At 41.0% G+C, this 72,089-nt stretch overlaps 1 protein-coding gene across 1 annotated transcript; it reads left to right on the plus strand.

Annotated features, from left to right (window-relative positions):
- The first annotated feature begins 26,609 nt into the window (after positions 1–26,609).
- Positions 26,610–49,196, plus strand: LOC115195627 (single-minded homolog 1-A-like). Its single transcript, XM_029755694.1, has 12 exons — positions 26,610–26,891; positions 27,314–27,883; positions 38,490–38,572; positions 38,924–39,013; positions 39,236–39,344; positions 39,451–39,536; positions 39,761–39,960; positions 40,485–40,591; positions 41,212–41,359; positions 44,627–44,792; positions 45,234–45,633; positions 47,062–49,196. The coding sequence occupies exons 2-12, from the start codon at positions 27,709–27,711 to the stop codon at positions 47,868–47,870; spliced, it is 2,373 nt and encodes a 790-aa protein (XP_029611554.1). The 5' UTR covers positions 26,610–26,891; positions 27,314–27,708; the 3' UTR covers positions 47,871–49,196.
- The last annotated feature ends 22,893 nt before the right edge of the window (positions 49,197–72,089 follow it).

Below are 72,089 nucleotides of genomic sequence, written 5' to 3' on the forward strand. Positions count from 1 at the left end.
GATGTGATGTCCAGAAGTTGAAGAAAAATCGAGGTAAATATTGCTTGTGTAGAGAATATTTTAATTGTCAGTCATTTCCAAACAGGCTATAATTTCTTTAATTTGTGGTAGAACTTTAATTTTTTTTTTGACATTTTATATATTTAGTGTAAATGATATGCTAGCTGTAATACTAATCAAAGCATGCTAAGCTGTCTGTCAATTTTCTCCAGAAACTGTAGAAATGTGTCACGTCCTGACCAGTAAAGGGGTTATTGGTAATTGTAGTATGTTCAGGGCGTGGCAGGGGGTGTTTGTTTTGTGTGTTTTGGTTTTTTTTGGTTCTAGTTTTCTATTTCTATGTTTCTTTTTCTATGTGTGGCCAAGTATGGCTTCCAATCAGAGGCAGGTGTCTTTCGTTGTCTCTGATTGGAAGCCATACTTAGGCAGCTTGTTTTTCCTGTGTTTTTGTGGGTGGTTGTTTTCGGTATAGCCTATGTGCCTTACGGAACTGTTGATTGTCGGTTTGTTGTTTTCGTTTAAGTGTTCACTTTATTAATAATAAAAGAAGATGAGCACTATACCCGCTGCGTTTTGGTCACCTTTCATCGACGCCTGTGACAAAATGTAATTTCCATCACAGTCATTTCCATCACAAACTTGAGTGTGGTGGAAATGACAGAAAGTGGTGGAAATGACACAAATCCATTATCTTATTCGTTTTTACTTAACTTTTTTTTTTTTTTTTACTTTAGGCTTATTTAATAATGTTTTAAATTAATTGAATCTAGAAAATGCTCCAAGTTGAAAACTAAGTTGTATTTGTCTTTATTTTTAGAAGATGCCACATAAAACAGCACAGAGGTCACAGACATATGGAAACAAAATAAAAAATTATCCTATACGATACCAGGAACATCTGCAAAAAGACAGGGAGAGATACTGGAAGAAAAAAGAGAAGGAAGAAGTGAAATCTATCTCTGAGCTTACAAAGCAAGAACAAAGAAACAAGAGATGGCAATGGAAATGTAACCAATGGAATAGAAGACAGACTTTAAAGAGAACAGTTGCAATTGAGACCTACCTATCAGGAAACACACCACCTCAGTCACCAGATGACTTGCATCCAGAACATGAGGCTAACATACCTGCCCCTAACTTACCTGCCACCTGATGCACACCCTGATACCCCTTCCTCATTGTCTGCAACAGGAATGAAAAGTCGAATACTTGCTGGAAGGAAAAAGGTTGGAAGAGGTCGCTCAAAAGCATACAGAGATCTTAGTATGACAAATGTCAAACTTGATAATGCTTTACGGAAAGCTGAGAAATACAAAAAAAGGTATGATCAACTGACGAACAAAATGAAGAGACAAGATTCCCCAAAGACAAAACAGCAAATGAAGGGAACTCCGAAGAACTTGAGATGGATTTTATTGTTTCAAAATGCCATCATTGCAGAGTTAAAACAAAAGTATAAAAAAATGTGCAGTGCCAAGGACAAACAAGTGGCTTCAAAAATGCTCAGAGGCAATATCCTGAGAAAGTATGGCCTGGTCAAAGCCAGAGAATTTGGATTTTCAGCAAAAGCAATGAGGGCAAATGAAAACAGGCCAACAAGTCTTCAATACTCCACAGGAAAAAGCAGTGTAACAGAATTAGCACAGCCACAGAAGAGAAAATCACTAGATTCTATGAACATGATGACAACAGTAGAGCAACAACAGGGAAAAAGGACACACTAATGAGGAACAAGAAGAAAAAGCAGAAGCGCTTCTTGAATGGCACAATTCAGAACCTTTATCAGAAGTTTAAGAGGGAATATTCAGAAATTCAAATTTCCTACTGTGAATTCTGCAAAAGATGTCCTTTTTGGGTTGTCAAGCCAACAGTCCAGGATAGGGACACATGTCTCTGCAAAACCCACGCCAACCTCCAGTTCATGGCGGACAAACTACAGTATCACAAAGTGATCAGCTGCAGCAACATTGCGAAAGTTATTGAGTCTTTGTGCTGTGAGAACCTGAAGAAAGAGTGCATGTATAGAGAGTGCTCCCTTTCCAAGCAAAAGAGCTTAAAGCATCTGACTTTGATACTGGTGAGCAGACATGGTGGTTTGAGTGGAAAAACAAAGCTGAGGAGAGAGAGAAGAAAAATAAAGAGGGAAACATGGATAAGTTCACTGTACATTTGATAGTAAAAGAAAAGGTATGCACACTGCAGATTCTATTGGAGGACTTCTCCAAAGGATTGAAAGAGAAGTTGGGGAAACACGTGTTCAACATTCACCACCAATACTCCAAACTGAGAGAATTAAGAGAATCTGGGGAAAGAAGAGATTATTGTGCACGTTGACTTTGCAGAGAACTACCTGTGTAAATACACCAGTGAAATCCAGGCAGTTCACTTTGGTGATTCTCACAAGCAGGTGACCCTCCACACCTGTGTTGGATATACCACAAATGATACAGTTTCACTTTGCTCACTGAGCTCTTCTATGCGGCATGACCCCTCTGCTATCTGGGCCCATCTCTCAAAAGCACTGGCCTACTTCCTTGAGCTCTGCCCATCGGCTACTGCTGTACACTTTGTGAGTGATGGGCCTACAACCCAGTATAGGTCTGAAATGTTTAACAATGGTTGTTGTTCAAAATGTTTGCAATAAAATATTGTTTTCATAAGGTTTTTTTTATATAGATGTCATTTCCACCACACCTTGTCATTTCCATCACAACCCATATTTTGAGGTAAATGAGTATATTCTGTATAATTTACATACATTTATTTGTTTTAGATATCGAAATCATATGGTTGTTATCATAATCTCACAAAAAGGTTGGGTGGAAATATCTTATTTTTCATGATAAATAAATGTTTTCAGCTGTTACCAAGGCAAGTTTATACATTCAGGCGTCATGTTGAATTATTAATATTAGGAAAACCTTAAAAATCACTTTCAATAATATTCAATACAAGTTCATGTACAAATGTATAAGAAATCCGTTATAAATCAATTGTATGATATTTCATTTTCAACTAAAATGGATGTTTAATGACGTGATGGAAATTACATTTGTCTATGGCTGTCTGGGCAAAATTACAAAAATATATACATTCCTGAATAGTACGATCGCAGCCATTATCAGATATAGTTTCTAGACAAATCAAAGACAAGTACAATGCTGGTAAAATGGTGTTTGAATAAGTTTTCATTTCTGAAAGTTTGCACGGCCAAAGTGCCCGAAGTTGCATAATCACCCTTATACGTAAAACCATTAATCTCACACACCTTGCACAGGCAGACCAAGAGTGCGTTCAAAATAGGTTGACAGTTCTACCCCATTACACACACCTCACATATTTCCACCCCTCCCACCTCAGCGCATGTGAGCTGATGTTAAACAGGTAAATTACTGAACCAGGTGTAAGGAGTAGAAAATGCCAGTACGCCTGCTTTTACTTGACGAAAGTGCAAACTAACGTGAGTTTCACACTTCCGACTCCTTAGCGCCAGCCGGAAAATAGAGCGCTACAAGGTCCAGAGCCTGCTGGTTTTCTGTTCTACCTGATAATTAATTGCACCCTGATTAGAGGGGAACAATGAAAAAATGAAGTGGAGCTGGCTTCGAGGTCCAGAGTTTAGTTTGAGGGCCTTAGAGTGTTTGCTCTAGTCTGCCTGGAGTGCCAGGTGGGAGCGGTTTGTACTTTTGGTAATTTTCCACTGCAACAGGCAAGCTCAAGTATTTGAAATGACAATATTGTTTTATGTCATTTTTTCAGATGCCTTACTATAATTACAGAGAACACTTGAACACTTGAGATGAGAGATGGTGTCTTTGTTCTGTTTTATCTTCCAGCATGCCTTATTTCAAGATGTCAGCAAATCTGTAGACCGAGCCCCGCTAGTGTGCAAATATTTTTACAGTGAGAAATTATAGGGGCTTTGGTTAAAAATGACTGAATATGTCACTACCTTTGTTCAACAAGCTGGCTGCCATAAAGGAAGAAAATTGTCTGCTTTCGGCATAGAGGGGCTTCACTCCTCTGTACAAAAAAAACATTTTACATTTAACATACGCTCTTTTCCAGAGTCATACTTTTTTTCCAAAGTATGACTCTGTGGTGACTTGGCCCAAATGGAGCATGGTCAGTAACCAAACAGCATTACAACCCTTACCCTCCCTTCGGGACCTTTGGCCCTATAGGCAAGCCATCGGGCCCTGTGTGTGGTGCTGCATGTCATCATGACTTGACAGTAAGAGACACTCACTGCATCGTCCTATTCCATGAGTTCCATTCAACTCCGACATTGCCTTTTGTGCTTTTGGCAGAGGTTGCGCCTTCAAGATTGGAAGATTGATTACGGAAGACTGTGGGGTTATTTTGTGTACATATATTGTCTTTTTCACTGACAGTTTTAAACCCAAACCGAAGAATCACTCGTTCCAAGAGGACAGTCTGTCATTTGCATCCCAATTGAAGGGTTATGTGCTTTTCACCCATTGCATTGGTGGGACGAAAAGAGGTGACACTGACATACACATATCCTTTACTCTCTGTCACATTCTCTTGACCTGAAGTGGAGCATGTAAACTTTGGACCAGACTGTTTATTTTTTCCCAGTCAACCCAGGAACTTTGTATTGATATGCATGTTTTTGCATGTAATTGTCCAAATGTATATCCCGTTATCCACAGGACAGAATTGACTGTTTCATCTCTGTACATTCTTCAGTAGGCCCTGACAACAAGCCCTTATCATCACAACACTCACTGCTAGATTTAGAAACGTTGCATATAATAGAACATTGCCGGTGATGAACCCTGTTAGTCACGTTCAGGAGCCATAAGTTGTCTTCCTGTCCTAGTGTCAGCAGCCTATTTATCCCTTACGCCACAGAGTGAGTGAAAGCGCCTTGGAGGAGGTGAGATATATATGGGATGGGTCATTTTTTACAAGCCTGGGACATACAGCTTCATTTACACACAAGGCAGACACAATTATCAAGGGTTCTGCATCCTTGTTATTCAATCTCCCTTTTCAGTGCAATGGAGATGGTATTAGAGCTTTGTCTTACAAAATCAGCTTACAATCTGCAAATTCGGGTTGTGTTCATTAGGGCATGCAACGTAAATGTTTTAATACGTTTTGCAACAGAAAATTTGTGTTTCTTATTGTAGAAGTCCACAGGAAGTCCCCTTCAGTCACATTTTTTCATTTGGTGCCAAATTAACACAACCCAGTTATTCACTTCATTAGACAGAATCCCTGAATGCATGTTGAAGATGAATTTGAAGATGAGACGGACAACATCCTAGCAGATTGATGCTCTGTCTTTGTAATGTGTGTGGTTTAACATAACTGACTACAACACATGTAATCATAAAAGACATCCCAGTGCTATTATTAGAGACGTCCAGCAGTGCTTGAGTCTCCACGCATCTTACAACAATGCTAAGTGTTGGGTGGAACTTTTCTACGGCTCACTTCCTGGTCAATCCCTTTCAGCCACTGTGTGTGTCAAAAACACTCACATGTACTTGATCTACACAAATCTATCAATCTACAAAATGTTAATATGCAGGAATAGCCTACTACATTACTAGTAAAGGATAATATGTTCAGTATGTCAGACTGTATAAGTGAGTTAACAGCTGTAGGAAGCTGGCTTCGATTTTTGTCACAGTATAGGCTACAAAGTGGAGACAGGGTTGGATGGGTGTAGTAGCCTTCTAAGTAAGCTAGTTATGTAAGAAAGGCTTGGTTATGTGTATTAGCTGTAGTGAGCAAGCTACACTTTGTGTGTTAGCTGTAATGTTGGCACACAGGCTTGGATGTCTGTGTTCCCTGTAACAGGAAAGATATTGGCTTAAAAGGTCTTTCAAGCTGCGCTTGGCTTGGCAACTAAAATCAAGCATCAACCATTTTTTTGCTGGTCGAAATTGACACACAATATACAAATAAAACAATGAAAAAGGTGACATGACCGGCGGCCCATTTAGCTGTTAAGTTTTTTTGTTGTTGTCTTGAGCCCTGTAATAGTAATTTACACTTAGGGTAGGTGTTGATTCAGGGGAACACATGACAGGCACTAATTTGCAATATTGTCTTGTTAGCTTGGCTTTTATAACGTATAAGGCTTAAGCAGACAGACAGACAGACAGACAGACAGACAGACAGACAGACAGACAGACAGACAGACAGACAGACAGACAGACAGACAGACAGGCAGACAGACAGACAGGCAGACAGGCAGACAGACAGACCATGAAGAAGCACAGAGTGACAGCAAAGAAGATGCTGAGACAGATAGAGAGCACAACAAGGAGGCAAATGTAATGGAGCTAAGAACATACCTTAAGCTCACTCCACAACAAGCTTGAATTGTTATGGATGGAGCCATCCAATTGGTACCTTTTGGGTGGCTCAACCCATTTGGACCTTGTCAAGAAGGGCGGTCATGTGTGTTGCGAAGCAGAGGATCACTGGTTTGAGCCCAGTATGGGGCAGTCGGTCAGTGGAGGAAGCTAAGCTGTTAGCAGTACACTGACCCCCGTTACACAAACCTTAGCCATCCTTAGCGTTGAAGAGAGTGCTAAGCTGGCCTACATGTGTTAGCCATAGCCTGTATGTGTTAGCTATAGCGGGTGTGCTAAGCTGGCCTGTGTGTTAGCCTAGCAGACATGCTCATGCCAAGATGGGCTGTATGTGTTAGCCGTAGCAGGCGTGAGAAGGTGAGCTGTGTTAGCCGTAGCAGGTATGCTAAGCTGAGCTATGTTGTACATGTCCGCTGTTGCGGATGTGCTAAGCTAGACTGTCTGTGTTAGCCGTAGCATAGCAGTCGTGCTAAGCTGGGCAGTGTGTGTGCCAGTGATTTATGCAGCTCCTCTGCCATGTTTCTGCTGAATGCAATGTAGTGGCTAGAGTCCCTGCTGCTGGAATGACAGGTCTCCAGTTTGAGCTGCCAGAAATCTCAGCGGGAGAGCACCACCTCCCTGCTGGATCCCTCTCTTGTTCTGTCTGTCTATATTTGTATCTCTCTATCGCTCTCTTTTTCTCAAACAGTCTTATTAACAATCAGCTTCTTGTTAGCTTCCTCTGTCTGTCTTGGATTCACATACATGCAAACATATGTACGTACACACACACACTTACACGTACACACACACGCACTTACACACAATCCCACACACACACACACGTTGGCCTGATAAAACTTTCAAGATGAGTGGCCAACTGGCTATCAAACATTTACACTTTTCAATGTATAAATCCAACCCACTTGTTTTTACAATGAAAAGGTTCACACTAGTGCTTGCGTGTCCATTTCTTTAGCTTGAACATTCGATACTCCTTTGACTGACAGCACCGTGCCCCTCCTCTTTCTTCCCTCCCAACCAAACATAAATCAAAAAAGACATCAATCACAAGTGGCCATATGTGTTGATGGTAAACCCTTATGGAGAAAGGGAGGGGCCTGATAGGCCCATCTGCTTTGGCTTGTGGAACATTCCAAAACTCTTCCATTTGCATGGCTGTCAGGCAGACATTTAAGAGTTAATCTCTGTCTGTCCTGGAGAAGAGAACACAAACAACACCATTATTCCAGAACCATATATTTAGAAATACATGGCTCTGCTCTATTCAGTTAAATTATAGGACAGAGAGCGTATTTTATAGGCCTACTATCTGATCTCCGATGACTCATAGGCTGCAGAGGGCCTGAGATTGGATAACACTTTCAATTGGACTTCTACTGAAATAAAGAATGTGTACGAACACAAAAATACATTACACGTGAAACCTAAATACTATGCATATAAAGTTAGAGAATTAAAATGAAAAATGTAATGTTTTAATACACTTACAACAACCCATTAATTTGATGAATGGTTATTTATTCATGGTGCCTGTCCTGACTAGTGATTTACTCTCTGTCGCAGACTCTGTGTGAAGACTTTAAAGGAGTGTTGATGACCCTTTCCTCATGGCTGCAGAAGGCACAAACTGACCTTTTACACTAACTCCTGTAACACACACACACACACACACACACACACACACACACACACACACACACACACACACACACACACACACACACACACACACACACACACACACACACACACACACACACACACACACACACACACACACACACACAACACACACCAGCCTCCTAGGATGTTTCATGGGACTCTCAAAGCTCCGAGCAACAGCAGTCAAACACCTCCCCTCCTGCTACATGTGCTATGAAGCAATTACCACCATTAATCTACTCACCAACTATTAACTGCCATGTAAATATTAATTCCAAGCAGGCTCAGTGCTTCTAACTACTTCCCTGCATGGAAAGCACTGGCCCAGTAAATCAAGCTGTGACAAGTCAATGGTGAGCGACACAAAAGGTTAGTGAGCTCATGAAATGTAAATGCCTATGATACAGCAGGAAAACATACAAAGTTTGAGGGTAGGCGGATATTGTTTGGCGAGTGGGACTATTCCAGCAGAGACATTTGCATAAAATATACTTACTCTTCATGGATAAATCTATTGCATATTGTTTGGAGTTGATCTCACTGGATAGCAGTTCAGTAAGGATAAAGGATTAGAAACAGCTTTGTCGTTTGTTTTTGCCTCTGTACCAGCCAAGGTTATAATCGTAAACAAAAATGAAATGTAAGACTAAAACAAGCCATGAAAAAAACTATTTAATAAACTTAAATAAAATTAACGGATCCACTTGAGAAAATAAAACTATACTGAAACTATTATCTTTGGCCAAAAAATGTACTAAAATAAAATCAAAACAAAAGTAAATTATATAGTTTCCGTTTTTTGGGTTATGATAGAGAAAGACACTTATGCAAAAGCTTATTAGGCATTTCTAAGTTAGGCTATTCTTCAAGAATCAACGGGTATCCTGATAAAAATTGTACTAGATTGTAGGCTAGCTCTAAAGCTACAATCTGTAAGTGTTCCTAAATATAGGCTACTTTTTGTCCCTAACACTAAAACTACATAATATAAATATAAACTATTGAACTAAACAAAACAAGTTTGAAACTAAACTGAATTACACATAAAAAATACAACTAATAGAAATAAAAACGAATGGAAAAATACAAAACTGTAATAACCTTGGTACCAACCAACAACTGAAAACCAACCGGGTTTATGACTCTGGCAGGGAGCACAGCTGTTTTGCGGTTCAGTGCCATTCATGTGGAAGTGGTTAGAAAGTGAGTATGGAAGCCTTATTTGCTGCAGGAGTGTCTTGCCTCTCTGTAAGTACATCAGAGGGGTATACTACGTACTGGGTTTGAGGAGTTAGCGAGGAAACTTTAGTCAACTCTGAGTTCAATTCGGCATAACCGGATATCAGATACCCACCTTCTCTCGCATCCCCTTCATTTGAGGTAGACAACTGATTCAATATTTTATTAATAAAATTAGTTTTTTTGCATGTAAAAAAAATGTCATGTTAAAATAACTATCACATAAGACATTTAGTAATGATAGCAGTATTTTGACTTTTGCGAAAGGCAAATGACAGAACCAACCAACAATCGATTGCCATTCCCATTCAAGTCAAGACTGGCAGCCATTGCTAGTATACCCATGAGTCAAATTGACAGGTTTAGGGGTTCCAAAACTCTTCTATGGATTATACTTCTATGGCCACAATGCAACAAGCTGTTCCACAGATAAAAGAAGGAGCTATAGGAGTGGGAGCACACCAAAGATGGCAATAACGATAAGTAATAAAAAAAAGATAGCACTTCTAAAAGCCTATATCACACCATAGCCTATTGAAATTGCAAGATAATGTTTCTTTCATTTTGATTTCGGCACAAATTAAAATGTGTCACTGACTCGCCCATGGAATAATGTTTCAGCTTTGTATCAATGAAGAGTTTGGCATTTGACTAGCCATGCGTGATATGCACATGCAGTTACAAGCCTGCTAGAGTTAGCGGCAAGCGCATGAGCAATATCCACCATCGTAATAGGGATGAAGCCTGAGGTGGAATGTGAAGCTATCTGAAGCTGGTTAGCTTTAGAAAGCCCTGAGTAGATCTAGCTTGCTTCATATGATACAGACCTCTGGCTGTGGTCTGGGAGCCATTTTGTGATAACATTTAGCGAGCCTGGCAATAAGAGGTTTTAAAAGCATTACCATAATGAAGGACCCCCTTTAACTTAGCAGTTTGCCAACAGTTTGGAACAATAGCATGAAGAATCTACTTTCAATCAAATATTGTACTTTTTGGTATAGAGTAATTTCATTTGGTGAAATTTGGAGTCTTCATTGATAAAGTCTATACAGGTACAGTACTTCATAGCATTTTCATTATCAATGATTTTTTAACCGTCCAAGTGTTAAGGGATTATGAAGGATTCAGTTAGCCTTATCAGTTATGTTTTGTTCAAAGTATGATTGTCACGTCCTGACCATAGTAAGATGATATTTTCTATGGTAGAGTAGGTCAGGGCATGACAGGGGGTGTTTTGTGTTTTTCTATGTTTTGTATATCTATGTTTAGGTTCTAGTTTTTCTATTTCTATGTTTTTTGGGGGGGGATGATCTCCAATTAGAGGTAGCTGGTCTTCATTTTACATTTACATTTTAGTCATTTAGCAGACGCTCTTTTCCAGAGCGACTTACAGTACATTTCATACCTTTAAAAAAAAAAAGTTAAATTTTTTTATTATTATTATTATTTTCCCCCGTACTGGTCCCCCGTGGGAATCGAACCCACAACCCTGGCGTTGCAAACACCATGCTCTACCAACTGAGCCACACGGGTCCTTGTTATCTCTAATTGGAGAGCATACTTAAGTAGGGTTTTTTTCCACCTGTGTTTGTGGGTAGTTGTCTTCTATTTAGTTTTCTGTACCTGACAGAACTGTGCGCTTTTGTTTTCGCTTTGTTATTTTTTCTTTAGTGTTCTGAGTTAAAATAAATATTCATCATGAGCACTCAACACGCTGCGCTTTGGTCCCCTCTCTACGACAGCCGTTACAATGATTGATAATTTGTAATAAGTGATTTGTATTTAGGCTTTTTGGACAACCCAGGAACCACCTTTATAAACATGTTTTCTGCTTCTCTAAATGTGTTCGACACATAAAATGGTTCCCTCATAATCATTCCCTCAACTCTGCATTATAGCAAAATGAAAAAATATATTTTCATCACCTCTTATCAAGACATGCGGTAATCTATCCCTTTGTTATAAAACCAGTCCTCTACATTCTCGGTGCTACCATGTAGCTGGCTGTCTAGACATCATGACACCCTACACTTGTTGCATGTGTCTCTGTCTACCCCTTCCGTCACCCCCAGTTCATTGATCCCTGTTCAAATTGCACCCTATTCCCTTTACTTTGCACTACTTTTGACCAGGACACTATGAAGGAAATAGGATGGGTCCTGGTCTAAAGTAGTGCACAATAAAGGGAATAGGGTGCCATTTGGGACGCAATCCCAGTTCAGCTGAGATGCAGTTTGTTAAGGGACGGAATTAACGATCTGCAACCAAACAGTGTTTTGTAAACCAATATTACATTAAAAGGTTTTATGTTCCACAACTTCCTGGCTTGTGTTTTACGACCAATGTGGGGTTAGTACTAGACTGGAATCCAAAATTATATGCTCCTTTTCATCATTGATCAACGCAGCGGTGGCACCACAGGTTCGAAAGTGGTGTGGCAAAATGTTTAAATGTATTTTCTGGGGCCAGGAGTTTTTCCTGATCAAATTACCTGGCCAAGTAAAACTCTGGGTCCTATTTGTAGGCTATGACAAAATAGTATTATTGTACAGTACACTGACATGCAACAATTTCAACATTTTTACTGAATTACAGTTCATATATGCAAATTAGTCAATTGCAATAAATTGATTAGGCAATTCATCTATGGATTTTACATGACTGGGAATAAAGATATACGTCTTTTGGTCACAGACACCTTTAAAAAAAGTAGTGGCGTGGATCAGAAAACCAGTCAGTATCTGGTGTTACCACCATTTGCCTCATTCAGCACAACACATCTCCTTCGCATAGAGTTGATCAGGCTGTTGATTGTGGCCTGTGTGGAATGTTGTCTCACTCTTCAATGGGTGTGCGAAGTTGCTGGATGTTGGCAGGAACTGGAACACGCTGTCGTACACGTCGGTCCAAAGCATCCCAAACATGCTCAATGGGTGGGTGACATGTCTGGTGAGCAGTGGCGATTATAGCATGTAAATCTTGGTGAGCAAAGAAAACAAAAGAAAGTGGGATCCATGCCAGCAAAGCCACTACACAACACAACACTTAAACTGTTGGGGCTAGGGGGCAGTATTTGCACGGCCGGATAAAAAAACGTACCCGATTTAAACTGGTTACTACTCTTGCCCAGAAACGAGAATATGCATATAATTAGTAGATTTGGATAGAAAACACTCTAAAGTTTTTAAAACTGTTTGAATGGTGTCTGTGAGTGTAACAGAACTCATATGGCAGGCCAAAACCTGAGAAGATTCCATACAGGAAGTGGGGTGTCTGCAGTCTCTGGGTGAAGTACAGGAGCTCTGTTTGTGAGTGGTCAGGCTGGGAACAGTAACACTGGAGATGCGCGTTCATGAGAATTCTCAATTTTTTTCTTTCAGCCTTTGAATGAATACAACGTCGCCCGGTTGGAATATTATCGCTATCTTACGAGAAAAATCGCATAAAAATTGATTTTAAACAGCGTTTGACATGCTTCGAAGTACGGTAATGGAATATTTTGACATTTTTTGTCACGAAATGCGCTCGCGCGTCACCCTTCGGAAACTGACCTGAACGCACGAACAAAACGGAGCTATTTGAATATAACTATGGATTATTTGGAACCAAAACAACATTTGTTGTTGAAGTAGAAGTCCTGGGAGTGCATTCTGACGAAGAACAGCAAAGGTAATCCAATTTTCCTTATCGTAAATCTGAGTTTGGTGAGGGCCAAACTTGGTGGGTGTCAAATTAGCTAGCCGTGATGGCCGGGCTTTGTACTCAGAATATTGCAAAATGTGCTTTCGCCGAAAAGCTATTTTAAAATCTGACACCGCGATTGCATAAAGGAGGTCTGTATCTATAATTCTTAAAATAATTGTTATGTATTTTGTGAACGTTATTCATGAGTAATTTAGTAAATTCACCGGAAGTTTGCGGTGGGTATGCTAGTTCTGAACATCACATGCTAATGTAAAAAGCTGGTTTTTGATATAAATATGAACTTGATTGAACAAAACATGCATGTATTGTATAACATAATGTCCTAGGAGTGTCATCTGATGAAGATCATTAAAGGTTAGTGCTGCATTTAGCTGTGGTTTTGGTTTTTGTGACATATATGCTTGCTTTGAAAATGGCTGTGTGATTATTGTTGGCAGGGTTGTTGGCAGGTGCTGACTATATTTCACCCTCAACAACTACTGTGATTATTATTATTTGACCATGCTGGTAATTTATGAACATTTGAACATCTAGGCCATGTTCTGTTATAATCTCCACCCAGCACAGCCAGAAGAGGACTGGCCACCCCTCATAGCCTGGTTCCTCTCTAGGTTTCTTCCTAGATTTTGGCCTTTCTAGGGAGTTTTTCCTAGCCACTGTGCATCTACACCTGCATTACTTGCTGTTTGTGGTTTTAGGCTAGGTTTCTGTACAGCACTTTGAGATATCAGCTGATGTAAGAAGGGCTGTATAAATACATTTGATTTGATTTATGTGCACCACCGAGTCAAAACAGTAAAGTTAGGTGAAATTAAGAGGTGAAAATAGACCAAAATATTAGGGTGAGGCACATGGGCTACTAACCGCTTACGACACAACATACACTTCATATTACTTTCTTAGCTACAGTATACATATCTCCCTGGAATATTACATCATTTATGCAGCAGCATATAAGACATTTTTGGACTCACCTTGTTGTGATGTGCTCACTTGAACAGGAAGGTGGCGCGGTGGTCCTTCGTGGCCAAATTTTGTCATCAAAGAAAGAGAAAGAGAACTCAGATTTACAATTCCAAGTTGGATGAGCGTTCAAAACTTATTTTCCCAGTCTGAGCTTGTTTATTCCCAACTTCCCAGTTGCAACGCTTGCAAGTTAGCCACTGTCACCGATTCCTTCCAAACCACTCATTGTTGAATTTGCAATTTCCAACTTGTTGTGTAATGTTTATATCCAATGGCCGATCAGCACCGATACATTTTAGCTATAATTTCTCTTCATCCTTTCTCTTCAATGAACAAGGATTAAAAAGGATTTGCCAGTATATTGTCGACTTGATTCATGATGATGACTGCTAGCTAAAATTTTGAAAGTAAGATGTTGGCATGATCAGTCCAATCAAAGATACTGTACATATAACGTGATTTGACGTAATTTTATCTATGGCCAATGACCTTGAGCCTTGGATGGGCACTACTAATGTAACTCTATGGCAGGACCCAAAGGGCTTGGATTTTCGATATCTACCCTTACTAAAGACTTATAATTGGCCATGACGTAGTTGGAGTGACAGAACACAGACAATCATGACGCAACGCTCCGTATTTTCTGCTGGCTTGCCTTACCACAGAAAGCACTGAGCTAGGCTGAAACACCTGAATTTTGGAGCTGCCTTACTCAAGAAAACAAAATAGAGACCATGTTTGTATGCGGCTTCATAAGCTCAATGATATATTTTTTTACATTGTTTGCAGACTGATATGTGACTCGTATTATTGCCAAAATAACATGCAAAAGAGGCAACCCCTGCAAAAAAGTATATAAATATATTTTTTAAAATGCAAAGAATGTGGGGCTCAAAACAGGTGCGGGCTCTGCCAAGGAAGAACTGGGACATTTTCAGCTTCCAGGAATTGTGTAGAGATCTGTGCGACGTGGGGCCGTGCATTATTATGCTGAAACATGAGGTGATGGCAGCGGATCAATGGCAAGACGAGGGACCTCAGGTCATTATTACACATGCTCATGCCCCATAAACTATATGACTATAATGATACACAAACACGCATGGACACACTTTCTCACACATGTTGTCCTTACAAATGGACACTCATGTACGATGTGTGTGGACACACAGAGACACACAAGCAAACCTGTGTGTGCATGTTAGACACACACACGCAAACCTATGTGTGACTGTGTACACATACAAACTCACATGGATATGGCACATTCATCCTCCCCTCCCCCTACACACACAAATACACACACCCACTCTCCTATCTCACACTTCATTCAGACCTGCCTCCTTATGAGTCCCCTGACAATCCCTGCCGAGTCGGCTCAACACATACACACACACTCTCCTATCTCACGCTTCATTCAGACCTGCCTCCTTATGAGTCCCCTGACAGATCCCTGCCGAGTCGGCTCAACACATACACACACTCTCCTATCTCACGCTTCATTCAGACCTGCCTCCTTATGAATCCCCTGACAGATCCCTGCCGAGTCGGCTCAACACATACACACAGACATTCAATCACCGGTTAGAGGACTCTGGACCCTGGTATAAATCCATCCAGTAAAGTATCTCCCAGACTGTTTCCAATGTGAAGCCTGGCATGCATTCCAAATGGCACCCAATTCCCTTCATAATGCACTTATTTTAACCAGGGCACATAGGGCTCTGGTAAAAAGTAGCGCACTATATAGGGAGTAGGGTGCCATTCAAGATGCAGCCCCTGGTTCCGGTTAAGGAGTGTCTGGAGAACAACGTCTGTGATCTATGTCCCTGTAATTGTTAGGAGAACATTTTGAGGCTTGTGATGTCATTAAAACGGAGACAGGCTAAAATGTAGTGTAAATCCGGCTTGTAATTTGCTGTAAATCCTGACGTGTAAATATATTTTTTTCCATTCTGTGGATCGGTCTTTGCTGTTATTAAATGTTTTCTCTTGCCTGTGAATTCTGAACCGTAGTTGCTTTTTTCCCCTCCTCAGCCTGAATGTGGAGAATAGCGTTGTCTTGTCTTCACCCTTTCTGGTCTTCGTGCCTGTTCTCCAGAATGGCTGGTTAGCTCGTGCCCAGACACTCAGTGCTGCCAATCCACCAGCCCATGTGACCAAGGGGCCGTGTCTACCCCGCTTGGGCATCACTGTAGGGTGGCAACGGGCCTCTCTGCTTTGCCTCTTTATCAGTATTGGGAGTAGCGAACTACATGTAGTTCAACTAGTAATTTAACCACATTTTGAAGTAACTTGCTGGTATCTGAACTAAATTCAAATCTAGGTAGTGTTTTCAGCAGGTAATAACTGTTTTGCCATGTAGCAGTGTATCGAATGACTGGAACGACACACTAATCAAATCAAATCAAATCAAGCTTTATTTATACAGCACATTTCAGACATGGAATGCAAAGCAATGTGATTTACAAAAAAAATTGAATGAAAAACAATGAAAATAAAAACAGAAATATGTATTACACTAGAAAAAATTCGTAAAAGCAAAAGAATGACACAACCTGAACAACTAAAAGGCACCCTGAGGAAAAGCAAAGAAAAAAATGTGTTTTAAGATCTCTTTTATATATGTCCACAGTTTTGGCCCCCTCAGGTTCTCTGTCAGGCTATTCCAGAGGCTGGGGGCATAATAACTAGAGGCTTCCTCTCCATGCCTCTTGGTCCTAGGCTTTGGGATAGTTAAAAGGTCAGGACCTGACGGACCAACTGAGTACATAATTTAAAAGCATGTCTGACAATCTGACAATCGTGGATTGATTTAAAAACCAATAGAATAATCTTAAAATGAATTCTAAAACTCACTGGCAGCCAGTGCAAAGACCTTAAAACTGGTGTAATGTGTCTTGGTCAGTACCCGTGCTGCAGCATTCTGTATGTTTTGCAGTTGACCAATGGCTTTCTTGGGTAGACCAGACAGGAGAGCATTACAGTAGTCAAGCCTGCTTGTAATAAAAGCACGGATGAGTCTCTCTGTATCAGCCTGAGAGAGAAACGGACGTACCTTGGCAATGTTCCTCAGGTGGTAAAAAGCTATTTTGGTCACATTACAAATGTGTGATTCTAAATTTAGTTCAGAATCTAAATTTACACCTAGGTTTTTGCCTGGTGTTCTATCTTTATTGCCCATGAATTCAAATGTGAGGCTTGATTCTCTCTCCAACAATAATTACCTCGTCTTGTCTTGATTTAGCTGGACGAAGTTGTGAGACATTCAAGTGTTTAAATCCCTAACACAGTCTAATAATTAATCCATAATTAATCCTAAAATCCTCTGGTGACACAGAAATGTAAAATTGTGTATCAAATCTGTGATTTCTGATAATGCTGCCAAGGGGTAACATATATAAACTGAACAGTACCAGACCCAAAATCTAACCTTGCGGAAGACCGCATGTGATAAGTGTTTTCTCTGAGTTATGTTCACCAACATTTTTATAAGTTGGGTGAAGGCAAACTAAATTTTCAGAGTAGCTTCCCCAACACTGCTCTTTATTGAAGTGTATAGTATGTGGGTGCAGGACTAGAGCGCAGGAACAGCATATGTCTCTAGGTACAGATCGAGGATCAGGTTCCCGTCCCCCAATCCTAATTAACCATTGAGTGTAGACAGATGAGCACAATATTTTGCTGCCATGATTTACTGTATATGACAGTCACGGCACTGGGGCAATGGTTCAATATGTATAGAAGCAGAAGACTCAGAAGACCCATTAGAAAACCGTTCATATGTAAAGACCAGAGGAGAGTTAGCCGTGCATCGGTCTGTGTCTTTGTCTTTGTGAGCGGAGTCGTCTGCATTTAGCCCGGTATAGTAGAATTGGACACACAGACACACACACACGTACGCACACAAGCACTTACACATACATTCACACCCACTCTCTCTCTCTCTCTCTCACACACACACACGCACACACTGTTTTCTCTCTGCCATCCTTCTTCTACTGCAGGCTGCCCTGTGGGTGACCTCTGGGCTGAAGGCTGGGTGTTAATGGTCGCCCCCCCTGGCAGGGTCAGAAAGAGTTTACTTTAACGACATGGGAGAGGGGATCCCAGAGGGGAACATGACCCTCCCCATCACTCATAAGGAGGAGGAGGCGGGGGGTATGGACAGTGCTTAATTTGTAAATCAGGAGGTGAAGGAACAAAAAGTGAGCGAGAGAGGGGGGTGACCTTGGGAGCTCTGAGGTGCCGGAACGCATAAGAAAAAAATCACCTTTATAATAAAGCATTGCATGCAAATCATCACATTTCCATAATGGCATAGAGCAATGGAGTAGAGGCACATACAGAAGCTGCACACATGGGGGAAAAAATTGGGTCCAGGAGAATTAACGAAGACGCAACTAGAATAAACTTTGAGTGTGTTTATTCTAATTTTTACATTATAAAATGTGACAATTATTTTTCATGCCACGAGAGGTACCGGATCCGGCCAAATAGGTTCTGGAACAAAACAGTCCAAAGCGGAGATGTGCCGGATCCTTTTTCCGGGAGGATCCGGCTCAAATTAAGCACTGGTATCGAGGTGGCAAGGGCAAATGACATGGATACCCCCGCTGCTGTACTGTTCTCCTAGTTAGTATGAAAAATGCATGAGTATCGAACATTGTCTGAACATGATGGGCTAATATGTAGGTGTCTAAATAAACTAAAACATTTCAGCAGATTTAACAATAAATGCTCAAACAAGGTTGACAAGATTAAGCAAATTTTCAGTAATACATTTCAACACATTTACATTTCTATGTTTGTGTGTGCATGCGTGCGTGGTGTGTGCTTGCATGCCTGCCTGTCGTGTGTGTTTGTCACCATTCTTATGAACACGTGCCTCACACACACACACACACACACACACACACTCCTTCTGACACACAGGAGAGAATCTGAATCGCAGACCCCAATTCCGCTCAATTTCTCCAGGAATCTTGGTAATCCCACTGAAGGGCTGCCTCCCTCCCACAGTGACATCCCATAATGGCCCTAACGCCCGAGTGCCTGGGGCCCCCCAGTTACGGCTTCACATCCTCGGATCAGCCGGCATTCTCAATCTCCCAACCTGTCTGTATGCAAACAGAGACCCCCTCCTCAGCCACTGATCTGACAGCCCTTTACTGAGCCCTGTGTAGACATATTTAATGCCTCAATAATGCTTCAATAACCACTGAGTGATGAACGAAGCCCTGCTGGGAACTTTTGTTATTTAAGAATTTGTGTGTATCAGTAGTGTATGTGCGTGTTCATGTGTTAGAGTCAGTGGTCCCAGATATAATATGTCTTTGTTTAATTGCCTGTTCTGATAGGGAGCATTTTTGGGGGGGAAAGAAAAAGATTCCAACTAAAGAGACCACAACATTAAGGGGATACCATTTATCTTCGGGTCACAGATGTCCTCCAGGCACTTCCTCCTGTTACCTAAGATTCACTGCTTTCCATTGGATACTCAGCAGCTGGAAGAAAAAGGTAGAGAAGCAGCTGAGACCATAATAACAGCAGGATAACTGTGCCATGGCATCAGCATCAGGGCTTAATACACACGTGGACACTAAACAAAAAACCATAGAAACATATACACAGATGTACACACACACATACACAAACACACATACAGAAACACAGGATGCAAGTTTGTGGAGGTGATAGAAAGAGCCAAGAGTTTGGTCCTCTGGTCTGTCTTCTTTCTTTGTGTGTGTGTGTGTGTGTGTGTGTGTGTGTGTGTGTGTGTGTGTGTGTGTGTGTGTGTGTGTGTGTGTGTGTGTGTGTGTGTGTGTGTGTGTGTGTGTGTGTGTGTGTGTGTGTGTGTGTGTGCGTGCGTGCGTGCATGTGTGTGTGTGTGCGTGTGCATGTGAGCGACCAACTGGATTCAAACATCGGTCTCCAGCATCACAAGACTGTGTTGACCCTCTGAGCTAAAGTTTACATACACTGAGAAAAATGTGAGTATGATTTTCGGGGTGTTCATAGCATACATTTCAGAGCACCTATACCCAGCCGAATCAAAAAAGCATATTGAAGGGTATAACCACACTTTGAAAGGCATTTATACACTAACAGGTCCATATCCTTAGGCATTGTGTGTGGCCCCTTTTCTCTCCAGCTTCTGTAATGATGGAGATAAAACCCAGGAGTGCATTTCTTCTCCCCAGACACCCCCTCCTCAACCAGGAGAGAGCGTGTGTGTGTGTGTGTGTGTGTGTGTGTGTGTGTGTGTGTGTGTGTGTGTGTGTGTGTGTGTGTGTGTGTGTGTGTGTGAGAGAGAGAGAGAGAGAGAGAGAAGTGCCATCCAGCCTGGCAGAGGGATCAATTTGCCCACCGTGCGCAGAAACTGCTAAATGTTAATCACAACTTTAATTTGGACTGCATTAGCATTTTGATGAACTTGCAGTGGTTGGCTGGCGCACTCGAAGCACCTTCAAACGCGATGAGCGCAAAGGAAATTACTGTGATTAATTAGGACGCACACACACCAGATGGGCACCGTGAAGGGCCTGAGAGAGAAGTGTGTGTGTGTGTGTGTGTGTGTGTGTGTGTGTGTGTGTGTTTGTGTGTGTGTGTGTGTGTGTGTGTGTGTGTGTGTGTGTGTGTGTGTGTGTGTGTGTGTGAGAGAGAGAGAGAGAAAGAGAGAGAGCCAAGTGAGGGAGAGAGAGAGAGAGGGGGAGTTAATATGTGGTAAAGAAAGAGAAAGAGGGAGAGATCTGGAAAGCAAGAGAAGATTGTTGCTCACAAGAATTGTGTGTGATCTCCAACTGTCACTCTCTACGTCAGACGGTTGGTCTAGAAACACACACACACACGCACGTGTGTGGTCACCATAAGGGTCTATAGTGATACCTACACACAGACTGAACTGAATGAGAACGCAGGAGAGCTAATACAGTCTTTAGCCCAGAAACAAACAGCCAATCCAATCATGTGTCAGTGTTGGCTTACTGAAAACACAATAGGCAAATCCTGATCAAACATACGCCATGTTTACACACCGTTTGAATTATATAGGACAGAACGTCTCTGAAATCATACACTCTCCCACCTTACAGCCTCTTTTCCCTCTCTCCGTTTTCTATCCCTCTGTTCTTATTTCCTTTACTATGAGTAAAGGAACACACACATTCCCTTCTCCAGCCCTTATCTACTTCCCTCTTCTTCTTTCTCCATCTCAGATGAGGTGCAGCCAATCAAGTTATCAGGATCCTGCCTGATAGTCCATTGCCCTCAAAGTGTTATTGATGAGATGGGGTTATCAGCGTGAAGTGTAAAGGGAAGGGAAAGCCGAGAGGACTGAGCGGAATGAGGAAATGAAGGAGAAAAAAATAAATGACAGAGGTAAATTTCCCTCAATGAACCTTGGCAGTCACATTTCGACTTAACTAAAATGTAATTTTGCTGCTAAACCCTACATTTCAGAGAATGGAGGAAGATGGTTTGGGGGTTGAATACCCTTTGCCTGGGACCTGAACATTTGTGCTAGTTCCCCAAACTAACGCCTAGGCTTTAGCTCAAATGGCTAACACAGACATATGACATGCAGGTGTCACGACTTCCACCGAAGTCGGTCCCTCTCCTTGTCCGGGCGGCGTTCGGCGGTCGACGTCACCGGCCTTCTAGCCACCGTCGATCAACTTTTCATTTTCCATTTGTTTTGTCTTTGTTTTACACACCTGATTTCAATCCCATAATTACTTGTTCATTATTTAACCCTCTGTTCCCCCATGTTTTTTGTGAGTGAGCTACCAGCTACACCTAGGACCTATTACAGCAGGAGAGGTTTGAATCCCGGGAAGTCACATTGGCTCAGGGCACATAATGTTTACAGACGCATATCCTGGTAATATTCCATTATGATAATGTAATTCTTATTATTAGCATTAAATGTTCATTGGATGATCATGCTCAGTGTTTACATTTCTAGCCAACAGTTGATTGGACCAGCCACTCCTGCTGCGTGAAAACTGTTGTGTTATTTTAGCACCCAACAGTAGAGATTTTATGTGCTTTAGTGAAAACTCCTGCAAGCAAACACTATTAGCATTCATTCTTTAAATAACCTTTACCGGTTCCGTTCGCTTGCTTTTTTCTTTTCGTACTGGGGAGAATTTCAGGCGTCCCACGGTGAAGCCTGATTTGTAAATAAAAAATAAATAAAAAAATACAAATGGAATGAAGGTCGGGCGGTGCACTGGGCCAGGACCGGGGAGGCATGGATTCCCTGCCGTGACAGCCTGCGGCAGAGCAGGATGTTCAGGCGGGACGAAACCCATCGACCACGCATTGGCTGAGCTCATGGGCACATAGCTCATACCCACAGACCACTTCCTGTTTCTATTGGCCTGACAGGCTGTCAATCAATCAATGTACAAGAGGAAGATGATCTTTCAAAGGGAAGTTGTCTTAATATACTGTATAGTGTCTTTACAGTAGCTATCAGTCAATCAACTCTGCTTAACGGTATTTGGGTTTTCTACTGTACAGTACATTTAACTTTGACTTTGTGTCTTGGGGATATTAATCCAGACTTTGATATATGTGATTCAGATTTTTTTTTATAAAGAAGCATTATGCTACTATCTTTTCAAGCACTGTAAACCGATGACCAAAACTCCCATTTGTTTGGTGATTGTAATATTCGGACGTGTGCATAGGCCTGTACATTTAAATCTCAAAAGAAACCGAAGAGCAAAAAACTGTCTACAGTCGTGTTGTGTGTTCTTACTCAGTGGAGATGCCTATAACAAGCAAACCACCCCACCAAGACGAACTCTGACTCTGCGGGTGTCTCCGTCATCTCTGTCGACAGGTGAAAAATCGTCACAGGAAATGAGTGGATTGGTCACAGAGAGGGATGGGCTCCTCTGGAATAGTTATACCGCTTTGAACAAGGCTGCAGTCAGGCTTCAAAAGGCATCATATAGATGGTGTGGTCAACCACGTCACTAGTTGATATATGTGATGTTACATATTACAGACTCAGGGAGATCATATTAATGGAGGTGACAGGATCTGCACCCACAGGCTGTCTAATGTTTTGTGGATTTTGTTTGTTTATTTGTTTGTTTTAATAGTCCTTGTAAGTACATCAGTAAGTTGTAATATAGGAAGTAAGGAACGCTTTCTATTTGCCTAATGATCTCTCCTGCCATTTAAATAATCTCATCTATTTTTACGTGTGGTGCTAAATCCCCATGCAAGGTCTCTCGCTCTCCCGCTCTCTCTTTCTCACACAGACACACACACACACACACACACACACACGTGCACACACTCTATGATTGCTACAGCGGGTTGGCGAGCTGCTCTCGGGCATCTCCAGAATCCCCAATTATCGCAGGATGCAGCATCAATTTAAGTGCTAATTGTCTGCGTAATGAGAGCGGCTGGCTCGCACCCGGGCGGTGCGTCCATGCCCCCCTCACTGCCGCCGGCTGTTCCATCCTGCCCAACGGAGCGCCGGTCCGCTAATTAAATAAGTGCATGCGCCGCGGCATTCTCATCTGATTCACACGATGGAGAATAATCGTCTGATGAATATGTTTGACTGATACCACTATTTTGTAATTTCAATGGCTGACCCGCAGCTACGCGGATATTCTCTGTTTCCTGCTCTGTCTCTGTCAGTTGCCCTTTCTTGTGTTGTTCACCGTCTGTCTTGTTGAAACATGGTGTTCTTAAGAAACACTTTAGGCCTACTATTGAAAGAGGGAGTGATAGGGAGTCGATGTCCTTATTACATGAATTCACATGTTCAAAAAAGAAAGCGGCAAGAAATGTGCAACGTGAGAGGCTATGAACACAATTGTAGAACACTGAAGAAGCTTCGATAGGAAAATAGCTATATGAGCCAGGCATTTCTCCAAATAAAATTCACTCATTTGTGTTTAATGATATTCCATATTTATTGTAAAACGGTTATTCCATATTCACTGTTGGTCAAATAACGCAGACATACTATGTCTACAGGATAGCCCTAACCCTACATATTTATATTTGTTCAATGTTGGCCTATTGTGCGCAATGTCTTCTGATCTAGACTATAGTCGATTTTGTGATGTAGGCCTATTGGAACAGGAATACATGATACAAATCGACTTGCTGTAATTGAGTGCCAATGAGAATATGTTTTCAATTCCGCTTATGCATATAAATACTTATCTTAGGGTACATGCAACCTTTTCCTTAAAAAAAAGATATTGTCACATGTGCCCAGAGAATTTGGGTTATAGGCAGCCTACAATTATCTTTGACGATTTCAACGTGTCAACACATTTGACTAAAATCTAGTCTCAAAATGCGTAGATGTATCATATATGAGTTGTTGCATATACTGCATCATACCACGTGGGCCTAAAATAAATTGTTACAAAAGTATTTTTATCATTCAAAACATAGCTGCTTTTTCTATTTGTTTTGAACAGCACAACATGTCAGTCAGGACGTGGATGAATGACTAATTCTGCAGCGAGCCTGTGAGAGCTTGTTGTGTCAGTGCAGTGTCTACAGTTCACGGCTGCTGTAACACTGCAGCGTTAAACAACAATAATTAGATTGCCTTTTAGAGAGCAATGTAACCTGAAAGTTGAATTAATCAGCATCCGATCCGTGGTCGCGTAAGAGCATTTAATGTGGAAATACATATTTCATTTGGTGAAATTAATTATTAATTGGCAAAACAATAGGCCAAGACTTGCTCCATAACATATATAGTGTTTCTTTTATCGATATATCCATTCTTTCAAATGGACGTGGAGGAGGCCTATGTTAAATTGTTTTATTGTCTGAAACCGTTTAATCGGCAGCACATTTCCTCATTTATCGGAGGTTAACTGCGTAATTTTGCTATTTCGTGCGCAACGTGCAGCTGTGATTATTTTCTCTCCCTCTCGCGCGCCGCAGGTGGATTTCGCATTTAAAAGTGGACAGCCATAACCAAAGCCAAGCGCGATGTCTATCCGGGATGAGGATAATAAGATAGTGAGAAATAGGCGGACAGAATTAATTTAATTTGGGCATCAAGTGTGTGTGTGTGTGTGTGTGTGTGTGTGTGTGTGTGTGTGTGTGTGTGTGTGTGTGTGTGTGTGTGTGTGTGGTGTGTGTGTGTGTATGAGGGAGAGAGTGAGAGAGAGAAAGAGAGAGGGTGAGAGAGAAAGAGAGAGGGTGAGAGAGAAACAGAGAGCACGATTATAGGACGTTTTGAGCAAGTTGTTTGTTTCAATTTCTTCAAGTAATTTAGCTTCTAAGGTTTGTGAGATATGTTGTTTCAATGATGCTACTAAGAAAAAAATACTAATTCGACTTTACATGTTAGTAACTTAGCAGAGCGACTTTTACAGTTACATTTTAGACATTTAGCAGATGCTGTTAGCCAGAGCGACCAGGGTCCAAGTCCATTGCTCAATGGCACACCTATTCGGCCAAGGGGCTTCTGGCCCGGGGCTTCTGGCCCAACTCTCTCACCCACTAGGCTACCTGCCGCCCAGTTAGTGCGTTCCTCTTAAGGTAGCGACATCCACGTATCACAGTCATATTATTGCTTGTAATACTGCATATATGGACATATACTGACAGTGTTGTAGCAGCAGCCCGGGGGCTGTATTTCAAGACAGAAACACCGATTGCATAATACAATTATACAGCACGCTTTGCAATAAGTAAACATATTCAAGCTTTGAGATCCAAAGGAAAATAATCTACGCGTTGACAAATCAGTATTTTTTTGTTATTATAAGTCTACACATCGCTGATATCCAGTCGTGGATTAACGAATGAATATGTTTTTTAAAGGAATGTATAAATCAATAATAGACATACTGTAGACTACAGGCCTAGTAAAACTACAACACAATAAAAATGTAGCCTATAACATGTACATGTACATTTTAGTCATTTAGCAGACGCTCTTATCTAGAGCGACGTACAGTATGAGTGCATGCATGTTCGTACAAAACAAATATTTTGAAATAAACATTTTAAACGATTTGGCTAATTAAAAACATATTAATTAGTGGCCATATGATTCAATTGCAGTAAATTAATACTCTTGGATTTGTGTAAAAAGATAAGTAATAACCTAAGGTAAAACAGCCAATAATGATTGGCACTATATCACTCCATGCACAGGCTACTAAGCCTATAATAAAAGGTGCAACCAAAAATGTGAGGGGCAGACAAATCAATTCAGAAATATATATTCTGTAATGTCTTGGCTATGGGTTTATTATTGATCAATTGTATTAAAGTCATTTGGTATGGCACAGCTGCCTAAAAATATGAAACTCAATATGTGACAAAAGGAGGGAGATTAACTGTTTTATTGGAGTAAACACAACATATAAATAAATATATGATTTTATTATTAAAGTCTACCATGCATATGTGCATTGGTGCGGCTCAGAATGATTCTGGTTGATTTAGCTATGTAAAACACACCACATTTAGCGTAGACTCATTCTCCCATGGATAGCCAATTGTGTTTAGATGTATGATGAGTGAATACAGCTCGCCAGACAAAACAGTGAGGTCCGGCCACGGTGTCCTGCAGGTTCGGTTAAATCTGAGTCAGACGTGAAAGTTTCACACAAATCCCACTTTCACTACGTGTTCCTGTGTATTTCTATCAAGCGTGTCCAATGAGAAAGTCGGTCTCGATTCTTGCTGACCAATAAGAGCGCGAGTTGCAGTGGGCTGGTCCTGAGCAGCTCGAGAGCGAGATTGAGATAGTTTGGAGACGAAGTCTGGACACGAATTCCACTCGTCTTGCGTCCCTAATTTAGAGAAGTGTATGCGTGGAATTCCGCGAGGAACTGAGACTAAACTAACTGTCTCGAGTGGTGAACTCGCTTCAGGACAGGTGAAATCCCCTGCGGGCAGCGGGAGAGTAGAGAACGTTAGAGGATCTTTATATTCGATGAGGTAAGTAGAAAAAAACATCGACAAAATAGGCAAAAATATTTCCATATTCTATAGGCCTGGTCATTGTAGTAGAATTATCATTCGTTTGTTTATGATTTATTATTATATATTATTTGTTGCAATATATAATGTATCATTTGTTATCGATTATTGTTATTATTAGGCTATTAGTATTATTATTAGTATTTGTTGTTATTATTATTAAACTATATGCTCAAACAGCCACATTGTAATAAAGCAATAATAAAGCCATATTGTCACATGGATAATCCATTTGATTTATTTTAGCAAATAGCCTACATGTTTCCATAGTTTGAAACGCCAAATAGGCGTTTTGGGATGACAATGCATTTTGTTGATATAAAATATATTGGTAAGCCTTTAATGATATTATGGCTTGTGCTATGCCCTGTGTTTTTCAGTGCATGGAGAAATGCCAGTATCAGTTTACACCGTGGACAGGCCCCTTCCCATTCTGAGGGAGAATTAATGTCGTGTGCTTTCAAGAAATTCTTAATTTACACGAGAAGAACACGGGATATCAACTTATCCATTCGGCACATGGTTCGGTGTAGGAATTCGGGAACCGTCTGAAGTGCATTGGATTCAGTTTGTAACTGAGAAGTGCTGCTCTCATTTCACTTGACCGTGGCCACAGCGCGCGTTTTAAGGGTGTTAGTTGAAAAGCCAAAATCATGACAAATAGACGAAACGGAAATCCTTCTATATTCTGGTTTTGATGGACCGACATGACAGTAAAGGAATGATAGCCTAACATTTAACAAAAGGAGGGGCAGAGAGAGAGAGAGAACACACAATGAAGGAGAAATCCAAAACTGCCGCAAGGACTAGACGGGAAAAGGAGAACAGCGAATTCTATGAACTGGCCAAAATGTTGCCTTTACCCTCGGCTATCACGTCTCAGCTGGACAAAGCGTCTATAATAAGACTGACAACAAGTTATCTGAAGATGAGAATTGTCTTCCCTCAGGGTAAGTATATTTTAAGCTTTAACAATACACTATTCTCTTATATAGGCTATGCCATTTGCCATTTATCTGTAGGCTATACATATTTGTATTTATCTGTAGGCCTATCTCTTATCTGGATTTTTTGTTTGTTTTCTATTTCTTCACCTGCATTTTCCTACTGATTACGGTAGTCTATTATAATTGTATATTATGTTTATTGTGCATAGGTTTATTAGGCTACGTTAAAGCCTATAACAGCTGTTAATGGGCTATATTGTGTAATGATACTATTATATTAATATTGCGATTACACCTAGCAGCTGCTGTCTTTCTGTTGCAGTCATTGCTGATGTTGAAATGTTATCTTATTAGCCTTTTGATATGTTTTTTTCCCCCAGCTACCAGTTATTGCTACAATAGGCTACCATGTTGCTACAGTAGGCTAGTGTAATTTCATGCGTGCGTGTGCGTGCGTGCGGATGATCGTCGCAGATCCACGTCTCGGCGTGCATACATTTAGGCCATTTTCGGGGTCAGGGGATCGAAATGCGTCGAAGGCGTTTAGCCACCATCTTCCCCCGATCTCAACAGGCTGCTATGCTGTGTGACTGACACTGACGGCCGCATCAATTATAAAACGCCCCGCGTGCCACTGGCATCTGATCAGTCATACTCATATCTGTTTTTATTACACATGATAGCCTACTCATAGTCAGATTTACTCCATGATCAAAACCCGGAAGTGCACTTTAAATGCTGTTAAAGCCTAAAGTGCACGTTACTGCTGGTATCACTCAGAGATGCATCTTGGAGGGCATTGTTATGTTCCTTCACTCATTCACAAAGATTGTTCAAAGGTTGGTCTACCACCCCAACATAAGAAAATGCTCATGTTTGACTTACTTCGTCCTATTCAATTGTCAACGACATAGGCTAATTAATAGCCTAATGCATGGCTGGCTACTACTGCCAGCATTTATTCCAGACACAGATTTAGATTAAGGTAGGCTAATTCGCTTGCCAGATATAGCCTATTGTTTCACTTTTGAGAGTTGCAAAACTTTTCTCTCCTTATTTTCTAATGATCTGTTGCTTGGTAAACATGCCTGGGCGAAAAGCAATAATAATAGCAAGAACGACATAACGACAGACAAAGTCAGCAATGGAATAATTATAGACAGAAAAAGTAGGACTACTAAACAACGCCAAGTAGAATGACATAATAAACCCTATGGCCTCAGCAAAATCGACAGAAAAAAATAACTAGATAGAACAACAATGACTAGCAATGGATTCTGATTCATACACAATGTTTGGAGAAGGGGAGACTTGAGAGAGAGCGGCTTGTTGTAATCGAGTCAGCTCGACTATACCCCGCCCGTTCCGGTGTTTGGAGGATATGTTGGCATTGCTGTTGTTTGGCCCGAGAAGAAGTCGTGAGGAGCCAACATATTCAAATAATGATTTACATATTTTCATTAACCCTTGTGTGGTGTTCATGTTTTTGTTATTCTCCCAATGTTCGCAGGTCTGATGGACCCAAATGATTAGGTTTTTAAAACAATACAGCCATAACAATTAACGTAAAAAATACTTACTACTTAGATGTTGACTTATATCAGTTACAAGCAATATAGACAGCATACATGGTTAATATTTGCCATTTACCTCTGCTAGTTTTTTCGATAACATTTGATTTTTGTTAATAAAAATGTATTATAATCAAGACATGGGTGGAATAAATCATGTTAATCTTGAACAAATATAAATTACACAAGGTTTTCATCAATATTGATGTTTATTGCTTTGAACTGATTTTTTTTACAAACAGTATTTTATGGAAATGATAAATGAACCCCATTGAACACTAATTAAGTCCAGTCTATACACCACATGAGGGACAGAGTTGTACTGTGTGTGTGTTGCAAATGTATTTCTTGCACTTGATGCATGTTTACTGTGTCTTCCTGTCCTTCTTGGGTCCACATCCATCACAGTGCTTCTTCTTGTTGCTACAGGCTGCAATTATATAGTAATGAAAACACTTAGTTCAGGAATTTTACTAATATCTCACTCACATATATAGTTACTGCAGGCCAAGGTCGGAGAATCAGACACACACACATGCAACAATATTACTCACACTTACTTCCGGTACTGGAGTTGTTGGTTCTGTGGGTCGGCGGATGGGGCACCAGCATCCTCCTCCTGAATCCTCCTCACCATGGCTGCAGAAGCTGGGCTCCTTGGGATATGTTGCCTCCTCTGGATTTGAGGTCTTAAAACCTCTTACTACACCAATCCCGTTAGCGGGATTGTGTGTTCAATAGGAAATGACTTGAAGAGAGCCCATGCATCCAGATTTCCACTTCCTGGTAGGATTTCTCTCAGGTTTTTGCTTGCCTTATGAGTTCTGTTATACTCACAGACATCATTCAAACAGTTTTAGAAACTTCAGAGTGTTTTCTATCTACTAATAATATGCATATCCTAGCTTCTGAGTTTTTCCGAAATTGTCAATACTGCCCCCTATCCTTAAAGAGCTGTAAGAAGTTTTAACAATGCCTTGCCCAGCTCCTCAAGAAAGAGGCATCTCCTCTGGAGCTTCCCTCTGTTCCAATCTGGGTTCAATGCCATCCAGATGGTAAATGCGTTTTACACTGAGATGTCCAAGATGTTGAAGAATATCACAAGTGGCCAGCGTAGGGTTCTTCTTTTTCAGCTGTAGCGAGTCACCAGCTTGTCTAAATTGTCCACCACTCCTTTTGTGGCATTGTAATCCATTATGATTTTTGTTTTTTTATGTTCCTGGCCACAGATTCTCCCATCCCTATGCAGCGTACTCATGAGTACCATCTTTTTGCCTTTCTTGCCACGTAGGACACTAGGGACGTGTCGGCCGTGAACACAAACTTAGAGGAATTGATAGGCCTGTTCTGTGTATTCAACAGCTGAAGTGGGAGCTCTGGCTTGTTCTTTTGTACTGTTCCTATCATCGTCAATCTTCCTCTTGGGGAGCTCCTGTCCCAGCTTGTGCGCAGTAAAAAAGTTATTGCATGTGATGTTGTGGCCACGGACTCCCTGTATCACTTCCAGGAAAACCCGCATCCCTTCGTTCTTCTCAGGAGCTCCTCCATCTGGCTTCACCGTATACACTTGCAATTTCCACGAATATGATGAAGCAGCATCACAGGCAGCCCAGATCTTGATTGCATATTTTGCAGGTTTATACAGCATGTACTGTCTGAAGGAGCAGCTGCCCCGAAATGGCATAAGCTGCTCATCAACAGTAACGTTGGGCCCAGGGTTGTAAAACAGGGAAAGACAGTCCACCCACTTGTCCCATACTGACCTGATTGCAGTTAGCTTGTCTCTCTGCTGCGGAGATGGTCTGGTGTCTCGGTTATTGAAGCGGATAATCTTTGAAAAAATGTGGAAGTTTTCCAGAGAACTTGTTGCACAGAAAACTTTCCTGCCAGTTTCTGCATCCCACAGGGATTCTGTGGATTCCCCATTGAATCTGAGAACACCAGCAAGGATAAGAACCCCGAAGTATCCATGTAAATTAGTTTGGTCCATCTCTACAAAAACACACCTTCCCTCCAAATTAGTGCAGTCCAGAATGATTTTCTGTATGGTGTCTGGGATGAACAGTTCAAAAGAAGACTTTATGTCCTCCATGAGTAACAGCCATATGTGTCGGCACTGGTTGCATCCTTATCACATTGGCATTCATGCGGGGTGGCTCATTCCTTGGGCAAGAAGAGCATTAAATGTCCATTTGTTTTACATCCATATGTCTCCTCCGGCAGGCTGCTGATGAGCTGGTTGCTGACTGGCTGGTCCTGGGGCTGGCTGCTGACGGGCTGGTCCTGGGGCTGGCTGAGTGTCAATCTCATCCTCTTCTTCCAACTCACTGTCAGACTCTGAATTGACAGACACAGGATCCTCATATTCTGAAAATTCTTCATCTTCCAAAGTGGAAGATGCTCCTTCCACACTAGCTTCTTTCTCTGCAAAAAATATTTCTAAGGCCCTCTGAGCAGAGATTATTTTTGCCATACTGATTGATTGTGGTAAGGAGCCACACCTGCAAAGATATTTATTTGTTGTTTGCCTCCCCCAATTTACACCTGACTGCGGTAGAGTGTGGGAAAATACATAATTTTTTACAATATATCGATAGAATGTATTGTAATAACATTGTGCAGGTTCCCGCAAGACATTGTGTAGTTTCACACACTGCAAAAGGTAAAGAGTGCATGAAAAGCGGGAGACAGGCTATGTTCTGTGTTCAAACAGCAGGCCCAGGGAGGAGGAAGACAGAGTGAAGGCACACAGGAAACATTTTTGTTTAATTTTTAATTGTTTTCACATAAAAACACACACTTTCCCTCACTTGTATTACCCTCGGGTCCAGTGGACCCGGACACCACATATGTAATATAAATGTGTAGGAGAGTGCACAGTGTGCACTCCATGAAAATGCGTTCTTTTACATGTTCTTCACAGAAAATGAGCTAAGGCCAATGAGTCTCAGTCTCAGGTAATTAATTGTATCATTTTTCTTCTAGTAACCTTTGAAAATGGGTCCCACAGACCCGAACACCACACAGGTGTTAAGAATGTTATTTTCAGGAATTTCTTGACACTATTTCATCCTTCCACAAGATATAGTCCTGACACGAATTGTTGGGTTGTTACCCAAGCAGGCTGGTTGTTCGTTCTATCAGTTCTGTTGGCAGAGACATTTGTTCTGTATCTTTAGACACCACCCAGTAGTTGGTTTTAAATGTTCTACTGACTTACTGGCTGGCAACCCCTTACTTGCTAGCTAGCCAACTACGGCTAACATATAGTCGGGTCAAACAGTGCAGCCATAATAACTACAAAATAGCTGTATTTGAATTTGTTTAAGCTGTTTTCTAGTGACATTTATTTGGATACATCCAAAACAATGAGCTAATGATGCTCGAGTTCACCTGACATAGAAAATGTGCTCTCTAGTCAGGACACTGTTGTTCAGAGGAGCTACCCAATAACACAGCTAACACAATCACTTCAAACTGAAGCAGGAAATAACTAGCTGCACTTCATTTAGTTTTACCTGTTTTCTATTGATATTTCTTTGTTTATATCCGTACAAGACATGCTGATTCGTGACTTTGACTGGCTGGGAAAAGCTGTCTGCCTGTCTGTCTCATAGCCTACTATGCAACAGCTGGAGATTGAATTTGAATATTGAAACAATGTTGCAAATGTTGGAGAGACAGACAGCAAGGTTTATACAAATATCTGCTGTTGAAAACTAAATGTTAGTCTAAAAGAAATGTGAGACAATGTCTAGATGCTTTTTATAGTGGAGGTCAAGTCTATTAATTGCCTGGCTGGGCTGATTAAACAGTGGATTGCACAGTCAGATGGAACAGAGTAGGCTTTTTAATGTCATATATTTAGCCAGTGGTAACTTGTGGAATAGACACCGGCTGGAATGCGGTTTTAATCAGCATTCAGGATTAGACGCACCCATTGTATAAACAGACAGAAGAACTAGCCAAAAGTTGTTTAGAGAAACATGGCTCTTCACTTTGTTTGAGTGAAAGAGGGATGAGTACTGCCTGCTGAAAATGACTTTTTTCAGATCACAAATAATTACAAAAAATTACTGTGTCATGTCATAATCCTATTTGGAAAATTCTCCATATATTTACATACTAGTTTTGTCCAAGTACTGGGCACACCCCTACTATCAACCAAGTTATAGTAACTAGCTTGTCTAACTATCTTAGCTGGCATGCCTGCTGGCAAGGTTGGTAGACTTTAGAAAAGAAGCAATTACTAAATATAGGCTACTGAATAAGACTCACCATTTTAGTAGGAATGCAGAGGGCATATTTAGTTTCTTAAAGAAAAATCACCACCATTCAGGAGGATACAGACAGCTCAAGTGGTATGCTTAGATATGCAGAAAAACAAACACATTTTGTTACATAGAATTAAGCATAATAATTATGGCTCTAGTTTGCAGGAAAAAGCTGTTTCAGATGTTTGAAAAATGCTTAACCCCCCTGGGGTTCATGACATCCCTGTGACTGACTGCATGGTGAATAATACATGTAAGTGTATTTGCTACACATGTGCTTCTATTTGTTATCTAGGCCTTCACTTTATCTAAACCATAAAGTTTCCCAGTGTTGTGTTTAGGTAAGCTCATGACAAATGCCTTCACTTTATCTAAACCATAAAGTTTCCCAGTGTTGTGTTTAGGTAAGCTCATGACAAATGCCTTCACTTTATCTAAGCCATAAAGTTTCCCAGTGTTGTGTTTAGGTAAGCTAATGACAAATGCCTTCACTTTATCTAAACCATAAAGTTTCCCAGTTTTGTGTTTAGGTAAGCTCATGACAAATGCCTTTACTTTATCTAAACCATAAAGTTTCCCAGTGTTGTGTTTAGGTAAGCTCATGACAAATGCCTTCACTTTATCTAAACCATAAAGTTTCCCAGTTTTGTGTTTAGGTAAGCTTATGACAAATGCAAGGAATGACATTGCAAGAAACTGAAAAAAATGGACTATTGGCCTATAGCGTCTGCCATATCATGTGACAGCCTGTCGTTCTCACTACAGTGTTATGACAGTGTTATCGCAGGTCACCTAAATTGAACAGACACATGGAATTGTTTTCACTTTACGTACATAATTACCGGTTCAAGTTGCAAGAAATCCCGAGGTAGGCTACTTAGATGTGATGATACTGATGAGGACTGATGATTAAAAACTATAATAGGCCTATGCTAATTAATTGTATGACAAAGGCTTGCTGATACAAAAACCAACACCATTATTTGGAATGCTTTCTCTGGGCTATTTGTAACTTTACACTTTTGTGTTTGCATTAGCCTATAAGCTATCAGCCATTATGTATTATAAATCCCTGATTATTGCTAATCAGAATCATCTACAATACATTTTTATTGTGACCAAGTAATTGTGCACATGATATTCAATCAAATTATTGTACATCATATCGGCCTCTACCTACTGTACCTGTATTTCAAATAGAAAACATTATATTTGATTTCCATTTGTGACATTATAAATGAGCCTACATTGTAAAACATTTCCTGTTGATTTTAGAGTAACTTACTGGCGACCAGTTACATGTAAGTTACTGTAAAAAAAGGAACAGTATATTGTTTTTTATGGTTTACTGTTGCATTAATTGATTTACAGTACCAATAACGCTTATCTAATTGTTTTATGGTAACAAATATTCTTACTGTGAAGCCTTCTTTGCATATTTCTCAGTGTGCCTTGCCTTTTGGGAGAATTGTACAGTTACCTACCATCCATGACTGTTAGTGACAGAGACATGGTTCCATCATTTTCAGTCCTGTCACTTTCACCAAGTGAGTTCCTAGGCGAATGTTATCATGACAATTAAACCCTTTATGACAATACATTATATATCTCATAATAACTTATTTTGATGTCTAGTTTTCTCCTAATACAGCAGCCTGAAACTCATGGTTTACAGGCCACATTAGGCCTGCAAGTAGTGTTGCAAAATTCCACTCTTTCCCAAAATTCACAGATTTTCCAAAAATCCTGGTCGAACGATTCCAGATTTCCTGCTTATTCCTTCCTGTTTCCAAGACACTTCCAACTGGGATTTCTGGAAAATCTGGGAAAGTTACAAGCATTTTGCAACCCTACCTGCAAGTCACATTATGCTGGGTTGCAAAGTAATGTGTAATTCCTGTTGGAATCCAGCCAGAGTTAGGATATCCAACCACTGGAATTTTCATTCACCCACAATTTGCATTGAGATTGACAGTCAGGGTTAGGACATTGGGAGTAGACTATCTAAACCATTTCAACTGTAACAACCATTTCAATAACGGATGCAAAAAAATCGAACTAACTAATTGGATTAGTTTAGATTTTTATTTTATTTAACTTTGTGTAGAATATGTTTAATCAATGAATCAATGTACATGCAAAAACACAGTAGAGCATGCTGGGAAATATGATACAAATTATTTCTAAGACTGTATGGTACCAATAATAATACTGTAGTCTTTTTATGGTACCAAATTATCTTAATGTAATCTTTTTTTAAACTGTTGTTTTACAGTAGCTTGCAGGTAGCTTTTACGGTACCAATGTGTTATAGTATTTAATTGACGGTACCGTTACTGGTATTTAATATATTGACAGGGGTGTGGGAGGGGAGGGAGAAAGTTCTTTGAATTTAGGCAAAATTATGTTGCAATTCGCCTAATTTCCACAAGGGGCCTGCGTTTTACAAGTAGTTCCTATTTTTCGTGTGCTTGTTTTACTTTTTACAATGGAAAATAATTTATTTTTATTATGTGCCGTTCTGATTGTATATTTTTTTTCTATAATATAAAACAGCATGGCCACAAACAAAGCAATGGATATAAATAACAAAACAGGTACCAATTATCCAAGAATATTGGTATTTATTTGTAATAATTATTTGCTAAAATGTTTTCTCACTTGCTTTTGATTTTGTTGCCCTGTGCTTTTAGTGTGAAATTCTATTTTGAATATTTATAAATACAGTAAGTGACCTGCTACAGTGTTTTATACAGTATTTATTTTTTACGGTAAAGTCCGAAATTAATTTTTCTCAAAATACAATGTACGGTATTCTACTGTATTCAGTTAATACAGTATGTTTCTATTCACTATATATTAATTTACTAGGGCAATGCATTTTTTTTACAGTGTATCTATCCTTTAGAAAATCATTATTACGGAAATATGCCTAACTATTTCTTCAGCAGTTGACAGAAGTTATCAATTGCTTGTAGAAAACATAGCTGAAAAGTAACCAATATATGCACAGGATGAATTATTTTGGACTATTATTGACATCAGTTGGCTAAATAAGCATTTTGATTAGGCTTGTATTGAATTTAATGAATGTTTTGGCATATTTTGTATTTATTTTTTATTGAACCTTTATTTAACTAGGCAAGTCAGTTAAGAACAAATTCTTATTTACAATGATGGCCTAGGAACAGTGGGTTAACTGCCTTGTTCAGGGGCCTAAACACTAGGCGTTCTTTCTGAAAAAAGAAAATGTGCCCAATTAAAATAGTCAAAAATGTGTCTAAAACAGAGAAAGCCCTAAACCGTTGTCCGCCCAAACTAATGTTAGTCCTAATAGTCAACAGAATAATACTTGTGTAGGCCTACCTGTAATGGGTTATTGAAACTGGGGAACAGCTCAGCCTGTCTGAAACCTCGTAATCATCTGAAAAATATCCCTAGAGCAGAGATGTGAGATGTTAACCCACCGGGCACACACTGGTTGTTTCCAAGTAATTTCAATGAATTGACGTCTGTGCCCAGTGGGAAGTTTCTCTGCTCACATCGACTATTCTATGGTTCAGGGCACTTGACGTCCGTTAAGTAGCACTCCAAACGCCAGGTGCATCTATTCTTTGCCTATTAGGCCTATTTGTAAGACATGTAGGCTAGCCTTAATGCTCATTGAGTCCGCGGTTTCGCTTCTCGAATACATCAGACAAATTAGTAAGCTGTACATATTGTGACCCCTGTGATATAGTAGCTGAGTTGAATTGCGAGAAAAACAGCCTCTCATCTATGATTGCAGCGGCTAGCGCCATGCAATTTGTATATGACGCGCGCCTGCAAGAAAGTCCAGACAGGCATGCACAACAACATATCACATATCAATATCTTATATAATCCTTACATTCATGTCAACATTTTTCTAATAATGTGTCTATAAAGCAGGCCTACTTTCGACTGGCCATGTTGTGGAGCTAAAATTAACAGTAAATTGCCAGACTAAACATATACGTTTTTGCTAAAAGAAAAGTATGGCCTAATTGCGAAAATATCAAATAGCCTATAGGCCTTGTGTAAAAGAAAAAGGAAAAAAGATATAGAATAGGCTATTATTGTCTATTATTATAGGCCTAAATCACTGCGTCAAGCTCAATGCAAACCGACGCTGCATGTTGTTTTCAGAGGGAGGCTACTTTGCATGCGTGCAGAATGTAAAATATGTTTTCCACGGCACCTGGGTTAATTTGACTTCTAAACAAATAAGGAGATGAGCTGTGCAAACGCTATTTCAAATGTTGACCACATAATTTTTGTATTGTTGTTGAGCTGTGTAAACGCGAAAGGATCGTTGGGACAATATTGAAATGTGAAATGGTGGTGGGTTATTCGAGTCTTTACTCAGACACTGATTGTTTTTGTACGATTAGCATTTTCTATCTGGCATGGCGCTGCGAGAAGAGCCGCTTGTATTTATTTGCATTATCGTGTTTTGTTGTGTCCGTTGAGGATGTCATCTGTTTCATGCATTTACAGTTTTGATATTCACTTAATTTGTATCAACTTTCTGCAGCATTTTGTTCATCGTACTTTTAACATTTTTTTTGACACACATAGTTGTATGTATGTATTATTATTATTAAAATATATAGGCTTAGGCCGACAGAGAAAACTGGCGTAATAAAAACCAGCATAAAGAAACATTGTCGCATGCGTTATGTGTATTATTAAACGACTTTACGGTTTACGAAAAGGAGCTGATATGGTGGCGCTTTGTTTCAGGTTTGGGTGAAGCTTGGGGTCACACGAGTCGAACGAGATCTTTGGACAATGTAGGACGTGAGCTGGGATCCCATCTTCTCCAGGTAATTTCGGAAGCTTGGTCTACCAATTGAATAGAACATTCACTGCAAAATATGATGGTTTAAATAGCCTACTAATAATGAAAATAATAATTCTTAAGATGTATGTAGACATGTTACATTTGATTTGATAGGTTGGATCCCACATCCTCCAGGTAATTTAGAAAGCTTACTAATTTATATTTTCTAAATTACTGTAAAATATTATATTACTAAAAATGAAAATAATGATTCTCAAAATGTCTACCTAGTCATGTTCTGTTACATTTGGTTTGATATTTGATCTCACGAATCTGACTGTAATGCATTGAGTGCTCTTGATCTACGCATTAATTTATGCCTTTTTTTCTCCAGACATTGGATGGCTTCATCTTTGTAGTGGCGCCGGACGGAAAGATCATGTACATATCTGAGACAGCATCAGTCCATTTGGGACTCTCTCAGGTCAGCACCTGGTCATAGCCTATTAATCTTAGCCTATTTAGTGTTTTTGGTTTTCCAAGTTTTATTTGGTCGAGTGAGTCGAGTCGATTTATTTGCAATGCATAAGGCTTAAGAGCGCGTGATATCCATATTAAGAAACGTTTTTCATGTTAGATATTATGGAATTATGTTTGAATGGTTGAGCGATTAATACTGTTTAATTACCGAGGTAATTCTTAACAGGTAGAGCTGACCGGGAACAGTATTTACGAATATGTCCACCCCGCCGACCACGACGAAATGACTGCAGTTCTCACCCCACATCAGCCGTACCACTCACATTTCGTCCAAGGTAGGCTATATGAATATAGGCCCAACTTGGAGAGAATAAAACCCCATATAGAATACATTTTTTGTACGTTGGATAATAGACTGATATTTTCAGTCTCCTCTTCCAGAATATGAGATGGAGCGCTCTTTCTTCTTGAGGATGAAATGTGTGCTGGCAAAGAGAAACGCTGGTCTCACCAGTGGTGGATATAAGGTAGACGATTTGCAATGGAAGTATATAGCCTAATGCTGCTTGAAAAGTGCTATATATGTTGTATACACATTCTATTGATTTAATAAATGCCAAATGAATTATAACTTAATTAAGCATAAAGGTAGGTGTAAGTATAATTTACGGAACTGTTTAAACATTTACAGTGAGCGTAAAAACATGACATAAAAAGACAGTGAACAAAATAGCAACAACCCCCCCCCCAGGTGATCCACTGCAGCGGTTACCTAAAGATCCGTCAGTACAGCCTGGACATGTTGTCTTTCGACGGCTGCTACCAGAACGTGGGCCTGGTGGCAGTGGGACACTCTTTGCCTCCCAGCGCGGTGACAGAGATCAAGCTGCACAGCAACATGTTCATGTTCAGAGCCAGCCTCGACATGAAGCTAATCTTCCTCGACTCGAGGTAGGTCTACAGCAAAACATACAAATAAAGCATGGGTTGAAGGATATGATATGGAGGAGAATAACTGAATTCCATAGTCCTACAGCAGGTGTTTTGATGAGCCAGCCATTACATAAACCAGCTAAAGTAGTTTTTTGATGTTTTTTCCACTAGTGCTCTGTGATAGTTGTTAAATGACTATTAAGTCCCCAACTGAATGGAATAAAAACAGTATTGAATTCACAAACATGAAATGTTACAACATATTCCATTATTTATGGAGTTATAATGGCTTACTGCATCTAAAAACTGAAATGTCTTATTGTCTTAAAGTGGAATCCTGGACCTCAAGCCACTGGGTTCCACTTTACAGAACGTTCTGTTCCTTCTCAGCATGAAAACAAGTTTGGATCAAATAGAACTCTGAGCATATAATGATACATGGAGGGGGAACAGCGTGAACTTCAATACATGAAAGTCCATGGCTGAAAGAGAGGACAAAAACATTTGCCTTCTCACCCCTTCCTCCCTCCTTCCCTCCCTAGGGTGGCAGAGCTGACTGGCTACGAGCCCCAGGACCTCATTGAGAAGACCCTGTACCACCACGTCCACAGCTGTGACACCTTCCACCTGCGTTGTGCCCACCACCTGTGTGAGTTAGTTACAGTAGGTTGGGCCCTGCCTCGTCAGACTCTACCTTTTACTGGACTTTTGGCTCTTTTCCTTTACTTTATCCCACACATTGAAATACATTTCTGAAATACATTTTTATCAAAGGACACAATTATAAAATACACCAGACCTTGACCTCTAACACACATACAGTATTACTAGTTTTGCCTTTCAACACTCCAGGGGAAATCATAACTTGAGATCCACACCACATGTGGAGATTATACTAAGGGTATTGATTCAAAGTTAGGATTCAGCCCCTTTTGAACACACACCAGAATGATGGTCAGCAGAGTGCAACTGAGTGCCTCAGACCAGAATATCGGCCATCATTTTCAATACATTTTCCAACGGTTTGACATGTGGAATCGACGAAAACAGCCATCGCTCGTTGGCACACAGCAGGTGGTCCCTATAACACACAATGGGGACAGCAAGCGATGGAACGGCCCCCTGCCGCACTCAGTTGTCAATCATTCATTTAGGATGACCTCATTATAGGTCAAAACAATCCAAACTAAAATATGTCTCCTCTTCTCCGATCCTCTCCCTCCTCCCCAACTCCCACCCCTTCCATCTCCTCTCCATTGATCCTCACAGTGCTGGTGAAGGGCCAGGTGACCACTAAGTACTACCGTTTCCTAGCCAAACAGGGAGGCTGGGTGTGGGTGCAAAGCTACGCCACCATTGTCCACAACAGCCGCTCCTCCAGACCCCACTGCATCGTCAGCGTCAACTACGTTCTTACGTGAGTTTCATTCTGTTCAATTCAACTCAATTCAATTCAGTTCCATTCAAATCGATTCAAGCTACTCCCTTTCTATACTTCATCAACATCTGAAGTTGTGGAGGCCTAAATATATAAATATATCATCATCATCATCATCATCATCATTATTATTATTAATTCAATTGAATTTGATTTGACTTTATGAAACCCCTAGGGGCAATTAGGATGGCATTGTCAGAGCAGAAGTAACAAATAATTGAATGAATAAACATAAATATCTCCACATACAAAACATGACCTTCTCGTGGCCCGTGATATTTGTGAAATACTAACCTCGTCCCCATGCTATTGCTCACAGTGCATATACGCCTGACACATCAACTATTCAAAGCTGGCCTTAGTGGGAGTCACCATAGAATTCTATGGGAGTGACCTTACTAAATAAAGTATTTGTCACACAGGCATAATAATGTCTGGAATGGAAAATATGGAATGGTATCGAACTCATCAAACACATGGTTTCCATGTGTTTGATACCTTTACATTGACTCCATTCCAGCCATTATTATGAGCCGTCTTCCCCTTAGCAGTCTTCTGTGATTTGTCATCATTTCATTTTTGCGAATCACACCATTGCGAGGCGTGGCTCTGTGCTTGTGGTGTGCTAGCGTATAGGGGAGGGTTAGGGGGAAGGTGTTGTGGGAGATGATTGTTTGGTAGATTAAGCCAAATAAGACAATGCCTATGCGAGGGGAGTTTCTCCCAACCTTTTTTATTGGCTAATGAAGGCCAGGTTTGACACACTGGTCCACCAGACTCTGCGCATTTGGGCAGAAGTGTCTGGGAATGAGATCAGTGAAATACCAACAAACTTAGTTCATGACCCCAGCTAGACTGATAGTGGGTAGGGCTGTGTGTACCTCTCACATTCTCAGTTTGTTCCCTTTATGGCCAATCTCTACCGCTACACCCTACTTTACACAGAACATGTTTTTTACGGGTGCGATAAGACCTTTGAGACCAGTAAGATAAACATTGGGGGAAAATACTTACTTTCAGAATTGACCTGGTGTCTAAGGAAAGAAAATCTATATGACAGTAAACCGGAAATCGATAGCCATCTCATACCTGCTGCCCGTGTTGGATTTTCATTGTTAGGTTTGGATGATCCAGACCTAGCTCTTTAATCTCTCTGTGTGTGTGTGTGTGTGTGTGTGTGTGTGTGTGTGTGTGTGTGTGTGTGTGTGTGTGTGTGTGTGTGTGTGTGTGTGTGTGTGTGTGTGTGTGTGTGTGCGTGTGTGTGTTCGTGTGTGTGTGCATGCATGCATGTGTGTGTGTGTATTCATTTAAGCCGTCTGCATTTCAACTCTTGTGTATTTACTATCGTTGTGTATTTACCGCAAACCCCAACACACTCAGAAATACAACTCAATAAGGAGTGAGGTTTCTCTAGTGTATTCATACTGCATGTTTAGCTTGTATTCAGGATAAAACATATTTATCTTGTATTCAGGATGAAACATGTTTAGCTTGTATTCAACATGTTTAGCTTGTATTCAGGATGAAACATGTTTAGCTTGTATTCAGGATGAAACATGTTTAGCTTGTATTCAGGATGAAACATGTTTAGCTTGTATTCAGGATGAAACATGTTTTGATTGATGAAACATTGAGTTACAATTTGGTTCTCCCTCTTAAAATGGTCTAAAAGTAATACCGATGACCAATATATGTATTTTTGCGGCAGATCGAACACTTTTTCACCCTCAGCACTGGTTTGATTGAATTCCACCCTGTGAGATACACCAACATACAGTAAATAAACATCAAATACCTTTCAAATACTGCTGAATTTTACAATACATACTAGACCAGCAAAGCCATTTCATCACCTTAACCTACAGCATTTTATTCCATCAGTTCACATTGTTCCATTAATAAACCATGATTCTGGGATGGAGAGCAGTGGCTTATTTCAGATGGGTGGTGGTCTGACTTTGACCCCCATGTGGAATTCAGCTAACACAGCTGAGTTTGCACAAAAGCCTATATCCGCACTATTGGCTCTAGCATAGGTCACCGAGAGGACACAGGATGGAGAATCAGTCACTGCTACTGTACCTGCAAGAGCAATAACTGTGTATGTGTTTCAATTAACACCCTATTCTCTATAGTGCACTACTTTTGACCATGGCCCATAGGGCTCTGGTCAAACGTAGTGTACTATATAGGGAATAGTGTGCAGTTTGGGACGCACACTATGTCTCACAAAACACGGACTATCCAAATATTGCCTTTCCCATTGCAAGGTGCCACACACATAAAGAGCGGGTCATATTAAGAAACATATTACAGCAACTATTTGAGTGGGGTCAGAGACAGGGCACAGGGGTTTAAAATGCCACATGCTGGTATTACATACTGCTGATGTGATAAGTTAAGAACAGGGCCATGTTTGCAGAGTGTTTGACACAGGAACCGTTTCATGACGTTGAAGTCTGATAGAGTTCATTCCCAGGTCAGTGGGTTATAATGCTAAGGTGGTAGATACATTATATGATATATACATACAGGTGACAAATGAATAGTGTGTGTGTGTGTGTGTGTGTGTGTGTGTGTGTGTGTGTGTGTGTGTGCGTGCGTGCGTGCGTGCGTGCGTGCGTGCGTGCGTGCGTGTGTGTGTTGGGGTACATTTTCACTTCAAGAGAATGTAAGATGAGACTGAAGGAGTAGATTCACAACAGGCATGGTGTTGACATTATGGGAATGGTTGTAATTTGTGTGTGAGTGCAAGTGCGTGTGTGTTCTGACAATGTTTGTGCAGTAGCAATGAATCATTAACTTTGATTCGGGTGTTGGTTGTGTTTCTCAAAAATGGGAGGGTTAATCTCTCAACCTAGTTTATCTTATATAACCTTTCCATTTCTAACTGTCATCCCATTAATAAATGAATCAAAACTCCAAAGAAGGTGTTAGTAGATTATGTCTCTCTCAATATCAATAGTAAATATTGGCAGAGACAATGGTATATATATTGGAGAAATGACTTATTGTACATCATTTTATATACTGTATTGCCATAATTCTGTGAAATAACATGTTTTAAATGTGCTCACTACGTGTGCAAGTCACACCTCTCTGTGAAACCCTGATGAAGGTCTATTGAGCAAAATGTTGGTTGAGGGATCCATTGAATTGTTCATGGAGTATTCTGGATTACTATTGCGCTGGAGTTCCATCTTTTTTTACTAATGTGCTCGCTCTCGTCTGTGTCTGTGTGTGTAGAGATACTGAGTATAAGGGAATGCAGCTGTCCTTGGACCAGATGACCCCTAGCAAGCCAGCATTCCACTACAACAGCCCTTCGAGTAGTACAGAGGAGAGGAAGGGGACCAAGTCCCGTATGACACACACCAAGGCCAAAATCAGAGTGTCTCCCTACCCACAGCAGGTAAGACACTTGGTACCTGTGTGGTGTACTTGTTCCCTCACACAGTAATAAGAATAGAACAGGTCTGATTATCTCTCCCTTAGCCACAAACTTCCATGCTCGCTTAAGCCCGGTTCAGGTATAACAGCCAACATAAAGAGAGACGGTGCCTCCTGACAATGACGTGATACATATTTGATACACTTGTTGTAGGCAAGGTGTTGTAACAAACTAGTATCATGAAATACATGCTCCAGAAACAAGGCACACTTTGTGACTTGACAGACCAGAATACATGACTAGTGTACGACATTCTTCATCAATAATCAGTATGATATGTCTTTAAGCTAAACGTCACAGAAGATGGAGATGGTGTAAAACCACCTTCTACTACTTTAAAACATAGTTTAAACCTTGTATATTCCAAGTTCTAGTTTCCAAACATGTTCAACTTTTCTCCAGTTTTCAGCCTTTCACCCCGAGCGTTCCGAGTCCGACCAGGACAGCCAATGGGGAGGCAGCCCTCTGACAGAATCTGCCTCCCCTCAGCTGCTGGACCAAGGTGAGGGAGCGGAGGGCGGGTCCTGTGCCTACAGACTCTACCCTGACTCCGGCTCCCTCTGCTATGGCCTGGCTCTCTCCGAGGAGGACCTCACGCACAGCCACACCCACTCCTACCATCCTGCCACTGCCTGCGACAGCGGTGCACCCTGCCAGGCTGGCCGTTACTTCCTGGGTGCTGCTCCCCAATCTGGACGGGAGGCCTGGTGGGACGCAACGCGTTCCGTCCTCTCCCTGCCCAAGTCATCTTTGGAGAATGGCGAGGGCTACGACCTCACTTCTTACCACAGCGTGGTCCATGGTGAGGTGTTAGGGTCACAGCCATCTGGTTAGAAAATCATCAAATGTCACTTTTCCCTGGTAGCTCCTTTATTGAATAGGCCAAGGGCATTATGGACCATGGGAAGTTGTTTACACTGTTTCTCGCCAGTATGCCAATTGTTACCATCTGTTTTGCAATAATTTCCCACTGATTAAATAAGAAAAGTTATTTAATCTTTCATGTCCTCAAACTGAGAGAGAACTCCCAAAGGTGCTGCTGCCAGGAATGCACTGTCTATTAGGGATTTACATGACTTGTTCAGTTGTATGCACATTATCAAATATAATTTCACACTTACTGTGCAAACAATAGTTGAAACGTGCTAGCTAGGTCATGTGGATGAATGAAAAAATCGGTCTGTATATTACAAAATGTAGTCCTCCATTCCAGTCATATTTCAAGTTTAAATTGAAACCCCCTAGAGTCTGCGCCCCAGTGGAAAATGAATTAGCATAATAAAAACAGCTACATAAAAATCTATCAGTTTAAGCTAGAGATATCTGCATTGGATGTGTCTCAATCCACCGCATCTGCCGATGTCGCACTTCCGCATCTGTGGTGAAAGGTGACAGATCGAGTCAGACCATGAGACATCCTGAAAATCGGTCTGCTCACAAAATCGTCTGCAGCGTCTGAACGGTTTGGCCTACAAACCCTCACAAACACAATGGTGTTCTCCATTTTGTTCTACCACCCCCACATGTGTCCTGGGACTCGTCTGAAGTTGGTACAGCTGATCTGCCAACTTCTGTTTGTAGTGCCCGAACAGTTTGGGCTACACACTAATATGACACCTTTGTGGAAAGGTGAGACTCGCACGAACATGTACGTCGGTTGTTTTGCTCTAGGACGACTCGTCACAAGACTCATCTGAAGGTCCCCCGGTACCAGTTGAGTGTCAAAAATAGGGGTTAATACATGTAAAAAAGAATATCAAATTCTTCCTGATCTTTCTTAAATCTCTCAGAACAAACTTCCTTTAGATTTTTTTGGGGGACTATCTGTTGTTCCATATAGTGAATCTGTTATTCAATGCGTTTGTATGGGCTAATAGCAGTAAGGCTCACATTTAGTTTTCATCAAATAATTTATTAGGATTTTTTTAGGGATACTTCAAGGGGTCTTAACATTCTAAATCAAATAGCTAAATGATCCTCCGTCTTAAAACAATTCCATATAGCTTAGTCAGGCATTAGACTGTTATGGGTTAATTGCAGTCATAGGCACTAACTCACATGAGTATTACATAAATATGGAAGAAATCCATGAACTGTGAAAATCATAACAATATGTACATTTGAGTTTGGGATGCTCTAAGAGTTTTGTTGATTAAATGGTGGTATTACTATTACATACATTTTGAGATTTGAACCTTGGATTTCTAAATGTTGCCACTTTGTCTAACAGGAAGGGGTCACTGGGACGAAGAGAGCGTGGTCAGCTCACCGGAAGGGGGCGGAGGCTCCACCAGTGACTCGGGCGAGCGATGCCGCGATGGCACTGGCAGTGACCATTTCCGGGCGAGTCCTCAGGAGCCCAGCAAGATGGAGACTCTGATCCATGCCACGCAGCACATGATCAAGGAGGAGGAGAGCCGTCTGCAGCTACACAAGGGGCCACTGGATGCTCTGGGCCCAGTGGGGGGCCCCTCCAACAACAGCCACAGCCACAGCCCCTGCTCCTTCACCCCCTCCGCCCTGCCCCTCCCTCAGGCCACCATGCCTGGTGTTGTGTGCTGCGGGCCGGGGGTCGCCAACGGCATCAACCTCACCCTCACCTCTGAGCGCCTCTATCCCTGCGATGATGGCGGCAAGGTTTTGGATTCCCACGGCAACATCGACAACAACACAGCCAGTCCGGCGTCTCTGTCGCGCCTCAGCAGCCCCAGCACCGATGGGATCCCCAGGTCAGGCCTGTCTGTCTCAAAAGACTACCTGCAGGGTCAGACAGACGTCTCGCCCCACCACCACCCTCTAGGGCAGCAGGGGAGCCCACTGCTTTACCAGGCCCAGGAGATGCAGCCCCTGGACAGGCACGCTGCCTACGCCCTGACCGGCTACTCCCAGGTGCACCTGTATGACGCAGAGAGCCTGAGGAACTACTCGGGGCTGGGCTGCGGCGGGGCTCAGTACGACATGGTGCCCCACATGAGGATGCAGGCCGACCAGATGCAAGGACACAAGGGCACATCAGTGATCATCACCAATGGGAGCTGACCGTACTTAACGGACAGACTAATCCTAGTGTCTCAATGATGGAGTATGTATGTGGGACTTATGAACTGAATCCGCCTCATACAGTTCGGTCTTTTCTTTTTGTTTATTTTTTGCGCCTGACATAGGACTTAGGATATTCCCCATAACACCGGTCTGCTCTGTTACACTTCACTGTGCCCTTGAGAGCCCAGACCCAGCAAGCAAAGCTGGTTGCAATGATGTCAGGCTGGCAGCTTTTGTTATGCCTTTGTCAAGTTGTATACTGATTATAAAAGGTAATTATTTCAATGCTTTTTTACTGACCAGAAAAATGTCTTGACCTGGTGGCAATTTGGTTACCTACTGAAATTGTAACCAAAATATGACATAATTAAAAAAATACATCTTAACTTGTAAACTTGTTATCTGACGTCTACAAACCAGTTTACAACCAGAAACTGACATAATTATGACGTTTCATGCAAAATCTTGCCCTCTGGGCAATTGAATTCCTCCCCTGCATTGAACTGAGACGCTGCGGAATGACTATTCAAGTTTTCAGTGAGTTTTCAGCTTGGTTAAAGATAAACCCAATGTTTTAGTCCCAACATAGTGTCATGCACCAGTAAGTAGGCCCATCGGAGTGAACTCTCACATTTTCTCATGGTAGTTGACAATATGCAATTCAATTGCATATACCCCTTTGACCTCAAAACTGATTTAGTATTGCTTAACTTTCTCAGAAATACTTCAAAATTGTATTTTTTTTTTATTAAATGCCAATGTTTTTCCATATTTATTAATTGTGTTGAATAAAATTATTTTAAATTTAATCTAATTTTTGCAGTCAAAGTACAATGTTTGGTGGCAGGGTTGCTTTAGTTTCAAAGTTTGCATTATCTGTGTACCCCTTTGAAGGATAATATATTATTTGCTCAATTTCCCCTGTTAGTAGAAGTCCTAAAAGGATACTGTGAGATTCTGGCAATTAAGCAGTTTTTCTGCTTACCCCTAGCGTATGCTAGTGTATGCTACTGTACCTGTAGACTTCCAGTCATTGTGCTAGTTAGCATTGGCTCGAGAAACTACCTCTAGCTTCCTTCTTACTGCACACAGAGGCATAAAAATTGTAAACACAAGTTCATCTGACTGGGTAAGTCAAAGAATTCATAGACAGAATCTCGCAGTATTCCTTTAAGGCATGACATCAATGTGTATCACTTTAAACTTCTGGTGCTTCTTCATGTGTTTGAATTGAGAAAATAATATTGTTCTGTTCCACTTTTTGTACCCGAAAATATGTAAAGTATCTCTTGTCTAATTTTATTTATGAAGTAAATATGTTCAGAAATTGCTTTCTTTTTTTTGGACAACAGGTCATAAGAGTATTTATTAACTGGGGATAAAAAATATTTTGTTTCTAAATACAGGTGCAATCAAACCCTCTTTGATGTCCTGGATTTAATTTAGTCTTTAATGTGTGGGAGGACTCGGTTTCATCAAACGAGTGGATACAATTTGTTAAATAACACTTTGAGCTGCGTTGTACTGCTCTAAAAGCAACATTTGAAGCTACAGTTATTTTGGTTGTAATTTGTTCCAATTGACAGTTGGCCTCATATACTCCATCACAGCACACAACCTGTGTTACTCACTTCCACTTTAAAATGTTCTTGCCTTTTCCTCTCACAGTGCCAGGTGTAAGACAGTGCCAGGAGTATAAATGGGAATGCATACGGTATGTTCCTGCAATAGGGTTCATTCTGACTTGCACATTTAAACACTTTGACCTCACTTCAGCTGTAATAGTCCTCCGATGTTTTTCTAATGTACTTAAGTTATTCAGATGTAGTCGTCCACTGGCCTGCCTGTATGGATTTAAAGGCCTCCTGACTCTGTCTGGCCCCTGAGAGCGGAGCTCCCATCACGCACTCTTGACGTTTGCATGTGATGAGCTGCCAGGGACTGCATGTGTCACCAGCCAGCCAGCACTGACGTTCCAGGAGGTAAAGCCATTACACCACTCTCTGTTGTCATCTCCAGATGAAGGCATAAGAAAGGGAGTGTGTGTGTGTGTGTGAGTTCATGTGTGTTTTCTAATGTATCTAAAGGGGGGTTAGGGCTGCAGTCCACTGGCCCCTTGCCTGAAGTGCATTTGAGGTATTCACATTCAGAGCAGGCCACAACTCCAGCCAAATACTGGGGCCATCGCCCAGAACCAACACTGCTCCATAATAACCCAGCTACAACCCGAACAGCCGCCCCTATCCTCCACACTTCTTTGACATATTCAAACAGCATATCAAATCCATCGGAGCCAAAGACTGATTGTAAAAGGACGTTTTTTTAGATGTCATTTTAGCGACTAGATAACAACCAAAATATGACATTGCCAGGCATCTCAATATCATCATAAAAAATATACTGTAGAACTTCAATTAACACAGTCTCAAATAGCTGCCTGTCCCTTTTAATAGCCAGGGAATGGCACACATTTCAAATAAACATCTGTTTCAAATAAACGCTGGGTCTAAATGAATTGTTTACAAGGTTATCATTAATGGTTTATGAGATTTAATGATTTGTTACATTAAATAATTCAGTATTGACTCAAAAAAGGTATGGCAATCATTAGATTTTATCGCCAGTAAAAAACTGTCAGCCATTGGCTGCTGAGAACTGCTAACTGACTGACAAGCACAAAAACAGTCAACAATTTCAGAAATATAGGCCCTTTAGTGGCGAAAGTAAGAACTGCTGAAAATGCATTGCCAAAGTGCAGAAACAATATTCTATCAAGGAAAAGTCATTTCTTTTAGAAATAGTTTTTTCCATCCACAGTTTTTATGCTAGTAAAGTAATTCTGTATTAAAAAAAACAACAACAAGACAGCTGTGATGGAAACAGGAAGTTTCGGTTAAATTGTATATATGTCGACAAATCATTTGTTAAAATTAATTATGTGAGAAATGGCAGCGGAAACGCCTTGATGCGCAAATATTTTTACAATAACCATCATATTGCTGTAAAACTTAAGAATCATGCGATGATATGGTGTGTGGTCCTGCCACTAAGACTCGGGAAACTATGCAGTTTATGGGCTACAGACTAAATCAATTCTGATGAATTTCAAAGGTTGATGAAAGTGCACAGTGACCTTGATTCTCCTTTTCAATGAATATCGAGGGTCTTATTCCGGTGACATGATGATCAATGTTTTACTGCCATTTGACCCCCCAAAATAATCTCGCTCTTATCCATTATAATGTCATCATGTAGACTTTCCTATCGGCGCAGCCTACCCATACTATATTTGTGAGCTGTTGGGTAGAGTGCACGTGCCAAGACCAGAGTAGGCACATTTGCTATTTAACACAACAGTCTTTGTAACAAAACTTTTGGTAGAGTTGAAAATGCGATGGAAACACATTGAACTTTTGATTTGTATTCGGCACATGAAAACTTAAGCGAAAAGTGCATTTGTGTACTATGTCATCGGCATTGATTTTTATCCGCACTGATTTTTGTTTGGTGGAAACACCACTGGTGGGAAAATGTGCATATTTTCTTTATGTGGATTTTTCAAAATTTACATGAAAATCTGTCTCCATTTGGATGGAAACCTAGCCATAGAGGCATACTAAGACAAGAGAAACGTGACACAGTGTGCAAATGATAACACATTATTGCAGGAAATGAAGAAATTTATTAAAATGCTGGAAGTGAATCCTGGAATTAAACAATTAACTATGCAAATGAGCAAAAGCTGTGTTCATTAAGGAAATAGAAGCCTGGCTCAAATTGAAACCTGTCTCTAATAAGCGCCTGTTGTGTTCAGTGATTTAAGCAAGTAAATGCCTGGGCTATTAATTTAAGTGTTATGGTATATTTGGTTGGTTGTATTATAGGTATCTAAAGTCACTTCAACCAGAAAACCACATTTCAACAAGAAAATGACATCATAATCCCTGATAACAAATATTTATCACATGAAACCAGAAGATCCATTCGTATCCATAGAAACATGTCTCTTCTCGCATTCTCACACATCACAATGGAGTACAAATAATAAAAAAACACAACCACAACACTGCTAAATGAAATAATTCACAACTAATCTAAAACAAAAGCATTGTTGTGAATTAAAACCCTGCAGTGTTTACATCAAGAGGGGTACAACTGAGCGTGCCCAGATTGTGTTAGCGAGGCGGCTAAGTGTGACATGTTTTCCTATGGAAAAGGCTAACAGCTGATAAAGACCCAGAGACATAACTGCATAGCATGCGATGTGGTAAATATGCCATTAAGTATTTTATGGAAAACTAAATTCAAACCACAGCAGAGAGAGTTTCAACTTCTACCTCTGAAATGGAGGTTGGGAAACGATAGAGGAGAAAGGAATAATCACCACAGTGTGAGGGAGTGCACAGCACACGGCCGAGCCCAGACAAACCCAACCGTCCACTTGATTGATTTCAGGATAAAAGCATGATTGCATATTCATACCTCAATTAAAGGGTTACTCAAGCGTTTTCTATGTAATTCAACCTGGCGTCTGGTAAAGCAGCATGCTTTTCGCACATCTTTATTTACCAGGCACAGACCAGCGCTTAAAGATTACTACCTATGATTAGAATGAAAAACACTGAAAAGTTGCATCTTTTATCTCTGTGCTGTTTACTATTGGAAAATACCACTAACTCTATCTCATTGAAAAAATATGTATGTGTGTGTGTATGTTTGTGTGTGTGTGTGTGTGTGTGTGTGTGTGTGTGTGTGTGTGTGTGTGTGTGTGTGTGTGTGTGTGTGTGTGTGTGTGTGTGTGCGTGCGTGCGTGCATGCGTGCATGCGTTTGTGTGCGTGGGTGTACGTGTGTGCATGTGCTTGTAGTGCCCTTACTTTAAGGCATAAACAATGACTATCCTGCTGTGAGTAAATCAGGTTTTCCGAAGTTAAAGAATGATGGCTCGTAATGGTTTTATTCCAGGAAAAAAATATCTATTACCTCTGGTTAGGAGAGACTACCCATCCAGAACCTTTTTTCCTGGACGATTTGCCATCCGTTGACAGGGAAAGTGTGCTAGAACATTTGGTAACCCATTTGGTAACCCTTTATGAAGATTTTCAAGAATACGCATGAGTAAATTATTAATAAATAGTGTTATTTTTTTATATTTAACCTTTATTTAACTAGGCAAGTCAGTTAAGAACAAATTCTTATTTACAATGACGGCCTACACTGGCCAAACCCGGATGACGCCGATTGTGCGCCGCCCTATGGGACTCCCAAACACAGCCGGTTGTGATACAGCCTGGATTTGAACCAGAGTGTCTGTATTGACGGCTCTTGCACTGCGATGCAGTGCCTAGACCGCTGCGCCACTCGGGAACACCCCGTTGCTCCTGCAGTTCATTATATCATAAGAAGATATAATCTGTAGGTATAATTTGTCGGTAGATATGATCTGTAGGTAGGTTACATACAATTAACAAATTAGTATTTTATGATTTATGGAATGTATAAGCATTTTACATAGAATGCAAATTTGTAGCATTCTTTTAACATATTCTTAATATTTTCTTAAGCATGTAACCAAAACATTCTAGAGCTTTAGACTACATTTGCACTATAATTGCCATCCACATAGGTGTACATAATCTGTTGCGCTTATAGATGTACTTATATGTTATAATATCATGAACTTTACAGGTATATATTGAAAGGAGACACAACTAAGTCACTGCAGTGATTTTCAAACCTCTCCTCAGGGACCCCAGACTTTTCATAATTTGTTGTAGCCCTGAACTAGCTCATCTGATTCACCTAGTCAAGGGCTTGATAATTAGCTGACAAGTTGAATCAGGTGTGCTAGCTCTAGAATAGTTATAATACATGGAATAGCTGGAGGTCCCTGAGTAGAGGTTTGAGAACCATTGAACTAAGGACACAGTGCAGTGGAATGAAGACTTGGGAAAACACCCTAGACCAACTAGTTAGAGACACCTTTTTAATCTCCAAGCCAGACCTCAATGCACCTGAGCCCATTTAGATGTTCTGATTGGCTGGACCAGGAGATTGGGGTCATAATTGGTCAATTGGGTGAGTGTGAGCCAGGAGACTGAGGTCAGGAGGACTGGTTAAAGGTGCGGTGGTCACAGAGGAAATAAGGTTTCTATTTGTGTCTAAGTGCTGGAACACTGTAACAGGAACTGGTGCATGACAGCATGGAGGAGCACTTCCTTTACACACACTCTACTTGTTTATTGGATTATTTTTTATCCTACGTGACCTATCCAACACACAATTATACCCTCTTCTCCACTGTAATTTCTTTCTTTCTCTTTCTTTCTTTCTTTCTTTCTTTCTTTCTTTCTTTCTTTCTTTCTTTCTTTCTTTCTCTTTCTTTCTTTCTTTCTTTCTTTCTTTCTTTCTTTCTTTCTTTCTTTCTTTCTTTCACAAACACTAACATATGTGCACGCACGCACCCACACAATCCCTTCTCCAAAACACACCCACACAAACATCATCACTTAGATGGTGTATGTGAGTCATAATGCTCCCCAATCACATGAATCCCTTTGTTCCTGATTTCACGCTTGGTTTGCACACAGCTTGAGCTGGTGTCATCACTTCTCTGCCTTTCACTCCTGCCAAATCTCTCTCTCTCTCTCTCTCTCTCTCTCTCTCTCACACCACACACACACACACACACACACACACACACACACACACACACACACACACACACACACACACACACACACAGATCCCTGGCAACTCTTCCTGGTTTGTGTCTTACTCTAACACATGTTGTGGTGTTTTTCTTGTTTCTTTGTTTGTTTGCTTTTCGGTCTATTCTTGGTCCATTCTTGGTTCATTAACATCTCAATATGAGCAAATTAATGAATCTAAACATGAATCGGTCACTTGATTCACTTCTAAGCACATATACAATGAATTTTGCAAGACTGGTTTTACTTACATGGTTACCATCATTCAAGTGACTTTGATAGATACTGTAGGTCTATGCAAACATAAATATATGTTGTGGGAAACCTGCCTCAGAAGTAAACAGAGAAAACATTTAAATAAACACAAACAAACGTGACATTCAATATCCTAGTGTAGGTTCTGCCCATCCAAGTACTGGCTTAGTGCCATTCACCTGTAAGAAGAAATGTGAGCTGTAGCTCAAGTTTGACATTTCTTGGAAGATCATCTTTCCACTGAGGTTTTCTCACTTAAAAGTGAATTCAAATGCCAATGAATTTGCTTTGTTCATTCATATCCATTATAAACTAGTTTTAATGAGGATGACTGTGCAATAGCAATGGAAATTGTACGTATGAGCCCTCTCATGTTCTTAGTGCTGATCAGATAAACAAATAAAACACTGCTGGAGCCAGGAGCAAGAGAAAGAAGAGAGAGGGAGAGAGAAGGAGGGAACAAGATGAAGGACAGGAGGAAGGAGAGAGCGAGAGAGAGTCCCAAGAGAGACGATCCCAATGCACAGTAGCTTTTAGACACTGCTTGCATCCCAATGAGGAGATTCCCTTGCAACAGAGAAGCAGGAGTGCCTGGGAACAGACACTATACAGCGCCAGAACGTTAGTAGAACATTACCAGAATGTTACTATATTGTTACTAGAATGTTACCAGAACCAAGCCTGACAGACAAAAGTAGGTCTTCACCATTATCAGAACTGGCCACAAACCTAAGGCGAACTTAACTAGTGTAGATTTCATACTATCATTGTGTATTTATAATACACCTGCCCTTCTGTGTTTCTCTCTCTCTCTTCAGTCTACTCTTTCACCCTCCGTCTCCCCTCTTCTCTCTCTCTCTGTTCCTCCATCTTCCTCCATATATTTCTCACTTTGTGTTTATCTCTCTCCTCTGTCTACTCTTTCATCCTCCGTCTCCCTTCCCTCTCTCTTATTCCATCTTCCTACATCTATTTCTCCCTCTCTTTCCCTCTGGTTCTCTGGCTCTGTGAATGGCTCTGGTAGCAGCAGTTTCCTTCATCTTTCTCATATTTCTCCCTCTCTTTCTCTCTGGTTCTCTGGCTCTGTGAATGGCTCTGGTAGCAGCAGTTTCCTTCATCTTTCTCCTATTTCTCTCTCTCTGTCTCTGATTGGGCTCATTGGCTGTCAGCAGTAAGAGTTTTAACGTATGCCGGGCCACCTCCACTCTCCTCTCTCTCCCTGAAGAGGATTAATAACTAATTATGTCAGGTCACTCATCCAGATGGGTCTATCAGATGGTCCACTGTCTGCTCCTCACCTCCGACAAGCACCTCCGACCCGAGGGTCACTGTCGCCCCTGGCAACATGAAGTCTCGGGCCAACGGCAGGGGCCCACTCTTGGCAGTGACATGGGGGTTGGGGAGATGAGTTGGGAGTGTTTGTCCATCCGCCCATGACTGGTTAAAACCCTATGAATACAGGAGGATTCCCCCTCTGGGCTGGGGTTGGGTGGTTGATCTCCATGGTCTTGATTTTGGTATTACTAGTTGCATCCTCCTCTCTGTGATCAAGCAGATGGCTGAGCGCGTGGAGACATGCATTCACACACATTCAACACACGCCTCAGCGGCCGGGTAGATCGACCGCTGCCACCCTGAATGGACCCGACACAAGCCGATCCTCCCCTTTCTATCTCATTATAACGCTATAGAAACATAAGAACATAATAGGGAGGGAATTAAGTGCCTGCATGGATGTCAAAGGGGGGAGGGGGCGGGTGGTTCAGGGAGGCAGGGAGAGAAAACTGGGACACGGGCTAACAAGCAACAAGCTTTGCGGCTCGCCCCCTCCGCTTTGTGTGGTGATTAGCACTCTCCACAGGGGCTGATGGGTAAAAGACGAGCCCTCTGGGATTCGGGGGCTTATAACACGGGCACTTAAACAGCCAGGCAGAGTGGCAGCAGCGATGAAACAGACACAGGCGTCTGAGCATCTGCCTGATAGGAAAACCTGTGGTGCGCCATGTGAAATGGGATATGGGTTTAGCATATAGATATGGCCAAAGCGAGTGATTGATGTCTGTTTAAAATGTGATGAACCATTAAAATGTAATTGAAATGTAGCCATATCAAAGAAATGGTGAGTCACGCTGTGACCATAGCACACAATGCAATCTCAAAGACAAAAATGGACCAGGGCTCATCTTTTACTCAATAGCCCTGTGCAGTGTCCACAAGTATGACAATTAGCCTTAATCTGTCAAAAATCTGGCATATTACAGAAATAATGATTGATTAATTAATGAATGTGTATTTATTTTCCCTGTCTAATAAACCTAATAAAGGGTTGTGTGACAAAAAAGCATTTAGTAGATTCTTGATACACGTGTACGGTTAATACACTGAATGCAATCATGGTTAGCCTCTCCCATCTGTCTAGCCAAAGTGTTTTATTCCGTAAGTCAAGCAAAGCCCACTAAACTCTTGAGGAAACAGAGAATTTGCACAAGCAAGCCCCCATACAACTGCCTCTCTTCCCCCATATGGCATCACCGGTCCTCAGGATCCAACTAGAAGACAAAGCACCTCAGATCAGAGGAGACAAAAGATGCTCTTCTACAAAGGAATGAAGGGTCATCTCCAAGACACGTCTCATTGTTTTCTCTATTTAGTCCATTCGTCCGTCCGTCCATCCTCTCTTTCTCTCTCTGAACATAGATAATGTACTTTCAGAGCCTATCTATCTATCTATCTATTTATCGATCTATCTATCTATCTATCTGTTTGTCTGTATGTCTATTTATCTAGTCACACTAACAATCATCTAGGTATCATTATAACCAATGCTATTTGAGTGACTATTCACAATAAACAGTTTTTTGACAATATGACTACCATTCAGTGAGCTTCTTCCCAGCACAGATAGGTTAGTTACTAGGGTAACTTCTTTTGGAAATACACTTGGAAAGTACTTGAAATACTCAAATACACTAACTCAAATACACTCCCAATGCATTTAACCCAGGTATTTGAAAATGCTGTCAAATACAATTCGTCAGACTATTTGGTTTTTACAAATAACCATTGAAATACTCAAAAAAGGGTTTAGGGTTAGGGTACCTGTTTTGGGCTGTGTATTTGAAAATACTCAGATACACAGAAAAAGTATTTTAAATACCAAATACTCAAATACACATGAATTTGAACACAGGTCTGATCAGTGACTTGGGTGGATAGTCTATTGTTAACACACAACACTTAAATCAATGGAATTACTAATGTCATTGTTAAAATTGGTGGCTATCACTCACTCAATTACAGTAAATGGACTGGTACGTGTGGATAAACACAGCTAATTGCTCCTGAAAAGGTTCATTATGATCATCCGACAATTACTTAAGTATTGTTGTGCTGTAATGAGATTATCTCTGCTGGTCATGTTTCTCCTCTCCATCTCCCAGAAAATGGGCTGCAACTCAAGCTGTCGCTCTCGGTCTCTTTCACTTTCTCTCTGTCTCTCACTGTTTCTGTCTCTCTCTCACTTTCTGTCCATCTTTCTCTCCCTATCTTTCTCTCAAGTTTTCTTTCTCTCGCTTTCTCTCTCTCTCCATCTCTTTTTCTATATTTCTATTTCTCTCTACACTTCTCTCTCTGTCTCTCTCCGTCTATCTTTCTCTTTCTCTCTCTCTCTTCATCTCTTTTTCTATATTTCAATTTCTCTCTACACTTCTCTCTCTGTCTCTCTCCGTCTATCTTTCTCTTTCTCTCTCTCTCTTCATCTCTTTTTCTATATTTCTATTTCTCTCTACACTTCTATCTTTCTCTCTCTCTCATCTCTTTTTCTATATTTTTATTTCTCTCTACACTTCTCTCTCTGTCTCTCTCCGTCAATCTTTCTCTTTCTTTCTCTCTCTCCATCTCTTTTTCTATATTTCTATTTCTCTAACTTGTTTTCAAATGTTATTTTTCTTCCTCTCTCTCCCTCTATCTTCCTGTCTCTGTCACTTTCACTTTCCCTCTCCATCTCTTTCCCTTTGTCTCCATCTCTTTCATTCTTTCTCCATTATTATAGGAGTCTTTCTCAACATGCAGTGTTTCGGCAAATAGTAGTTGTGATTCCTGAATAAAGGCTCAAAGAAGCTGTTCATGCAGTTACTGGCTGCTAAACCGCTGTTTGTTGAAGGTCATCAGAAGCAATTCACTACACAACTCTTGTAGATCTCCTCATTCATATTTATAAATGTAATATATTGACACAATGTTACAGCAGGAATGAAATGTTGGCCTCTTGAAGAGCAACCTCACACCATCAGGTAGATGTATTCCTCAGCTGCTTAACGAATCAGGAAAATTAACCTCCATACACACACCTCCACCACCCACCCACACCTCATTGACCAACACACGCCACCTTTCATTTCACAGCAGGCGTCTGATGTCATTACCACGCACCAAGGCCTCCCATTGGCCCATTGATTACCCTATAATCCAATCATACGGAGGTTATTGATCTATTATAGAGCCCCCCCAGACAATAAGCACTCTGCCACAGACTCTGAATCAATAGGATTCTGTGGATTCTGAATCAATAGGAGTCCCCTCACAGCTAATTGGCTTATGAAATAAGACAAACATTTTGTTTTGTCCGTGCATGCCGGGATTAATGCAGAGTTTAGGTGATCAATTCAAATCAATTGTCTTGAGCCATACTGTCTGTCTTATTCTATTTTCTTTTGTTCTGTTGATTATTATGCATACTGCTTTGGTTACTCACTCTCTATGTCTTCCTAGATATTCTAGGTTGTTGTTGTTATGTTTTGTATTTTCCTCTTCCACTTTCACACTTTCTTTTTTGTGTCTCCCTATTTCTCTCACCTACATCTCAATCAATTTCTTCTCTTCTGCTCTCTTTCCTTCCATCTCTCTCTCTCTCTCTCTCTCTCTCTCTCTTTCTCTCTCTCTCTCTCTCTCTCTCTCTCTCTCTCTCTCTGCGCTCTCTCTGCGCTCTCTCTGCCCTCTCTCTGCTCTCTCTCTGCTCTCTCTCTGCTCTCTCTCTGCTCTCTCTCTCTGCTCTCTCTCTCTCTCTGCTCTCTCTCTCTCTCTGCTCTCTCTCTGCATGTCTGGATCAGATTGACAGTTCTTTTGTGTTTCTTCCATTTGCGAATAATCGCACCAACTGTTGTCACCTTCTCACCAAGCTGCTTTGGCGATGGTCTTGTAGCCCATTCCAGCCTTGTGTAGGTCTAAAATCTTGTCCCTGACATCCTTGGAGAGCTCTTTGGTTCTTGGTCATGGTGGAGAGTTTGGAATCTGATTGATTGCTTCTGTGGACAGGTGTCTTTTATTCAGGTAACAAGCTGAGATTAGGAGCACTCCCTTTAAGAGTGTGCTCCTAATCTCAGCTTGTTACCTGTTTAAAAGACACCTGGGAGCCAGAAATCTTTCTGATTGAGAGGGGGTCAAATACTTATTTTCCTCATTAAAATGCAAATCAATTTATAACATTTTTGACATGCGTTTTTCTAGATTTTTGTTGTTGTTATTCTGTCTCTCACTGTTCAAATAAACCTACCATTACAATTATAGACTGATAATTTCTTTGTCAGTGGGCAAACGTACAAAATCAGCAGGGGATCAAATACTTTTTTCTCTCACTGTATATGGAACCGTATCAAACATATGGAAACCAGATGTTTGACTCCGTTCCATTTGTTTCATTCCAGCCATTAAAATGAGCCCGTCCTCCTATAGCTCCACCCACCAACCTCCACTGCTACACAGGAGTGAGAACCTGCAAGATGTTGGCAGTAAGGCACAGAGATTTTGTGTCTGAAAATGGATGGATGATAGACAGAGATGTCTATTTATCTAGTCACACTAACAATCATCTAGGTAACAGAGCTGATTGTCCGGAAAAAAAGCATAATATGTCTGCCTTTGCGCCGTATGCCAAATCTTTTTGACAGACAAAAACAGACAATTGATGAATACATCCCATCTGGTTTGCACTTAGTGGCACAATCCTTTGTCTTTCAACAGGACAATGACCCAACACACCTCCAGGCTGTGTAAGGGCTATTTTACCAAAAAGGAGATTGATGGAGTGCTGCATCAAATGACTTGACCTGCACAATCACAATCAACCCAGTTGAGATGGTCTGGGATGAGTTGGACAGCAGAGTGAAGGGAAAACAGCCAACAAGTGCTCAGCATATGTGGGAACTCCTTCAAGACTGTTGGAAAAGCATTCCAGGTGAACCTGGTTGAGAGAATGCCAAGAGTGTGCAATGCTGTCATCAAGACTAAGGGTGGCTACTTTGAAGAACCTAAAATCTATTTTGATTTGTTTAACACTTTTTTGGTTACTACATGATTCCATATGTGTTATTTCATTGTTCTGATGCCTTCACTATGATTCTACAATTTAGAAAATTGTAAAAATACAGAAAATCCTTGACTGAGTAGCTGTGTCCAAACTTGTGGCTGGTACTGTATATAGAATTTCATCTGTGTCCACGCGTCTCTCTGTGGCCGTAGCCACAAAGAGAGACATAGGATGAGATGAAGGTTTATACGGCAAAATTACAAGAGCATCGTTTTAGGGTGCTTTTTTTGTAGTGCTTGGATACATGCGCCATTGTGTCAAGACGTGTCAAGGTAAAAACAAATAGTGATGATATAGGATGAGCTGTCTCTTGAATGAAAACCCAAATTCTGCCCATCTCCTCATTCCATGGCAAGACAAGCCCTGAAGCTTACCGAATCTTGGGGTCAATCCCATAGATCTGGTCTTGGTTAATGAATCTAGGTGGAGTTTCTCCAGCAAGCTATTTACAAGGAGCCACCACCCAAGTAGAAGACCAGAGCCCAAAACTCTTTAAAGGTCAACTGCCCCTTGTAGAATTTCTCTGGTTTTAACCTGTCTGGGCTAGGGGGTAGTATTTTCATGGCCGGATGAAATACGTACCCAATTTAAACAGGTTACTACTCTGGCGCAGAAACTAGAATATGCATATCATTAGTAGATGTGGATAGAAAACACTCTGAAGTTTCTAAAACTGTTTGAATGGTGTCTGTGAGTATAACAGAACTCATATGGCAGGCAAAAACCTGAGAAAAAGTCAACCAGGAAGTGGAGGATCTGAGAATTGTAGTTCTTCTTTCTAGTCCCTTTCGAAACTACAGTATCTGTGGGGTTACGTTGCACTTCCTAAGGCTTCCATTGGCTGTCAACAGCCTTCAGAAAGTGGTTTGAGCATTCTCCTGTCACTGGGCAGATAATAGGAGCTCAGTTACTGAGTGGACTGCCTGGCAACAAAGGGATTGTATATGCTCGATCCTGCGAGTGCGCCGTTCCTTCTTTTTCTCCTTGAATGAATACGCTATTGTCCGGTTGGAATATTATCACAATTTTACATTAAAAATACCATAAAGATTGATTTGAAACAGGGTTTGACATGCTTCTAAGTACGGTAATGGAACGTTTTGACTTTTCGTCTCTGGTACCGTGCTCGCGCGTTATGCCTTTGGATAGTGCTCTGAACGCACGAACAAAACGGAGGTATTTGGACATAAATATGGATTATTTCGAACAAAAACAACATTTCTTGTGGAAGTAGCAGTCCTGGGAGTGCATTCTGATGAAGATCAGCAAAGGTAAGAGAATATTTCTAATACTAATTCTGAGTTTAGGTGAACTTGGCTGGTGTCTGTATAGCTCGCTGTGATGGCTGATCCATGTACTCAGAATATTGAAAAATGTGCTTTCTCCGTAAAGTTATTTTAAAACCTGACACAGCGGTTGCATCCAGGAGTAGTCTATCTATAATTCTTTAAATAATTGTTATATAATTTTGTCAACGTTTATGATGAGTATTTTTGTAAATTGATGTGCACATTCACCGAAAGTTTTGGTGGGAATACATTTTCTGAACATCACGTGCCAATGTAAAATGCTGTTTTTGGATATAAATATGAACTTTATCGTACAAAACATACATGTATTGTGTAACATAATGTCCTAGGAGTGTCATCTGATGAATATCGTCAAAGGTTAGTGCTTCATTTAGCTGTGTTTTGGGTTTTATTGACATATGTGCTTGCTTGGAAAATGGCTGTGTGATTATTTTTGTCTATGTACTCTCCTAACATAATCTAATGTTTTGCTTTCGCTGTAAAGCCTTTTTGAAATCGGACAATGTGGTTACATCAAGGAGAAATGTATCTTTAAAATGGTGTAAAATAGTTTGTATGTTTGAAAAAGTAGAATTATGAAATGTTGTTGTTTTTGAATTTGCCGCCCTGATATTTCACTGGCTGTGTCCCGCAGGTGGGATGCTAGCGTCCCACATAGCCCATAGAAGTTAAACGGCCTATGTGTCATCAATATGAGTCAGAAACACACATTCTAGTGTCAAAATTGACTACAAAGTGGAAATAGCATAATTTTGGTCATAAAGTCAGTCTCGTCCAAAAGAACGTCAAACTACACCCCCAAGACAACAATTTTTTTGCTTCAGTCATGGCCTCTAGCATTTCTTAATGAGCAATCTTCAAAATGAGGCCATATCAGGAAGTGCATTTGCCCTTTAAGATGACAGGCTAGATTTCACTTAACATTAGTCACAATCCTCTATACTTTTTATTCCTTCAGGTTGTGGGTATGTACGGGGGTGGAGGGTGTGTGCGTGTGCGTGCATGTGAATGTGAATATGTGCTTTTCTATGTGTGTGCGTGTGTGCATGTGTTTGTCTGTCCTTACCTATTCAGTGTTATCTAAGCACACCACTCTATTTGTAATTCAATTCCTGCTTCCCATTCAAATGGCACCTCACCTCAGGTTTACAGTTTAGGCCTACCCCACACAAGGCAACGTACTTTCACAGAGATTAGGCCAATAAATTGGGTGTTATTTTACTAGACATTGAATCCCTGGAAAGGTAGAAAGAGAAATAGACAGAGAGGAGAGATTGAGTGTGTGTGTGTGTGAGTGTGTGAGAGAAAGAAAGAGAGAGCACTAAGACATTTCCCTTTATCCATCTAGATACTTGTGTTACTAGTTTTTAGGGGCTATGCAGAATGACAGACTGGAGCCTGTTGAACCACTAACACTATCGCCACAACACTGTACATGCTTTAAAGTACAGTACAACACAAAAACCAACACGTTCACCCACATACCGTACAACCTAGCCGTGTTTAAATTTAACTCATCAACACAACTAATTGCTCCTAATTTTTTGTGTGTAGGAAAAACAGTATGATAAGACAGAGGTGAGAAAAAAATAACACAGAGATGAGAGAAAAGAAAAGAGCATTAAGAACAAGAACTGAAATAATTGAAGAACAGGGGAAGATAGGAGAGGAGAAATAATGGGAGACAAGAAGAGAAGAGACGAAACAAAAGAAAATGAAGCAAAGCAAATGGAGATGGTAAAAGAGAGGAGGGAAGGCCTGCAGTTCTCTATTCTGTGCTGTGAGGGCCGATCAATATCTCAGTAATGAAGGTGGTATTAGATGGGGTGCGGAGGGACCGGAGCAGAGTAGGTGGATGCAGGAGGCCAGGGTAGGTGAGGAGAGAGACTGGATTTGATTCCCCATAGCAAACAACATCCTCACAGGACTCATCAGAGTCAACACCTGAGAACAACGCTATTAAGGCCAGATGACCCTCTAGTCTTTCTGAATTCAGGATGAGCACACAAATGCACACACAGAGATATACAGTATACATGCTCACTGGCACACACACCCATGTTTGCATACACACACACACACACACACACACACACACACACACACACACACACACACACACACACACACACACACACACACACACACACACACACACATATACTTGCATACACACCAATATGAACGTGCACCCACGCACTTACACACACATACACACAAACATATTGCACACACACACACCACGATTAATCACGTTTCGTTCAAGCGTTCAGTGCTGTAACTGTGTTGCACAGCCATCTCCAGCATGCTATGCCAAGCTTCTGCCACACTCCTTCAGCCCTGCGCTGAACGTATCTGTCATCAATAGGACAAGTCGTAAAAGAAAAGGAGCCTCGCTAATCCGGAGTTAGAAAATGACAGCACTCGACATCACTTTGTTCTTTCAAGCGCATCTTACCCACCAGTTTACCCACCAGTTTGCCCACCAGCTTACCCACCAGCTTACCCACCAGCTTACCCACCAGTGCCTCCCACCTCCCTCACAAATCTACTACACAGAGGCAATTTGGGTCTGAATGGAGAAGACACAGGGATTGTCTTTTCTTTGGTTTGTCACAGGGGAGGATAAGAGAGAGAGAGAGAGTGTGTGTGTGTGTGTGTGTGTGTGTGTGTGTGTGTGTGTGTGTGTGTGTGTGTGTGTGTGTGTGTGTGAGAGAGAGAGAGAGGAATGACACAGAGGTACACTCAAACTCAATCTGTTGCATTCTGAATGGGCTCCTTATGGGAGAGTGCCATGTGCTTGGGCCCAGGCCTTAACTAATCCAGCCAGGCAGACCAAGCACAGGGACACTGAAGCGTATTAGCATATGTGTGTTTGTGTCTTTGTGTTTGTGTGTCCCTCTCAATAGAAGGATCAAGGCGAGGATGGGCCCCCTTTCTCTTTGTGCTCTAGTGTTTCTCTCCTTAAACACGCGCCTCCTCCTGGCCGCTGTTGCTGTGGTGGTCTCCTCCGTCTCTGCATGGCAACAGATGGTATCAAGGGTAATCAGGGCACATGCAATAGCGTCCCCTATGGGGATAATGTATACAGTGAGCTCCAAAAGTATTGAAATGATTGGTAAATAATTTATTGTGTAATTTTGAAGTCACTTTTATTGTACTGTAAATACGAATAGAAAATGTTTCTAAACACTTCAACGTAAATGTGGATTCTACCATGAAAGTCCTCAGTGGCGCTGCCCATGCTAAAACAGGCTTTGGGCACTAGAGTCCTTTATCTATCTCTATGGCAGAATCAAACATGATGTTCTTCTATTAGAGAAATCAACTTCCTGTTTACTGAGGTCACATGACAGGTAAAGGCCGAGGTCACAAAAGGATAAAACTGCTTATAGAAAACCACCAGCAGGAGATGAAAGACACCCAAATGAATACTACCTGTGCTACAACTACCTGTGTACCATACAAACTACTTAGGATACATTTGAAAACATGATGATTGACTTACTTTAATTAGACATATCATGTCATATTATAATGTAAACTGCCTGTATTTTTGTGGAATGTAAATTGTGAATGCAGACTACACTTTTCTTGCCTACTTCATGCCTAACACAGGGACTTGGAATGTTTTTCCCCCATCACTGTTCAGAGATTTCAGTGAGCTGATAAGGATCTGATCTACTAGTAGATATAAGCCACGCTATGGTAATGATATGCTAATCACAGTTAACACCATCACAGGGTCCTACACTCCTATATTAAAGCAGCCCTCGTATATTCACATAATAATTAGCATAAATCAGGCTCACCATGCTTTTATAATTACTGTTTTCACGTGAATATTAATGATATATGGTGATTAGGTCATTGGAGCTATCAGAATATGAATGATGTTGGTTCAGTTGTCTCTAATAACACAGCACTAGCATTAAGATATATCTAGCGACGATATGTTTCCCTTCAAAGAAATTAATTGAATATGTGCCAAATTAAGTTGAATGAAAATAAATAATGAATGTTGTCAGTCTGAAGTGATAAATAACAGATTCCCACAGCGATCACATACAAATACTAGAAAATGTATACAGTTGAAGTCGGAATTTTACATACACCTTAGCCAAATACATTTAAACTCAGTTATTCCACAATTCCTGGCATTTAATCCTAGTAAAAAGTCCCTGTCTTAGGTCAGTTTGGATCACAACTTTATTTTAAGAATGTGAAATGTCAGAATAATAGTTCAGAGAAAAATGTGTTTCAACTTTTATTTCTTTCATCACATTCCCTGTGGGTCAGAAGTTTGCATACACCCAATTAGTATTTGGTAGCCTTGCCTTTAAATTGTTTAACTTGGGTCAAATGTTTTGGGTAGCCTTCCCCAAGCTTCCCACAATAAGTTGAGTGAATTTTGGCCCATTCCTCCTGACAGAGCTGGTGTAACAGAGTCAGGTTTGTAGGCCTCCTTGCTTGAACATGCTTTTTCAGTTCTACCCACAATTGTTTAATAGGACTGAGGTCAGGGCTTTGTGATGGCCACTCCAATACCTTGACTTTGTTGTCCTTAAGCCATTTTGCCACAACTTTGGAAGTATGCTTGGAGTCGTTGTCCATTTGGAAGACCCATTTGCGACCAAGCTTTAGCTTCCTGACTGATGTCTTGAGATGTTGCTTCAATATATCCACATAATTTTCCATCCTCATGATGCCATCTATTTTGTGAAGTGCATCAGTCCCTCCTGCAGCAAAGCACCCCCACGGTTGGGATGGTGTTCTTCAGCTTGAAAGCCTCCCCCTTTTTCCTCCAAACATAATGATGGTCATTATGGCCAAACAGTTATATTTTTGTTTCATCAGACCAGAGGACATTTCTCCAATAAGTACAATCATTGTCCCCATGTGCAGTTGCAAACCGTAGTCTGGCTTTTTTATGGCGGTTTTGGAGCAGTGGCTTCTTCCTCGCTGAGCGGCCTTTCAGGTTATGTCAATATAGTACTCGTTTTACTGTGGATATAGATACTTTTGTGCCTGTTTCCTCCAGCATCTTCACAAGGTCCTTTGCTCTTGTTCTGGGATTGATTTGCACTTTTTGCACCAAAGTACGTTCTTCTCTAGGAGACAGAATGTGTCTTCTTCCTGAGCGGTATGACAGCTGTGTGGTCCCATTGTGTTTATACTTGCATACTATTGTTTGTACAGATGAACATAGTACCTTCAGGCATTTGGAAATTGCTCCCAAGGATGAACCAGACTTGTGGTCTTGGCTGATTTCTTTTGATTTCCCCATGATATCAAGCAAAGAGGCACTGTGTTTGAAGGTAGGCCTTGAAATACATCCACAGGTACACCTCCAATTGACTCAAATGATGTCAATTAACCTATCAGAAGCTTCTAAAACCATGACATAACTTTCTGGAATTTCCCAAGCTGTTTAAAGGCACAGTCAACTTAGTGTTTGTAAACTTCGGACCCACTGGAATTGTGATACAGTGAATTGTAAGTGAAATAATATGTCTGTAAACAGTTGTTGGACACATTACTTGTGTTATGCACGAAGTAGATGTCCTAACCGACTTGTTAAAGAAACTGTAGTTTTGGCAAGGAATTTGTGAAGTAGTTGAAAAACGAGTTTTAATGACTCCAACCTAAGTTTATGTAAACTTCCGACTTCAACTGTATGTGACTGTAAACTCTCAGTTACTTTTGATAATCTGGCATAAATTGTGATATTTCATTACGTGAAATGTGAAATACTGTTCTCCCATGACATATAATTGGAGATAGTCACAGAGGTTTTTAGTAAAGTCTTTATAGAATTACAATAAAGACTCTATTACATTTGTTGTTCCACAGTCCAATAGGTACATTTGAGATTTAGAACACTCTCCATTTCCCAACAGGCTCTTTCACACACCATAAAGTTGGTTTGACATTCTCAGGACTCTCCTCACTGTACTATAGCTGCTTCACACTCCATAAAGTGTGGGGTTGTGTGTGTGTGTGTGTACGTGGGTGTGTGTATACATAAGTAGCAGTAATCCCCAGTGGGGGATCCTCCTTGTTGGTTTAGTCTGACTGGGCCTCTCTCTAGGGGGATCCCCTGACCTCAACCTGTTCCTCCACCCCTACACCCCTGACATGGGGCATTCTTCTCAGACTTGTGGCCCAGCAAGACGGACGACATCCTCCATGCCCAATATCAGTCCAGTGACACTGGCCCCCAGCGGCCCTCAGTCCTAACCCTGAGTCTTGGGCAACAGAGACATAGAGAGAGAGAGGGCCTGTCATGCCAAATAATGTCCCTCAGCCAATAGTAATGTCTGGAATGGAGTGTCCCCCTCTACGTCACAATAGGATTCGATGAGTTCTAGCTTCTGTTGCTAGGGCTGTTGCTAGAACTTGCAACATTCTGACCAGATTATGTAATGAACCAAAGCGTCCATTGCTATGCTGGTTGCTTGGCTCTATTTGACATTTTAAGAGGATGCGGGCAGTTCTAGTTCTATTTCACTGCATAAACCCTCGCTCAGTCCGCACAAAATTATTACCCCAGAATTGCTCTCCAAGGATGGTGTATTTGACAGGGACTACCTGCTGCTTCAGAGGACCGAAAAGACTGGAAAGAGAACACATTCTTTAACATGTATTTGTACATATTGTTAAATAGGAATAAATCATTTAAGCTGCTTTTATAGATTGACGTTGCTAGCTACTATACTTGTATACCTCAGCCTGCCTAGCCAGCTAGCCAGACAGTTTTATTTAGCTAACGTTTGCTAGCTAGCTAGCAAGCAAGCTACTGTAACTGTTATTGCAGCTTTCTGTTTGTATGTAGCTTGCACTTCAATGGCATCCCTCAAGGAGATTTTCTTTTATCTTTCCAACCAGGCAAAGTACTATGAAGACACCACTGATCTCAACTGATCGCAACATTCAGAGAAATTCACAATTCAGGATAACGTTAAGCATTTAACTTAAATTAGATAACTGGATGGATTTAGCTATGTACAACCATTTTTCATCAACCATTTTCCATCTAACATTAGCTATAGTAGTTGCTACCAATACATATAGTTCAGTGCAGGCTGCTGAGGGAAGGATGGCTCATAATAAAGTCTGGAATGGAGTAAATGGAATGGTATCAAACATGTGGTTTCCATGTGATCGATACCATTCAACTGACTCCATTCCAGCCATTATTATGAGCCGTCCTCCCCACATCAGCCTCCACTGATATAGTTATATGTCTGTCATATTGAGGTGTTTAGCAATAAGTTAAACCTGATCAATCAAATGGATAGGTTTAAACTAGGTGTCTTCACTAGACAGACACAGAGAGGGGGGAGGAAGAAAGTGAGAAAGAAAGGGTGAAAGAGAGAGGGAGAGAGAGGTGGGAAGAGAGTGGAAGACAGACAGAGAGAGAGATGAGAGAGAAACAGAAAGACAGCAGAGCAAATATACTTAGACTTGAGTATTTCAACAACTCTTCTGTTCCAACTTGTTAGGCAATCATATCTACCTTCGCGGGAAGGATGGCCAGCCGCACAGGAGGGTGATTTTTACTAAACAGGAGAAGGAGGTCTGTACTGACAGAGATGCATGCTGGACATTTCGGAGTGAAGCGCATGAATGCCAAAATCAGCCTACGCTTCTTCTGATGGGGAACTGTCAAGGAGTTGGACAGCTGGGCAAGTGAAATAACCTTTTGTTTATCAATAACATTCTATTTTCACTCAGTTAATTATCACCCAGTTAAGGGGAGTGATGAGTTCTACTCAATCGCTGGTTGAAAACTGTTTTCTGCCCCTCCTAAAAGATAGAAGTTGTAGATAACTGGCCCTCTTTCTTGGACTCACCCACATACAGGACCAAGCCTGGCCTGCTGAGGAGTGTCGGAGTCCATCCTAGCTGGAGGGGTGCTCTCATCTTACCTATGAACATAGAGAGGGCTCTAACTCCTCTAGCTCTACAATGAGATAGGGTGGAGGCCAGGCAGCAGGCTGTCAGCCAGCCTGCCAGCTTAGTGGAGTCTGCCACTAGCACAGTCAGTGTAGTCAGCTCAGCTATCCCCATTGGGACTGTGTCTGTGCCTCGATCTAGGTTGGGCAAAACTAAACATGGCGGTGTTTGCCTTAGCAATCTCACTGTAATAAAGACCTCCTCCATTCCTGTCATTATTGAAAGAGATTGTGATATCTCACATCTCAAAATAGGGCTACTTAATGTTAGATCCCTCACTTCCAACGCAGTTCCAAGGCATCGCTGATCATAATTTTGATGTGATTGGCCTGACTGAAACATGGCTTAAACCTGATGAATTTACAGTGTTAAATGAGGCATCTCCTCCTGGTTACACCAGTGACCATATCCCTGTGCATCTCACATAGGCAGAGGTGTTGCTAACATTTACAATACCAAATTTCAATGTATATGTCTTTTGAGCTTCTAGTCATGAAATCTATGCAGCCTAATCAATCATGTTTTATAGCTACTGTTTAAAGGCCTCCTGGGCCGTGTACAGCGTTCCTCACTGAGTTCTCTGAATTCCTATCGGACCTTGTAGTCATGGCAGATAATTTTTACATTTTTGGTGACTTAAATATTCATATGGAAAAGTCCACAGACCCACTCCAAAAGGCTTTCGGAGCCATCGTCAAATCCCTGGTCCAACATGTCTCCGGACCTACTCACTGCCACAGTCATACTCTGGACCTAGTTTTGTCCCGTTGAATAAATATTGTGGATCTTAATGTTTTTCCTCATAATCCTGGGCTATCGAACCACCATTTTATTACGTTTGCAATCGCAACAAATAATCTGCTCAGACCCCAACCAAGGATCATCAAAATAAATTCTCGGACAACCCAAAAGATTCCTAGATGCACTTCCAGACTCCCTCCACCTACCCAAGGACGTCAGAGTACAACAATCATTTAACCACCTAACTAAGGAACTAACCTTGCGTAATACCCTAGATGCAGTCATACCCCTAAAAACAAAAACATTTGTCATAAGAAACTAGCTCCCTGGTATACAGAAAATACCCGAGCCCTGAAGCAAGTTTACAGAAAATTGGAATAGAAATGGCTCTACACCAAACTGGAAGTCTTCTGATTAGCTTGGAAACACAGTACCATGCAGTATCGAAGAGCCCTCACTGCTGCTCGATTATCCTATTTTTCCAACTTAATTGAGGAGAAGAAGAACAATCCAAAATTAATTTTTGATACTGTCGCAAAGCTAACTAAAAAGCAGCATTCCCCAAGAGCGGATGGCTTTCACTTCAGCAGGGATAAATTCATGAACTTCTTTAACGAAAAGATTATGATCATTAGAAAGCAAATTACGGCAAATGTTTTACTTTTTGACTTGGACAAACAGAGATGCTAGTTCTATGTCCCAAGAAACAAAGAGATCTTCTGTTGGATCTGACAATTAATCTTGATGGTTGTACAGTCGTCTCAAATAAAACTGTGAAGGACCTCGGCGTTACTCTGGACCCTGATCTCTCTTTTGACGAACATATCAAGACTGTTTCAAGGACAGCTTTTTTCCATCTACGTTACATTGCAAAAATCA

The sequence above is a fragment of the Salmo trutta genome, chromosome 1, assembly GCF_901001165.1.
Source record: "Salmo trutta chromosome 1, fSalTru1.1, whole genome shotgun sequence".
Lineage (NCBI taxonomy): Eukaryota > Metazoa > Chordata > Actinopteri > Salmoniformes > Salmonidae > Salmo > Salmo trutta.

What these genes read in the sequence shown, in the direction of transcription:
- LOC115195627 (XM_029755694.1), top strand. Translation starts at nt 27,709, where the DNA reads ATGAAGGAGAAATCCAAAACTGCCGCAAGGACTAGACGGGAAAAGGAG. An exon ending in TGGGATCCCATCTTCTCCAG is followed by an intron (nt 38,573 to 38,923) that starts GTAATTTCGGAA and finishes TTTTTTCTCCAG; the next exon opens with ACATTGGATGGCTTCATCTT. An exon ending in TGTCTCCCTACCCACAGCAG is followed by an intron (nt 44,793 to 45,233) that starts GTAAGACACTTG and finishes ACTTTTCTCCAG; the next exon opens with TTTTCAGCCTTTCACCCCGA.